General features: G+C 35.4%; 2 protein-coding genes, 1 long non-coding RNA gene and 1 other non-coding gene across 4 annotated transcripts; 2 read left to right on the forward strand and 2 right to left on the reverse strand.

Moving 5' to 3' along the window:
• The first annotated feature begins 5,614 nt into the window (after window positions 1–5,614).
• On the forward strand, window positions 5,615–11,371 carry LOC140011480 (uncharacterized). The gene is made up of 3 exons (XR_011818654.1): window positions 5,615–7,268; window positions 9,134–9,196; window positions 11,018–11,371. It is a non-coding gene; the product is annotated as an uncharacterized lncRNA (long non-coding RNA).
• A 633-nt stretch (window positions 11,372–12,004) lies between these two features.
• Window positions 12,005–12,111, reverse strand: LOC140012359 (small nucleolar RNA R71). Its single transcript, XR_011819541.1, has one exon. It is a non-coding gene; the product is annotated as a small nucleolar RNA R71 (small nucleolar RNA).
• Window positions 12,112–12,758: 647 nt separating this feature from the next.
• On the forward strand, window positions 12,759–27,392 carry LOC113701617 (uncharacterized). The gene is made up of 12 exons (XM_027222366.2): window positions 12,759–13,191; window positions 16,415–16,561; window positions 16,774–16,888; window positions 16,992–17,086; window positions 19,157–19,260; window positions 19,881–19,918; window positions 21,246–21,481; window positions 22,607–22,700; window positions 22,795–22,985; window positions 24,066–24,285; window positions 25,587–25,754; window positions 27,093–27,392. Exons 1-12 carry the CDS (start codon window positions 12,973–12,975, stop codon window positions 27,242–27,244), a joined length of 1,779 nt encoding a protein of 592 aa, XP_027078167.2. The 5' UTR covers window positions 12,759–12,972; the 3' UTR covers window positions 27,245–27,392.
• A 13,515-nt stretch (window positions 27,393–40,907) lies between these two features.
• On the reverse strand, window positions 40,908–46,346 carry LOC113702186 (protein SUPPRESSOR OF GENE SILENCING 3-like). The gene is made up of 6 exons (XM_072059401.1): window positions 46,125–46,346; window positions 44,019–45,080; window positions 43,419–43,713; window positions 43,060–43,304; window positions 41,643–41,803; window positions 40,908–41,534 (listed from the first exon to the last, which is right to left on the reverse strand). Exons 2-6 carry the CDS (start codon window positions 45,063–45,065, stop codon window positions 41,285–41,287), a joined length of 1,998 nt encoding a protein of 665 aa, XP_071915502.1. The 5' UTR covers window positions 45,066–45,080; window positions 46,125–46,346; the 3' UTR covers window positions 40,908–41,284.
• Window positions 46,347–72,089: the final 25,743 nt, after the last annotated feature.

The raw sequence follows: 72,089 nt of genomic DNA on the forward strand, positions 1-72,089 counted from the left end.
GACTTTAAGGCCAACAGGGTATACAACTGCCCTGCCTACCAGAAATTTCCAGCAATGAAACAAGCACGATCATGAGGTTTTCACCTTTCAAAATGCATGGTTTTCACCCAAGTTCAACATACAAAAGTCTTAACCAGTGTTTGGAACAAGATTTGGCCAAAACTTATCATGAAAAGATTGAGAAAAAACAAGGTAAAATGCATCACTATCAATTAGGCCAACAAGCAAAATCGTAGCTGTGATGCCCCCACTTCTCCCTAAGGCGAACCAAAGGGTATCCGCGGGACGCCTGCCCAACTCTCGCCAGGACTCAAGCAATTTACGTTCAAGCTTATAGCGGTACTAGACGTCACAACCAGTTAATATAAATGCAATTAGTGCGGGAGCGTTCAACCTTAACAATATTCATCCATTATCCAACCCACACATCGGGTGTCCGTAGTACATCTTAAATCCCAAAATATACATCACATATCCAAATAATACATTAAAATTCCAAAAGTACAACCAAAAGGGGTCAAGCCAAAATACTTGAAACCCTAATACAAGATACATCAAAAGAGGATTTCTCCAAGTTTACTCCGTATCCAATCCTCTTAAGGAAAACAAATCTACAGGGTGAGCAAAACACTCGTGAGGCCAAGAACACATATGCACGCACATAGTCCAAGCAACAAGCCCAAAAAACAGATCAATTGATAAAATACAAGCAATTGATAATTCTAACGGAATGTAAACAGAAACAATTCAAGGATATGGTAGCTCTCAGGAGTTAAGTTCCACCAGTTTTGCTAGTTTATTCGTATACTCCTCGCGATAATTCTCCGTCAACCGGATTGATATTTTCAATCCGTAGATCACCACTTACTTCTCATCCGTCCACCATACACCGCTCCGGGTCGGCACGACATTTATAAGGCTATATTCCACGAGTCTGCCAAGCAAGAACTCTCAAATAGATCAAGCTTATCATGTGATTCTCATGGCTCACCAAGGTTCCCGACCAAGCCCATGCCGGCTCGAGTCCCAAGGTCGGCCTATGAGTTTGGGCATCCTCCATGTACATGTGTGTGTCGAGGAGATTCACTCCAACGACGTATGCCGCCATGGCATAGTATTTCATGTAATTCAAGCATGTGATACATTTCAGCATTTGTTATGGTCAAGCATTTGAAGTAATCAAGCATTCGAAGCATGAGTTGTTGTTTTCGAATGAGAACAAGTGCGATAAAGTACACACTCGACTCCATTTTCAAATCCCAAAGCATTGATAACAGGTAAGCATGTAACGAGTTCACAGGAGTTCAAGTAAACATGCACTTGACACTCACCGATACAAGTACAAGAAAGAAATGTCACTCGGAGCTTTTAGGTGTTCACTGTGGAATCCTCTTGAAGGTCCTCGTGCGAGCCTGGGCAATTAATAAGGATCTATCACTCATAAACCCTAATAAATGAAAAGATCGCACTAGTGCACATTCCAAGAAAATCTCGTGAAAACGAACCCCAATCACTCGTAAATCGAGGTTCAAAGACGGGGTTTCAAAACACAAGAGCAATCGAGTTTCCATCTTTGAAATCAAGTATAAAACGTCCAAGTGATATCGAGGGAAAAAGGAGAATTCAAAAAACTCCATTTCCCTTGAGTTTTGGAAATTTCAGTTTTGATATGAATTTTTTAAAAATCGTATCTCACTCTTTACAAGTCCAAAATTGGAAAACTTAGCACCGTTGGAATCTTCTTTGAAAGTAATAAAAGTTCTTAGAAGACACTTTTTCATGATTCTAAATGAAAAATATTCAAAAATGGGTTCAAAGTCACTGTTTCAGGGTACTTAGGATTGTGTCGGGGTTAGTTTTTCGCTAACTTTGGAAATTCGGTAGAATTCACACATTGCCAACCAGCCTCTGAAATTTGTAACTCAATTAGAGTTGCAAGTAAGGTTTAGAACAGAACAAGCGGATCAAGAATAAGAGTTTTGAGCACCGAGATACGATAGCTCAAAATTGGTGAAAAATCGAAACTGTTAAGCCAATTTTTCAGATTTAAGTTCCAAACTTTGAGACTTTAGTTAGGTATCGAAATGGACTCGGAACGGCACCAAATTTGGTATGAATATACTAACATATAAGGGTCACTCCTTTGCCAAATTTCATAAAAAAATATGTACGGAAATATGTTAACGAGACCGTTGAAATCACAAGAAATTCTAAGGCTAAGCTGCCTTTGAACTTCCATTTTACCGTTTCCAAACATTTGGTCAAGAAACATCTCAAACATGGTCCATTCCAGTAGGTAATGTCTAAAATATATCCAAGGTACATTTGATAGGTGATTTACACTAAGAAGCTTCGGATAACAAGTCCTAAATCATTGTTAATTTCAAATCTGTCCAAATGCATGGTATTCCTTCGCAAGACCAGATTCGAATTTTGATCATAAATCACTCAATTCGACTTGGAATTGAGCATGGTTAGTGGAATTGGAAAATAGACTCATAAGACTATATTTTCTCAGGAGCAACTGTTTTCGAAATCTGTCCATAACTAGCTCGTTCGTGAGCATCAAATTACAGCTCATGTGCTGCCTTCCAGGAAGCAATGAAACAGGACAGTGAATTTCAAACGAATGGTTTGGCTTGCTCAAGTGGAACCAGGACATGCATTTTATACCAACAGAAAGCTGGGAATGTCTAGTTTCTAGTGCTATAAACGACATTCGATTCTGACATCGGAACGATGAGTTATAGCCAAAACAAGATGACTGCCTGGGCAGTGACGGGAACCAATTCCAGATTTCTAAGCTTCCGAAATTCCAACATTTGGGTGACCAAATCAAGTTATTTTTTAATGAAACTTTTTACACACTCAATATAACATGTAAACAACATAAAAAAGCCATTAGAACCTCAAAATTTTGCACCAAAGTACTCGAACAAAGCAGGGGCAAAATGGTCACTTTTGGTCATTGCACCATCCTTGAGTTTCTATCAACAACCCAACATTAATCCACTAGTTTAAGTACTAAATAAACATTATTACCATCAAAACACCACAAATCAGTCCATATATCCAAGGTGGGAGTTCATAGAGCCCACACAACCATTTTTTTCACCATAAACAAGCTACCCATGAACATGCATGAGTATATAAGGGCACTAGAACTTCCATAAACCAAGTTTGGAAGGTTAGATCGTTACCTACTTCACTTGGTATGCAAGAATAGAATTTTCGGCCCTCTCCTAGGCCAAGAAAACCGCGAAAAGCTCCCCCTTTTTGTAGCTTAAGATGATCTTCAAGTAATAAGCTAAGTGTAGTTAAATTTTGGTCCAAAATGGTGCAAGTTTGGTGAGAGAAATGGAGAAGAAAATTGAAGGAGCAAGCTTGGTTCTTTTCCTTGGAGTTGCACGCTGAAAATGGAGCTAGGAGAGAGGGAATTCTGATCTGAAATGAAGCTTCCAAAGGAAGCTTTAGTGTGTGGTCCAAAGTTGCCCAAAAGCCAACCCTCCTTCGCGCGCGCACGCGCGCGTTTTGTGCTCGATTCCTCTAGAGTTTATTTCACTAGTGCACTAGACCTCCAATACACTTATATTCATATAAATATTATTCACTCTTAATTGTCCCAAAATGAGGGTCTAAAGTCTCTCAATTAAATCGCGCGTGTGAAAACGCATATTTCCAAATTAGGCGTGATAAAGCGAAACCTCCAAGAATTTCTTATAACGATAGTACTAATAACTATCACTTGAGTACTTAAATATAAAATTACCTATTTTAGGACCATTGCGTAAGTCTCCAATTTTCCAAACTTATTGTACTCTCAATCGGTTAAAATTTCCAAACACGTTTTCACTAGTTTCACTAAACGAACTCCCAAAAATCAATTTTTTGAAACAAGTCACTTTAAAAATATAATGAAGCTATAATTCCATGTATTTAGGTCTAATAAGGTTAGAAAATATTATTCGGGACAAATATCCAAATAAATAATTAAATGAGCCAAAAATAGGGGTTTGAAATAAGAATTTTACGAGTCCTCACAGTAGCCCTAAAAAATTAGAGAAAATCACCAATGAAAACCCTTCATTTCATCTAAAATTCAACACATAAGTAAAGTTTAAAGGTTTACCAAGTATCTTAAACAAATTTACCATAAAATCACTCTACAAGCAAAGGAAACCAAGATGATTCCAAATTGGACAGCATTTCCCCTATTTCTCCTTAAATTTTCCTCTAAATTCAACACTTAATTTCATGGCAAATCCACCTTAACAAGACCTCAAGTTATAAGCTATAAGAGGTACTTATATGAGGCCACAAGGCTAACCAAATTGGATATAAAACTAGCTCTTATACCATCATACCAAGGCTGAAAAAATATAAACTCTAAGATGAAATTCATAACCACAAGCTGGAAATTTCTATAATGAAGCTAAAAGAGCATATAAAAGCTAGAAAAATCACATGGTAAGGCTAATAGGTCATAGCAAAGCTGAAATTAGCATAACAAAGCTGAAATTCCTCAATCAAAGCTGGAAATTTCAATTTACTACACAAACTATGAAATTTTCCATAGAATCTACCATAATCAAGTCTTAAATCTACTCAAGTGCAAGATTAAAGAGAAAAGTTGGTTTCTAGACATAAATATCTTTAAACCCTATGAAGAAATGAAGAAATGCAACCAAGAGCTTCTTATCTCCCCAAATCCCTCCACAAAAACCCTTCTTTCCACCTTGATACAACTTTCTATGGATTGAATTTGGATTGTAGGATGAATTTCTCAAGGATTCAACCAAGGAATCAAGGTGAAATTTGGAGTTTCATTTCTCTCTTTTCTTGCTAAAAATTTCAGCCAAAAGGAGAAAGTAAGTGAAGAAATTTGTCCAGTTTTTCAAGATAAAGACCAAGACTAGTCTTGGTCAAAAGATGGTTGGATGGCCGACAAGTGTCGGCTTAGGGTTTAAAACTTATCCCTTTGTCTTTCCTTTGCCTCTAATGGCTAATCTATATTGCTTTCCTCTAATTCAATTTTAGCATGTCTAATCACATAAACCATCTTGTAAAAATACCTATTTGTCTACTAAATTTACTATGCACCTCACTAGTGGGTCCCACTTCCAAAATGCACTATGAACTTAACATGCACTAACTTATATAAGAAAATTGATAAAAAAAAAAATCTTGACTCACTTATAAAAATATCTAGGAAATTAAGGAAATAAAGTAAAGTAAAGAAAATGTATTCAAAGAAATAAAATAAAATATAAAATAATTTTCGAATCTTCACAAAAACTCTCTCTGTACTCTTCTCTCTTCAGCCGACACTCAGTCTCCTTCTCTTCAATTTTCGTTTCAACTCAACTTGAGCTCAAAGCTACAAAAGATTCTCAAAACTCAAGCAAGTAAAGAGGATGAATCTTCTAAAAGATTTGTTTTGAATAGAGACCTTTACCTGCACAAGATTCAACAAAGACCTTTGATTCCTCAAGCCTCAAGCAGAAGTTGCAGACGCCGGACCTTCATCTGCAACCGACACTCAAAACCAAACTCAAAATAGGCGATCATCTACCTAGTAAGTGAACCCTAAATTCCTTATTTATGATTATGTATTTTTGGTGATGATAGAATAACCCTAAATTGATAGAGGTACAACTGATAACTTAGGGTGTAAACTTTGAAATGTTGATAATTTAAGGTCGCATGTTAGAATTAGCTCGAAAATGTTGCAGTTTGCTTGGTTTTGATGCCGTTTGTAAGAGGCTGCAATTACTTTGCTCTTGTAAGGCATCTTCCATTGATATACCTTTCCCCTACAAGCAATTTTTTCTAAAGAAATTTGATTGTTAAATGCCCTACAACAGACTGCTTTCCTCCTTCTCCCTATAAATAAAAGTATGCCTAACATGGCATTTTACTGCTCCATAGATATCTATCTCTGGCACAGTTGACTACCAAAAGTAAAATAGGAAAGACACATTGTGCAAACAGTAACATAATAATTTAAACATCAAAAAAGGACACCAGGTTATTCTATAATCTTGCTTACTGATGCAAAAGTTTTTATAGTTGATCCTTCCTACAAATTTCTATACTTTGGCCACAATAAGGTAACAAATCCAAAACCAAAAGATCCATATAGGAACCAAAGAAAGCACATCAAGTATTGAATAGGTTTATCATATTAATTGTGTAGCTACACAAAAGTTAACCAAAATTATGCCAATATCATAACAGCAGGAAGTTGAAGTTTTGAGTGTTTTTATCACTGGAGGAGATTATAATTTCATTAAAATATTTTCTGGACTACGTATACAATCAATTTTTCTTTTTTAAGGTGTAATATCTGCTCTTGTTTCTAGATGTATAGTAGTAAAAGTTTTTTGAATTTTTCAAATATCAAGTATGGGAGATAATACAGCTGCAGGTCCTTGTGTTCATCATTCATCATCAGTGGATCCAAAAAATGTTCCTAGAGTCTCTGAAACTGATGTTCAATGTTTTAATTTATGTTTTCAATTGAAAATTTTGTTCTTGAAATCTTTTTTAGGTTGTTAAAATGTGACACCCCGGATTATTGTGTAAGAGGAAGAGAATGTGACGACCTAAATTCTTGCTATTTTTTTTACTTTATTTTAACATAGTTGCACCTCATTTGTTTGATTAATTAATGATTTGAAATGATTTTTACATTTGCATAAATTTATTGTATTTTTGTATTTTGTATTTTATTTTTTTGAATACATTTTCTTTACTTTGACTCATTGCTTTAATTACTTAGATATTTCATAAGTGAATCAAGTTTTTAAAACATTTTTCTTGATAAGTTTGAAGTGCATTAAGGTGGTGGGACCCACTAAGGTGTGATGCGCGTTAAATTTTTGAAGTATGGTGGAAGTGTTGTGCTAAGGGACATTATTTATGATGTGCTAAGGATATATATTAGCTTAGATGATGCCGCTTGTCGCCGTAGTATTAAGTCTTGTTTAAGACTTTGACCAAAGACTTTGACTAGACCAACTTAAGCTTATCTCTTAAGCCTTTGTTTTATCTTCATTTCTTCCATTTTCCTCCATGGTTGGCCGAATGTGAGAGAGAGAAAAGAAGAGAGAAAAGCTTCATTTTTCAGCCATGATTTCTTGCTCAAACAAGAGAGGAAACATGTTTGCTCCATAAACTCTTGACTCAAGCTTGGAGAGGAGCCTTGGAGGAAGAACTTTCTTGAGCTTCTTGGTGGCTTTCCTCTTAAGTTTTGATGGAAAAAAGAGGTAAAAGTACTAGCAACACACTAATCTTTGAAAATTCTTGAATTTATATGATTGTATGTTGGATTTGAGCCATGGAAGTTAAGTTTTGTTGAAGACATCTCTTGTTTTTCAATTATTTCTTTGCTGCCAGCTTTATTCCAGATTTGCACTCACCACTTGAACTGCATATTCGTCCATGATAAAGGCCAAATTAGTTCTTGCTTAAAACATGAAAGTTGTAGGGATTTGAGTTAGCTTTCTACCCAAAAATTTCAGCTCAATCGGATCACTGTAGCTTGTGAAATGACTAATATACCCCTTGTGAGAACCCGTAATTTTTTTTTCCATTTCCTAGGTTTTATTATATTCAATGGCTTGTTTTCTGCATTTTCGTGATTAGGAAAATTTCTAGATACTTTTAAGAAGTAGATATAGTTTTTAAATGATTTTTCTAGTATCGAATAGTTTTTAAGAAATTAAGAGCGTATACCGGATGTGGGACCCACTAGGGCGAAAAGTTCGAAAAAATTCGGCCAGTTAGGTTAAGTTTTGGATACTGGATTTAATTTATCGGGTGTTAAGAGATAATTAGAGGTTGTTATTCGGATTGGTGTGAGAGGAAACAAAAAAATAGAGATGCATTAAATAAAGTGACAAGTGTCACTTGGCTATTGGGTACTATTCCATGTTTTACCATTTGACTAAATAAACTAAAAACTTACCAAAATTTGCTTCATTTCCAAGCTCTTGTGGCCGGCCAACCTCAAGGAAGAAAGAAAGAAAACCTCTTCAACTTCTTGATTCCCTCTTGCTCAAATCCACTAACTCAACCATCTATTCTTGTTTTTGTTCCATAGAAAACCTTAAGTGAGTGATTGTGAGGTGTTTAGTGGAGTTGTTTGGAAGGCTAAGGTGATTAATTGCTCTCTCTCTTGTATTACAAAGGTGAGTAGTGAATGACCCCTCTCCTCCCTCTAATGATGTTTAATTCATGATTGGTGGTGGTATAAGATGCAATTTTATGGATTATATCTTGATTTTTGGTTGAATTGGTGAAGTTTTATAATTATTGGTGATTTTTTTGTTTTCATATGAATATGATTATATGGTCATGTATGATGATTGGAAATGATATTTAAGGAAGCTAGAAGAATTGCAAGCAATTTCTGTTTTGGAAAGAAAATTGGAAAGTTAGGGTTTCAATGTTCTTCATTCTGCCCCGCACTATAGCTCATAGTTAGAGGCCGAATTGGCCTTGGGTTAAAATATGAAAGTTGTATAGAATGATATTTTAGAGATGCTTGTAAAATTTCAGGTCAATCAGAGTAGTGTAGCTTGAGAAAAGATGGAATTACCCTTGCTGCCCTGGTTTTACCCGAATTTGATAGTTGCGTCTGTAATTGGTTAATTTAGTTGGAAATGCTTCAGAATTGGTTGTTGAGGTCTTCTGATGAAATGTATCCTTGTATCTTAGCTTTTGGATAGCTTTGGAATCACTGGATTTGGACTTAGGTAGCCTGATTTATGATGTTTGAACCAGAATACGGTTTGTGAACCTGTTTTTGCGGTTCTAGTGTAGTATCTTGCATTTTTGACCTGGTTACACTCGAAACTGGACAGAGTTGCCTTCTTCAACATTGTAGCCCTATCTCTTACCTTCGAAACGGTGTATCTTGCACCTTCATCCGATAATCTTAGTGCCATTGGTGCCAAAACCGTAAAATGATGTCAAAAACTATTTTTTTGGGTTAACACTTAACTCCATTTCCGGATTTTTTTGGTTTTCTCTAATGCTTATGTATGCTTATGGAACCTTATTTTAGTAGTATTTGGCATTAGTTTATGACTCGTTATCGAGTCTTATTGTACTTGTTTGCATGTTTTAGGGCGTAACGATGGTTCACGACGCTCCTTTGACGGAGGTGCATGAAATATCATTTTCAAACTTGGTGAGTGTACTACTCACTTGTGTGTTACTCTATGGCTTTGATATTTGAACTGGATGTGTTGAATGTTTATTGCACCTTCGATATTGATTTAAGTGAGGGTGTACTTGATCACTCCTACTCTTATGCCTTATATCATTGTTTCTCATGTTACTGGAATGTTACATGAAATGAAAGTCCTTGACTTGGTGTCATTTGGACGAGTATCCAACGACCATGATTGTCATCATTGAGCTCAACCCCATTGGTAGTTGATTGAATCGAGCCGGCGAGGGCTTGGTCGTGCCAATTAATGAGCCTTGGGGACTGTTATATGGAATCTTGTAGTATGAGAGACTCTCGATTCCGGTATACTCGAGTAATACCACATTGCAAGTGTTTGGAGTTCGGGCCCGGTAGGGGTATGTTGGGTGGAAGGAATGGAAGTAAAGTGGAGCCTACGGTTGGTTACTTTTAACATTGACGGAGAGTCAATGAGGTCCGATCAAGAATGCAAACGAGGAAAAGGGCTCTCGAGAGCCGGCCGTATCCTTTTATCACCACTATTGATGTGTGCCTTTGCTTACTTTTGATGAATTGGAATGAAAAACGTTATGCTTATGTGAACTTTGCTGCTTGAGTGGTATTATCTCACTGGGCGTAAGCTCACTCTATTCCTTTTGTTTTCCTTACAGCAAAAATAACTACTTTTGGACTGGATTTGATAGTTGGTTGCCGAATTGAGTTAGATGGATATATCTTTTGTATAGCTCATTGATTGAAACCCTAAATGAACTTTTGGGTCCGTTTCTCTTTTGATTTGGCAAACCATACATGTATCCACTTTTGAATACTTTTGTATGCCACTTTGGATTGTAAATGCTAAATTTCAAGATGTGAATGTTTGCTTGATATTTGGTTGGGTTCTGACGGGTTGGTTACTATTCATGACCGGCTCCGATTTTTTTTTTATTTTGGGATTTTGACTTGTTTACGCGCGTTTGTATGTTTCGAAACGTATTAGATCGCTCTAAACTGAACCGTTAGTCCTGGCGAGAGTTGGGCAGGCAGTCCGCTAACCCCTTTGGTTCGCCTTAGGGGAAGGTGGGGCTGTCACACCCCTGACTTCCCAAATGCCCTGTTTAACCGACAACTTTCTGTTTTCTCTGAGATTTCCATTTTTGACCATGAAAATGTATGATTTGGCTTTGGAGATCTTTATAATAAATGTAGGCTATGTCTTAGCTTCGAAACGCCATAAGATTCATCTCAATCCGATAAGTGTAGCTTCAGTTGTGATTAAAATGCCAAAAAGTGAGAGGAACTTGATGATTTTAGAATTTCCTTTGCTTGACATGATATTTGTGATCTAGGGATTGGAATTGAGCAAGAAAACTATCTATAATGGATGAGAATCATGAGCTGTAGTTAGTGAGTGATTCCAAAATTGTTTCCAAAGTTACTTTTCGAACTATTTCTTGCACTGTTTACTCGATTGCATATCATGTGTGCTTGCGTGTGTGTCATGCAATGATTTGGCTCAAATGAGTGTTTGGAAGTCTTGTGCTTAACACCAACGTCTCCACCTTAATGACACTTGACTTGCCTTGAATGTTGGAGCACCGATGGCTCCCTTATATTGCTTGACTGTTACTTGATCTATTTGAGCGTTGGATGTTTATGTACAATAATTTCACTGGCTCACAAGAGCAATAAACTTACATTTGATCACTAATTCATGACATCATCTAAATGCACTATTATGAAACTTATTTGATTATTGATTTTTACTGGACACTCGCTGAGCTTCTAACTCACCCCAAAATATTTATTTCCTCTCCACAGGGCTCGAGGTAAAGGAAGCACTTGTATTAACTTATTAGTGTGACTGGATGGAATATCTCATGTATATTTTGAATTTCGATTCACTTGTGGTATGTAAATTCGTGGAGTATTTGATGTAATATTTGATATTTACATTGTAATTTATTTCAGAACTATAGTAAGTCCTGGTGAGAATTGGGTAGGAGGTCCGCCGAACCCTTTGGTTTGCCTTAGGGTGAGGTGGGGCGTCACATAAAATAGTGGCGGGATTGTAGCTTTTCTTGAAAATTTGTTGTGCTTGAAAAATAATGTTAATCTGCTTGCTTGGCCATACTTTGCTTGCTCGACATACTTTGCTTGCTTGGCCAGCTTTTACTTTTGCATTTGGTACCCTATGACCTGCCCCTTTTTTTAGGTACCTGAGTCTTGGGTACCCGGAGACAAACGAAGCGCATTAGGGTCAAAAAAATAGTGATCCGATAAGTTAGGGTCGGGTCAACCACTTGCCGTTCGGGGCGGGTATCAGACCCGTACCCATCCCTTCCTTCAAGAATTAAAACAGCGAGAAGAAGAAGAAGACATGGGCAACAAGAGCAATTAAGATGGAAAGTATAGGTAAAACTTCTATAGAAATGGAGGAACAAAGGTCACAAGACTTTTGAGGGATTATGCCATGTCAAATAAATTGGGAGCACAAACTAACATTGTAAGGCCAACAATTAATACAAACTTTGAAATCAAGCTGTTACTCATCCAAGGTCACAAAGTCAATTTGGAGGAAATGCAATGGAGGATCCTAATACTCATCTATTTAATTTCATGGACTTATGTGGTACAATCAAAATAAATTGAGTAAGTGATGATGCAATTAAGTTAAGGTTATTTCCTTTTTCACTTTGTAATCAAGCAAAAGTATGGTTTAATTTCTATCCACTTAGTACTTTCATTTATTAGGGTAAGTTGACAAAAGCATTCTTGAATAAATATTTTCCTCCCGAAAAAATGACTATACTTTGTATGGATATCACAAGTTTTACTTAATATGAAAGCAAGTCTTTATATGAAACTTGGGAGAGATTTAGGAATCTTCAAAGAAGATGTCCCCACCATAGTCTCCCCAATTGGTTGGTAATTCAAATTTTCTATAATAGATTCAACTATCCAACCAAAATCAACCAACTACTCTAAGAGTAGTCAGCCACCAAGAGAGTCTTAAGGCTCTACTTGAACCTTGGCTTGCATTATAAATCTAGAATGTTCTGAAAATATTTCATCAACATAAATACCCATTTGGATCGATGGTAGTTCAATTCCTCCGAATTTCTCCTTTGACCCCTTTGGGTCCCCCCAACCAAAATCTAAATAGATGCTGTTGTCTGCTAAACTTCTTTTTTTATTGAATTTTTTACCCTATTTTTTTTTATGGTCAAACAGTCAAATCAATATACAATACACATGTTTTTTTAATAAAATTAAGCAGGGTCATTTGAGTCCACACAGAGCCATGTGGCTCCACCAATAAATACAGTACAGAGAGAGGGAAATGAGACTTTTATTTCAAGGCTCTATATAATTTTAATCAGTTCTGAGGGTTCAAATGAAATTAAGGAAAGAAAGAAAAATTCTCAAATTCGCGTCACTTTCCAATATGCAATCTGGCGTAGCATATCCTTGACACATCCCACCAGTCCACCGCAATATCTGGGGCCCACCTCGACTCACTTAAATATAAATTCTTTTTTTACTCCGTAATAATTATTTGTTAATACAATACAAATATCTTGTGCTTTTCGATTTCATCGCCATCATAAATTTCCGATTTTACGCCATAATTATACTCGCCAGTCGCCAGCACCATACATACTACCCTCTTCCCAGATAATCCTCTTTAGCTCCAACCATTACCCTAATTAATCTTCTCCGGCGACGGGTCAAATTGGAGAGCCTTATTTAATTAGGGCGGTTGGAGAAAAAAGATGGCTCCGCCGGCGAACGGTGGCGCTGGTGGCGGAGCTGCGAGAGGTGGAGGAAGGCAGCAGCAAGAGCAGCAGGGCGTGGGGCAGATGTTAACGGGGATTATAAGGGTAGCCGTTTTCTGGTACTTTGCGTCGAAATTCTTCTCGCCAAAAAAGCCTCTTAACCCTAATCAGCCTTCTTCTCAGATCTCCAATCTCTTCCATAAAGCAGAGCCCTTGGTTCGTCTCCTTTTATCTCCGAACAAGCCTCACTTTTTTATATTTTTATGTATGCGAGTGTGCGTGATTTTATTTTTATTTGTTTTAATCATCTCGTTTGGATACTGAATTATCTGTTTTATGGTGAAATAGATGGGCATGGAAATATAAATTCAATTAGTAGAAAAGTTGTGATGTATTTGCAGAACTCGAAAATAAGGTTAGGTGTATTATAAGCTACGCGGACGGATACATTCAACCTTAAGTTGTTTGGTGGTTTTTATGGATTGCCAGCTCAGATTTAGATTTTGGAGTTCGTACTGAGAATAATTTTTCATAGGAAAATGCTAGATTAGTGAACAAATCTTGCTGACAAGAAGAAATTTTGGGAAAGCTGACTACTTTGATGACGTTTTGGTTGGTATTGATTTGTTTATTTATCTTATCTTAATGTAAGTTTCTATTGAAAATGAAGTTAATAGTAGATGATCATTACCACACTTTTGGTTGGCACTCCCTAGTGATGGTCACAATAACTATGAAAAGCTCCTCAATCACAATGGATTTTTACTATTGGGTTTTACTTATTTAGTTCTATGTTCAATGGGACTCTGCTTCAAATTTTCTTCATCTTTCCTTATTTATTTTTTTTTCTCTAAATTCCTTTTCTTCTTATGTCCCAAACTTTTCTTTCTTCGTCAAGGTCTCTACAACTGTGAATGAGCCATGAACAAGCCAACATCCCCAATACTCCTACTTAAAAATCAATACACATTTGGGTTGAAGCTCTCTGCAACTGTGAATGAGCCATGATCAACCCAACATCCCCAATACTCCTACTTAAAAATCAATACACATTTGGGTTGAAGCTCTCTGCAACTGTGAATGAGCCATGATCAACCCAACATCCCCAATACTCCTACTTAAAAATCAATACACATTTGATAACCCAGCATCCAACCAACACTTTTGGACTATTACCTTCCAATCTGTATTCATTTTAGGAGAGAATTTACCATAGCAATTAGTTATTAGCCTTTGTGTGTCTAGTTGTAAGGAAGGTATTTGTATTACATTTGCTGCAAGTGTCAACTATGATGGCCTTTTGAGTAAGCTTCAGATATAGGATGGCTTGTTTGATTGCTTATAGATGAAGTAAAAGTTACTTCCTTTGGGATTTAAGTTCATGCATCTAACTGCGGGGAGTGATGGAAAATTGAGATTATGAGGTTCTTTGCTTGTGTGAGGGTAAAAGATTTGAGTAAAATGCTTCAAGTACCATTTCCAGTGAAAAAAGCTGGGTACTGGTTTATGGTGTTTGTGTTTCCCGGGGTTTGCACTTGTAGATTGTATCTTCTTTTGGTGTCAATAAATTTCTTAGGTACCCTGAAAAAGAAAATCTGATCAGAATGCAAGAGTGATCTTTTGCATGGTCGAAAGGATTCCTATACTTTGACGATTGAATTTGAAGCTGTAGAAAATGATTAATGAATTCTTATAAGCTAAAATTCCCTTTTGTAACTTGTACACAAGTAGAGAACGGGAGGAGAGTGCAGCTGAAGAATGTTTTACTTCAGACATTAATTACACGTGCATCAACTGATGCTATAAATAATTATCCTATAATTTTGTTTGTGCCACAAAAAGTTTCATCCTGGAATTTTTCATTGCTTTTCAGGTTTCTAACTTTTAAAGTATAGCAACTCAATTGTGATTATATGCTTTTCTTTCCAATCTTTTCCTTCAAATTTCAAAAGTTGAATTTATCGATCAATACCTAAACAAGGGGTATAATATTGGAAAGAAAGAAAAAATATAGCCTTGACTTTGTTAAGATGACAAAAATTTTTAAACATCCCAAAGTGGATAGTGTCATATGTCCACTGGGACTGTGGGAGGATAAATATGTAATCACTAATCATGTATTCTTATTGGGATATAAGACATATGAAAGATCTTAGAATTGGATGCCAGCAAGTTCTTCCTTTCTCCCTCATCTGAGAACGTGTGTTCAATTTCTCTTTATTCCTCCTCCCCAATTCTTCCTTCTCACATGCCCCTTTTTGATTTGTTTATAACTTTCTAACTATTGTAATAACACCAAAGGCTAAGCATTAACGCATGACACTTAAGGCAACAATAGTAATCATTATGTTCAACAATATTAATGATTATGTTACCTTAAGTGATACGATGTACCTTGAGCTCTATTCTGATTATAAAGGTCCCCTTGAGTGCTTTAAATTATCATTCACTACCACTACCATTGTAAGATGAACAAGTCTTCACAATATTGTAGTTTTTTTTTTTTGAGGTTCAATTGTCTCCCTCTCTTTGTATGTCGGTATGTAGCTTGAGGGGTAATGTAACTTAAAAGACTTCGGGATGGAAAATTGTATTTTCACAATATTCAAAGAGATTCTTTGTAAATATCCCTAGACATAATTAAGTTGAAATCAGGTGATGCGGGGCAACGGATGATTTACAATAAATAGGCAACAATAATCTTGAATACTAATTGTGTTCTCAGGAAACGTAAACTAGGTGTCTCTCTGCTTCATTATGATTACTTATGCTTTAAATTCTGACCAGCTCCATATATTGGTTGGAGAACTTTTTTTTGGCAATACTTGTCCATTTTAATTGATGACTTTATTAGTAAGAAGGCCAAATTCCTGACTTGATCCCTAGAAAGTTGACATTTTGACTTGCCATGGTTTCAGTGCTTTCTTGCACTTGCTAGTTTGTAGAGTGTAAGAAGGTGTACACTTTGCTCTGTATGAACACTTCTTCTTTCAGGATCTTTAAGACAAAAGGATGGTGCTTGGTTCCTATAGTTCTTATTTAGCTTCAATTGTAGATGGAGCTCAGTAAGATTGATATGACATGCAATGAAGCCTGTGCATGCTCTCTGAAATGGAGCTTGAAATATGAAATGTTAATCAGTTAGAATTGGGCTTTAATGGTAAACTGTCAACTTATAGGAGATGGGTTTCTGTGATTCCCTTTTTGTAATGAACACTTTTATTTATCTTCACTGTTAGAACTTGTTGAAAGGAATAGTTAATTCTCTGTAACTCTGGAGAGGTTCATTATGGACTATATATATATATATATATATATATATATATATATTAATCTTAATTTTGTTCTGGGCTTGTGGTGTCATACATATTGTTTGCCTCATTTAAAGATGACTTTCACCTTGTCTGTCAATACTGATACGAAATCTTCTTTTTTCTAGGATATGTGGTTTTATCTTTCTGAGCAAGAAAAGTTTAATGACTTCAGTAGTGAAAGTGCACTAGTTTGGCATGAGACCAATATACCTTATGCAGTTTGGGGACCAGAGAGTACCAGGCGACTTTCATTGAAATACTATCCAACCGAGGTATTTAATTGAAATGCAGTAAGCATAATATTTCTTTTATGCTCAGAGAAGATATTGGTGATAGAGAATTTATTGTGGATTTGGTCACATTTTTCCTTCATCTGTGTGTGTACAGATTTATGTATGAGCTAAATAGAATCTTTAGAACAGGACTGATTCTTTTATGGTATTGATTTAACATATATGGTGTTAATTTTAGTCTTTTTGTCCAGGCCTTGAAGCACAATGGAAGTCTTTATGCTCATGTGTTTTTTGCTCATTCTGGTTTTCCACCAGATCCCAATGACCCTGAGTATCAACCATCTGCAGCCTTTGGGCACACATATTGTGAGATATTTTTGTTTGCTGCACGTTTGCGTTGCTTATAAAGTAGCAAGAAAGTTAAATTGAATGAGAAATGACTTGTGATGTGTTCTTTATCTGGATGTAGCTGTTGTGACATATCTGCCGAAGTCAAAGGCAAACAAGAAGAAGAGTCTGTTAGGGAACTCCAAAGACTCAGATGTGGCTGAAACACAGGCTAAGGCAATATTTTCTGGTTCCTGAATTTCTCTTATCTCTGTGCCTTTTATCTATCATGACAAATTTGGCTAATTCCTTAGATTATAGGCAGAAAAAAAAAGTCAGTCAATTGTTGCTCTGACAAACTTGTGTTCCTATACTATACCTGCCGTGCTGACGAAGCACGGCAGGGTAAGCAATTTTTTTTTTTTTTAAAAGGGCAAATGCTGTCGTGCTGAGTCAATTGTTGCTCTGACAAACTTGTGTTCCTATACTATACCTGCCGTGCTGACGAAGCACGGCAGGGTAAGCAATTTTTTTTTTTTTAAAAAGGGCAAATGCTGTCGTGCTGAGTCAATTGTTGCTCTGACAAACTTGTGTTCCTATACTATACCTGCCGTGCTGACGAAGCACGGCAGGGTAAGCAATTTTTTTTTTTTAAAAAAGGGCAAATGCTGCCATGCTTAGTCAGCACGACAGCCAATAATTAGCCACAAAAGGTTGCCGTGCCTACTAAGCGCGGCAGCCAACCATTTTTTCTTTAGATGGATACCACTCCAATGTACGAGCTAGACCTTCTAGACGGATGGACCATCCTCGTAGATGGATAGAGATAGAAAGATCAGCTCCATCTCCTTATTTAAGCGCGGCAGCCAACCATTTTTTCTTTAGATGGATACCACTCCAATGTACGAGCTAGACCTTCTAGACGGATGGACCATCCTCGTAGATGGATAGAGATAGAAAGATCAGCTCCATCTCCTTATTTAATCACCTAGATTCTTTTCTTTTTTTTAATTTTAGTATGCAAAATCAATTCCATAAATCCATTCCAAAATCAAGAAAAACATACTACAAATGCCTTGTTCTTGATCAACTTATTCTTGATTGATTATTTTAACTGATTATAAGTTTTAATTTTAAATAATCAGTGATATTCTCGATTATTTTTGTGTTCTAATTATAAATTTTTATAATCACATTAACAAGACATTTTTGCTTGTCTCTCCCACTTGATGTACAATAAGTTAATATTATTTGAAATAATACTATTTCACCAACTGTATTAATATAACGTCCCATCTCTCAAATATTAGAATACCAACATCAGCCCCACCCTTCGTAAACTTTCAGCTCAAATCTTATTCTATTCATCTCTAGATCCTTCAAATAAAACTAAAATTAATTTGTGATATACTTAAAATTGTGTTACGACATAATTGGTCCATGGGTGAACTTTGTTTTTGTTTTCATTTAATTGTGTGAAATGTGTTGATATGCACAAGATTAGGAGCGGTTTATTTAATTGTATGGAAAATATTGATATATTAAGATTATTATGGTCATTGTATAAGACCAAGAGAGGTAAGTGTAATATTAAAAATCTAAGGGGTACTACTTGAAATTGTCAGAAATCTTGAGGGAGGCTTTTGAAATTATCCCTAATTCGAACTAATTTTAATTTTTACCATTAGGTAACACTGTAAAGTATTAATTGTTTAATACTATTAGGTAAATTTTAACCTATGGTTATGATAATTTTTCAATTTTGTAACACACAATAATTCAAGCTAGTGTATAATGGAATAAAATTTGAAGTAATTGAACATGACTATGTCTCCCACTTGATTTACAGTTAGTATGTATTATTTGAAATAGAATGGTTGACCTCTGTGCTTAGTAAGCACGGCAGCCTTTGCCTTTAAAAAAAAAAAATTGCTTATCCTGCCGTGCTTCGTTAGCACAAGCACGGAAGGTATAGTAGAGCAACACAAGTTTGTCAGAGCAACAATTGACCGACCTTTTTTTTCCTAATCTAAGGAATTAGCCGACAAATTTGGATGCCTAGCATTAGGACTAAGCTACTTTTTAACCCGTCCTTTTAGTGTACAAGCTTCCAGTTTGCTTATGCAGTTCAAAAGCTCCTTTACAACATAAGATGTCTTCATTACATTTTGACATGGTTCATATTTAATAGTCTGAGATTTCTTGAAAGCCATGTCCCTGATGTCTGCAATTGATGTGCATTGTTTTACCTATGCATTTTCGTTAGAGGTTTTTTAGTGGAATGAAAACTTGAAATTGTTCTTTTAGGTAGTTGAAGATGATCAGGTAGATTTGAAAGATGACGAACCTACTGAATGGATTTCATATTGGAAGCCAAATATTACAATCAATTTGGTTGATGATTTCACGAGGTTTGCTTCGATGTCAATTTTTGTATCTTTCAAGTGATGAAATTTAGGATTAGGAACATGCCATTTTTGTTCTATTTTTTTGTCCTTTTTTTGTTTAACAAATTTGAGATAAATGAAGCGAAGTGTATCCAATAAGCATACTTATGTACCGTAAGAATGAGATGAATTGGATAAGTATCCACACTTCTCTATTTTTATATCATATAAAGGGGGATCCCCTGTATCTGTATATACATACATATCTTAGTATTCAAGCATGTAAGTAAGCTTGCACTTTTAAGAACTATCAGATGTTGAGTTTTTCAACAGTTGCAGATATATTTATATATATGTATATATATATATATATATTTTCTTGCTAAGACATTCCATTTTTTTTGCACCATCAAAAGTTTGAATTATTCCTACTCAACATTCTAGTGGAAAAATGAAAGTTTGAAATACGATTTAGGGTCTGTTTAGACATTTCTTGTAGTTAACAATTGAGCTGCTCATAGCTTGTGCTTTTTCTGGCCCAACTAATCTGTTTGATTTCTTTTTATTATCTTAGTTTTCTGTTCTTACCTCTTCTAATACAGTTTCTTTCCATTTTCTGAATGCATCAATTTGTCTTTCTACAGATACCAGCAGAATGCAGTTCCACCTAATATTGCTCCCTGTATCCTTGAATACTGCTGTCCTATGATGTGGTGTATTACTTGGCTTAACTTTAATCGTTGCCTTTGGAATTTGGTTGTTGCTGAACCTCCTATTCCTTTGCGTGTATGATTCCTTTGTCAGCTAGGTACTGATAAATTACGAAAGTTTACATATTCTGCTAACACAAACTGCTTTCATCCTGGAAAATGTTGTTTTATGGTGATTGGTATTATAATGTTGAAGAGGGCTAGGAAGTTGTTGATTAATGGCTTCTTTACCCTCTGATACAGCTTTTGCCAAGACAAAGGAAATTGTTCTAAAGAATTGCCAAACACTTAATAGAATGTGGATTCATTAATTTTACTGGTTTGTGCTTCGTCTTTTCTTGAGGATTACATCTCACAATAAGGTATCAGTTAGGTACTTGATGAACCTCATATCTGTTTTAGCTTACAGGAACAAGATTGAATTTTTTTTTTTTTTTGGGTAATGCTAGTTGTGTCATTCTGTGGATGTTGCCATCCAGATCTGAAATGAAAAATGTCCCATTTTTAGTGAGGTGAACGGGTATGGTTACAAAGGCTAGAAGTCCCCTGGTCAAAGGTGGCCAATTTGAGTTTTGGATGCTTAATTTCTATGGATGAAATTTTATGAGCAGCATGAACATTTTGTTTGCTGAGTTAGTAGTATGCAAACCGATGATTATTCGTGATACATGGTGGTAGCTCTGTACATGCTAATACATCCTTTTCACCAATCGAAGTTCTTGGTGCATGCTCATGATCAAGTGGTTGCTAGTTTTTGTCTTGTTCGTTGTTTGTGTTGTTCTTCTGGGAACTTAAACTTGATATTAGGTGGTAAATAAACATAAATTTGGACTATGCCATCGTTTGCAAATGATTTAGCTGTGCCATCATAGATTCATAGTTCTATTGTTCCAAAACTGCATTTCAAGCTTTCTATTTGGTTAAGTTATTTGGTGAACCAACTTGTTAGCGGCTAAAGCCCAAGAAATCATTTGTTTTTTGTAATCTTTTATCAGTATTAACTCCAGAATTCTTTTCATTCTGCGATATTTTGCTAGATTTCTAAGTTCAACCTTACACCATAAGTGTCCCTGCATCTGCTGATAACTATTTCACTGGCGTTCATGTTTTTCCTAAGTATGGATTAGTCTGAGATCTGCTCACAATACTAAGCCAGGATTATCGCTTCGGGAAGTTGCATTTTCCCTAATTTCTTCATGAACATTATGCTTTGTGGTTCAGTTTTAATGGAAACTTTTTTCTTAAGTTTATTCTAGAAAGTACCTTTGCAACATTTGGATCCTTAACTTGATTTCTCAGACTTGAATATTGAGCCTACTACAGGAAACTATTATCCAACTGTATTCTTCAATGAATTTTGGTTGCTCAGAGACAAATTAATTGCAATCAATGAGACAGTTACTGAGTTGCCACTTCATCTGGAAGTGGGTCCCATTAGTACGACAAAATGGCAACTATTCTTGCAGATTGATCAATCATTCCAAATTCATCGTAATTATGGAAGCATGCTTGAAGGCGAGGCTGATGAACTTAAGGTATGATTTTGCTTTCCTTTGCATAAGTTTCTCTAATTGACAAATGGAAGTGAGGGAAATGTTTGTAGGCTTGTAGCAAAATGATATGTAGTACTTTGGCTAAAAAGCATGCTTTCATTGTAGCATATGTTTGACATTCACATAACTCTAGCAGATTTGACCAGGAAGTCAAAGGAATTTACTAATGAGAAGATACATCTAGTTTCAGATTAACTTATTTGATGTCCACGCATGCTTTAGAGCAAGAATTGTAATTATAGTTTCTAATTCTCTTTAAGTCCTTGTGGCTGAACTATTTAGTACTAGAAATTAAGTATTTTGTACAACTTTTGGGTATTTGATTGGTCTAACAAGGAGTGATTGTTTGTGGATAAACTACCTAGGAGGTCACTTAACTATTGTCCTGATAGAGTTTTGGATCCAATTGTTCTTAGTCTCAAATAACCCACGAACCCTTAAAAGTCTAAATTTCAGGTGATAATGTTAGTTCCGCTGTTAACCTGTGTGTATACCTGGTTAACCAAGGTCATATTAGTCAAATAAAGGACAAAAAATTGAATGAAAAGTTTTACCCCCCTCTCTCTCTGTGCCTGAAAGCTCCCCCCCCCCCCTTGCAGAACCCCCCCAAAAAAAAAAAAGATTCCCTGAAAAGTAGTCTAAGGCCTTGCTTGGATTGAAGGTTTTCGTCGGAAAATATTATCGTTTTCCGTGATCACATTTCCCTATCACCTTTTTCCCTCACATATATCAAATCGCTACAGTAATTTTTCCATGAAAAATGACGGAAAATGCAATCCAAACACAACCTAAAGCATTTTGCCCCTCACGACTTGTCTTCTTCGCCAGTGCCACCTTCCTTACCTAGTCCTTTTACTTTCTAATTTTATGTGTAAACAATGAAATAACAGTTAAACAATGAAAGGACAATGAAAGCTGGAACTAAGTATTAGGGAGCTTTAGAAGATTAATGGATGTATTTTTGCATAGGAGGTTGTTACTTGGTGAAAATATTTCTTTGTCCTACTGTTCCTAATACTTAGTTTTTTTCCTGCTTCTTTTTTCTTGCTGTTATTATGCATTATTTGCAGTCTGAATGTTTTTGCAATTTATTTGGTTTTTCGGCAGAGAGTGTTTTTGGAAGGAAATCCTTATCTTCTGGTGGTTACCATGATCGTCTCACTACTACACTCTGTGTTTGACTTTCTGGCATTTAAGAATGGTAAAAGCCTGATTTATGGCTTTTAATTTTAATGCTGCAACTTTAAATGTCACTATACATTCTTATGGATTAACCATGCTGTTTCTTTCCACAGATATTCAGTTTTGGAATAAGAATAAATCCATGGAAGGATTATCTGCAAAATCAGTAGTAGTTAGCTTTGTTTGTCAACTCATTGTGTTCCTGTACTTACTTGACAATGACACTTCTTGGATGATACTTGCGAGTTCTGGTATTGGTTGCTGCATTGAGTTCTGGAAAATAGGGAAAGCAATGCACATTGAGGTATGACTTCTGGTTTTATGGAATGTTTACTAATAAATGTCAAAGACAGAGCTTTGTGAATGAGGTTAGTGGTATCGCATTTTTGGCTGACTACAGTACATAACATTGTAATTCAACTGTTTCAAAAAAGTGTCTTATCATGAGTGTAAGTTATAATAGGAACATAATGCTGAGCCATGTTAACTATTCCTTGTTATAGATGGTTCTAACATGCTCCTATTACTGAAATTTCATTTTAGTAGCAAGGTAAATGCTGTTAGATGTTACTTGAATTCATTTACCTCCTCACAAATGTATTAGATTAATTTCTTTTGAGGAGTGGTGTTATGTAAATTCAGGTATATTATCTGTAGTTTCTAGTCAAAAGCAAGATATTCTATCATCCTGTATGTTACATTGGAAGTCTTTTTTTTTTTTTTTCAAATATCACACTATTGGAGGTAAAGATGGAAATATTGTTGGGGAATTAGAAGGGGATAGAAAAATACAAGAATAGGTATGCTGGAGAAATAAGAGGCAGAGGAAGAGAGGAGACCTTTTACTTCAAGGGCTAGGGGAATAAAAGAACTGACCATCTGAACCATTCTTTGGTTTGATGCTGTTGAGATAAAAAAAATTGTGTAGTTTTGAAAACTCATACTTAAATCTAATTTTTTTGTTTTATGACTAGAAACTTTCAAAAGCTACAAGAAATGAAACCCTAAACAACTGATGCCTTGCGAAAGAACATTAATTCAATAGAATTTCATTCTAGGTAACTTACCTGTGAAACTACCTACACTCATATTTAGTAATTTAGTGGTGACTTTAATCTTTTTCTTTGGAGCTGAAGTCAATATAAAGGAACCTGTCAAACAAATTAATTGCTTCAAAACTGAATAACTTACAGAGAAAAGATGACTATAACCGAATAACAGTCAAACATGAGTAATAATGATTGAATTAGAGAAAATTCAGATGCAGGGTAAATACTATCTAGCTCTTTGATTTTTCCCTTGTGAGCATCTTTATCACTTCATTGTAGATCCTTCAGAGAATCTTAACTTATGCCTTGCTCATACTTTTCTTTGTACTGTGCAGATTGACAGATCTGGTAAGATACCTATGCTAAGGTTCCGAGACCGTGAGTCCTATGCTAAAAACAAGACTAAGGAGTATGATGATTTGGCGATGAAGTATTTGTCCTACGTGCTCTTTTTCCTCGTTGCCTGCTTTTCTGTTTATTCTCTAATGTATGAACGTCACAAGAGCTGGTATTCTTGGATTCTTTCATCCCTCACAAGTTGCGTTTACATGTTTGGTAAGCACTGCTGCGCTCTATTTCGCATTTTGAATTTGTGTATCTCTACCTCCTCTCCTCCCTTGCTTTCTTTGGGATAATGCATTTTTATTCATTGAAGATGAGCTGAAATCACTGGTAGGTTTAGTTTTGGGAGGTTAGAAATCATCTAGTTTAGTCTTTGAAATATAGACTTGGAAGATTAATTACTATTATTCTCTTCGTCAAATTTTTATCGGTCACTTTGACTGAGCTCATACTTTAAGATGGTTGATACAAGTCAAATCTGGCAAATTATTTCAAAAATACCTCTTATTGAAACATAAATGGAAGTTAAACTTTTTTAGGACTTTATTCCCATGAAAGGCAATTTGAGATTTGATAACAAAAAGTTCTTGATCTGGTAGTTGCAAGTCATTTTTGGGTCTATGTGGAAAAGGTCTTGTGTGTCCGATAAACCTGGAAAGATGGAGTGTAAATTTTGAGTCGTCGTGTTTAAGTATCTTTATCTTCATATTTTTAAGTTCTTCCTTCTCAGTATTTTGTTTGCCAGATGGGGGCCTAATCTAGTTTCTCTCAATTATGCAATTTTGGATGTTCTCAAATTTCCTGAAACATTTTCTCTGCAGAATGTTTTAATATATGTTTACTGCCAAAATGACCTCCCAGGCAACTAGTTTGTGCTTTTAGCTCTCTGTTCAGGGGCCTTAACTATTTGGGCCCACAGTCTGTATGACTTTGGTGATTTATAGGTAGAGTTAACTTTGCACGATCTTCGAACTCATTAAATAACTTGTCTAACCGCACTTGACTGTAAAAACAATTCAGATGGTCATTCTGCACTTGATGTAGATAGTGTTATCCCCATTATACTGCTTAACTGCTTCAAGCATCTATAACCTTTTGCTTTATTTCTACTTAAGAGAGATCCTCCAGAGTCTGATCATGTTTGCTTTGAAGGATGTAGCAAAATTTGATATTGGCTCAATTCATCTGGTTATTTCCCTCTTGTTTAAATTTTTCTGAAATAGCTTCTTAGTGTTGTATAGTTTTTCATCTAGACCATCTACAATACGGTAATTTGGAAAATACAATCGAATGAAAGAAAAGAAACAGTGATTTCTCGATACTAGTATCTTCTGAGACGTATACGTTTTTTGAATCTACATGTTGGAAAGAATTTATCAATGCCTTGAAACCATCTTGATAATTATTTGATTGCACGAGCAGAGTATGTCACGCGATAGATCAGCTATTAATTTGCCCTTTTCGTGGAATCGTTGCAATAATATCATCTTACCCTGTAATGTTTCTCCATGCAGGTTTTGTTATGATGTGCCCACAGTTGTTTATCAACTATAAGTTGAAGTCTGTTGCTCATCTACCTTGGAGGCAAATGACTTACAAGTTCTTGAATACGATCATTGATGATCTCTTTGCATTTGTCATAAAAATGCCATGGCTACATCGTCTTTCTGTTTTCCGTGATGGTAAGTTTTTAGATACTTTTGTACACCTCAATTAATCCTTAGCAACTAGTTGAATCCCTCCTTCTGAGGTGTTAGCAGCCTTGTGGTTTTAAGACCACTGTTTGCAAAAACAAGTGAGCTCCATGCAGTATCTATTATCATTGGGTAAATGTGGATGATACTTCTTCACCACACAGATTTGATTACTTTCTTCAATAATCTATGGCTTATTATTTGCTGCATACGTCAATACTACTTCATTTTCATTATGTTGTGTTCCAAATTGGAATGAAAATGTATACTGCCATTTTGGATCTAAACTCAAGATATGACATAAATATATTGGAAAGTGCAATTTTCTGGACATAACTTTGCTTTGTTGTCTCCAAAGTTGAGAAGGATTAAGCAGTTTGGTGCACTTGTTCCAATTTAACCTTGTTTCCAACTTGCATGCTGTGCTGCTGAGTGCTTTGCTTGAAATTGCTGCTTTCTTATTAAATTGTTGCTGATGTGATTTTTAGGTTCATTCATTGTTGAAGCATAAGATTGGCTCATTCATTGTTGGAGTTAGGTTCTTTTTGTATTAATATAATTTTAGTGAACAAGGAAATATAAAGTCTTAACTCACTAAAAGCAAATGCAGGCTCGCATAAATATTTAGATAGGGATATTGCTGAAGAAATAACTTATCAGAAACGAGAAGGATTAAAAGATTGTAAAAAACATCATGTGGGATTAAAAGATTTGAGTAAAGTCATCAGTCTGTGTATTAGCTTCCATCATTTGTGTTCGAGTTTTCATTTATATTTTGTTAAAGAGAAGCTATCATTCAGATTATAACAATAAAATGAAGGAATAGCTCATTTCTACACTAAACCGTAGACCTTTCAGATAAAGTTTTTGCGATACAGAATGTTAACGAGACAACAATGGGGCTGACTGTAGAGATCCAACTTCTAAGATAATCTTTTGCCTTCTAATTTTTACTCCAAAGAAGAGGTGTTTACAAGAGCCCTTTCCCAAAAGTAGGATTTAATCAAATATGCTTTCGCCGTTGCTTATTAACTAAATGTGCATGCTCTGAATTTTATCAAATATGCTTTGGCCGTGACTTGTTCAATTATGGGACAACAATGGGATTGACTGTACGGATCCAACTTCTGAGAGAATCTTTTGCCTTCTATTTTTACTCAAAAGAAAAGGTGTTTACAAGAGCCCTTTTCTGAAATGAAGGATTCAATCTTTATATGTTTTTTCTCTAATGACATTCTGCATTTAGGTGAAATTCATGTTAAACTCGTATCTTTCTGTTTGTCATTTTCTTCTTGTTTTCTAAAGTGTTACTGTTTTTCCCTGCAGATGTCATATTTTTGATATATGTATACCAAAGATGGATATATCCCGTGGACAAGAAGCGTGTAAATGAGTTTGGTTTTGCTGGGGAAGAAGAAGATCAGAGATCTGGAAACAAGGATACAACAGCAGAGGAAGATGACAAAAAAATTAACTAAGCTAGTTTTAGATTTTAGTTCATGCTTTGCTTTAGTCTGGCATCAAGAGCTGTAAAATTTATGCAGTGGAATTATTTGACTCCCATAATTAGTTTGTTGGGATTATGTTCTTTGAGGTATAAATTCTGGTGGTTGTCCTTTCCTCAAATTTTTGGGAGAAACGTTGCTTTGAGTCCTCACCAGTCACCAGTAGTTATCTTTAATTTTGATACGACTGATTCCTCCTCTCGTCTAGACTAGGGGTGTCAACGAATCGAGCTACTCGCGAATAGTTCGCGAGCAGTTCGAGCAAAAGATTGGCTCGAGTTTGGTAAAATCGATCTCGAGTCGATCTCGAACTATTCGAATATTTCCACGAATCGAATTTGAGCCTAAAAATGCTATATTCGATAGGTTCGCGAGCTTTTCGAGCTTAAGGTATATTTAAATATATATAATTTTATATTTGTAAAATTACTTAGATATATATAGTTGTAAACTTAATTACATGTTTTACCTATTAAAATTCAAAATATAATTGGGGTATTCTTGTCTTTCCAGATAATTCCTAAAAAAAAAAAAAATTTCACATGTCAAAATATCAAACTCTAATTAGGTCAAGCCGTTGAGAGCTTCAATTCAATCTCTGTCCAAAACGCCGTCTTCTTTCTTCTTCCTCACCTCAGTGCACGGCTGTCCCTAATTACCTATTCCTTAATCCCCATTCCTCACCTCAATCCCTAATTCCAATTTCAAATCAAACCAATTTGGGTTACTAGCTCCAGCCGTCCAGCTCCAGCCGTTTCATTTCGTTGTTGCTACTCTACCCATTTGGATTGTGCAGTCGGTGCAGGCGTGCGGCACTGCGGTGACCGGGAGCTTGGAATCCTTGGATCTTGAAGCAGGTGCAGTCGTGCAGCAGGTAAGATGTTATCCTTAAGTAATTTGGCTGGTCCCTTAAGTAATTTGACTTAAATTCTGTGATCTCTGGAGTAAAGAACGATTTGGGGGTGGGTTTTAATCACGTGCATCATCAGCTGCTTAGTCAGTCTGGGACTCTGGGGTGAGTCGTACTCCTAGGCAGGTGGTGTGCTTTTGTAGTTGTATTTTGGAATAGCCAGATGGTCATCACATGAATATCATCATGTTGTGCATTCGCTGAAGCTAGCTAATGGTAAATGTGAATTTATTAGCAATCACCAGAAATATTGATCTACACTTTCTTTCTTTTTTTCCAAGATTTCTTTTATTGTGTAGGTGGGTGTTGTGGTTGTTTAATTTAATGCCCAGGGGCGGGCGGGCAGGCAGGCAGGCAGAGGGTATTCTATTCTATTACTATAGCAGCAACCCAGAAATTAATTAGCAGAGATGCAACCATACAGCAACTAGCTAGTGTTATTTATAGCTACTAGTTGCCAGCCAATCATGCTCCACTGGAGTGCTGCATTCTTTATTACTCCATGTTTCTTGGACGTTTTAAGGTGAACGGCGGGAGTATATTACTACTTAGCGGTTATTACTACTGCATTGCATAGTAGAAACAGAAATATTTCTCCAACTTCATGCCCAGCAGAGCAGTTAACAGTAGTAAGACTTTCAAGAATGTTTTGTCCTGGGACTTGGAGTGAGAGTTACTGCACGTATATACACGTAACTTGGAGAAATGCGTACTTCAAATGGAGGTCCAGTAAAATGGGATGGTATCCGTAATATTTTAACCCAATCACATGTTTTAGATTATTCAAACTTTTGCTAAAGTGAGAGTTCTTTCTTTAATACATTTCTAAATGGAAGTACTTGTAAATTTACTCAATACAAGGATGAACAGAAGAAAAGTTGCTTCCTTCATCTATTTTATTAGGTAAACCTGTTATGTTAGCTTCTGCTGTTTACTTCTTATCATGCTATCAATTGGAAATTTCTATCAATCCTTGTGTACTTAAACATATTAATTAAGTTCAGTGGAAAGATATAGCTAGACATACTTACGGATGTCTCATTTGATGCATTTAGCATTTGAAGAGTCAATCTTGATTGTATTTTTTTGGTGACTAAAGCTTATTCTTTTCAGAACAAAGCCTACTCATGTGGTCTTCAGTGGTTTTCAAACTGGAGCGCCTCAAGAATCTGAATTACTCATATATTTGGAAAAGGGTCCAATCAAGATTGATTCAAGTGTGCCGCGACATGAATTTGATTGTTTGAATTGGTGGAAGAATAGCAGGCTCACATTCCCAATTTTATCCAAGATGGCAGCCGATATCCTTGCCATTCCTATTACTACAGTTGCTTCTGAGGCTACATTTAGCGCTAGAACAAGAGTAATTGACTCTTATAGAGCCTCACTAGCTCCTGAAACTGTAGAAATGCTTATGTGTGCCGGAGATTGGTGCCGAAACATTCATGGAGTGAAAAAAAAGATAAAAGTAAGTTTATTTCAAATTCATGTTATTGAAACAAAATTAGTTTATTATTTATTGTTATTGTTACTGTTATTATTATTTTGCAGAAATTGAAGGCAGCAAAAGAGATTCTACTTCCCATAAAATGAATGTGATAATTGGAAAGGTACATTGTTTGTGTTTAACACTTCGATTCCTCTTCAAATATCTTGTTTTACATTTTACAACTACTATTTTATTACTTAAATTATTTTTTTTTTTTGATAGGGCCTGCAATTGAAATTGGAAAGTTGGAAAGGATTATTGTGGAATGGACAAGAAGTTGCTGTTTTACTGCTTTAATTGTAAAATTTGTTTCACTTTTTTAAGTATGGTTATTTCTTGACAATTGACATTGCCTGTTGAAGACATTCACTTGAATGTTGAGTTGTTGACACTTTGTCTTTGTTGTTTCTATTTGTGTGACTTAGTGGATGTTGGTTGGCTGACTTATCTTTGAATTTGGATGCTGGTTTTGATGTTAAAATATGTATGGATGAATTTGGATATTGGTTGACAACTTGGCATTAGGCTGCTAAATTTTTGATAGTTTGATGCTTTGGCTTTAAATTGATATTTAAAGCTGGCTTGTCTTAGATTCTCAATCATATGGATAAGTTTGGACTTTGGACAGTGCTGTTCAGTGATTTGGTTCAGATAAAAGGCTGAATGAAGGACAAATTCGATATTGCAGACTTACTTATTTGTATTCTGTGTCCAGGCATTAGATGTATGATTTTAGCCTTAACATGTAACAAATGTCAAGGCCAAAAAAGATATTGCAGATTGACTTATTTGTGTTATGTGTCCAGGCATTAAATATATGATTTTAGCCTTAACATGTAACAAATGTCAAGGCTAAAAAGGCAATTGTAATCTATTTTCTAGCGTTCATTTCACTAGCAAACTTGTGTATCCTGGGATCCCCTCATAGTTGCCTCCTTTGTATCTTGCTTAAAATAGCACCCTGTTATGTACAACCCATACCATTGTAGGGGTTTTATTTTCTTTCTTGTTTTCGTGGCCTTTTTTGGGCTAAATAACTGAACCTTAGTGGAGTATCAAGAGATGTTAACTGCCTTTTTAATGGACCTTCGAGCTCGAACTCGAGCTCGAGCTCGACCGCGATTCGAGCAATTTCGAATTCGAGCTCGGATGCTCGAGCTCAAACTCGACCGCTCGAGCTCGAGTTCGAGCTCGACCGCAATTCGAGCAATTTCGAACATGAACTCGATCCTCACGAATTCCTTACGAATCGAATTCGAGCATGTAAAATTAATATTCGTCGATCTCGAGCTCGATCTCGAACCTTAAGCACTTTGTCGAACTCGAACTCGATCAAACTAGTATTCGAGCTCGATTCGATTCGTTAACACCCCTAGTCTAGACAACTGATTCCCTCGTGTTTTCACATGTGATGATGTTACCTATTAATACAAGTAATGAATATCTTGTCTGATAAGAGTTAAATTAGAGTCTTAAGTTATTCTCTTAGCACCTTAATGATATTGGGCCAAAATTGGACTTGTTAAACTTTCTTGAATCTCTACTAGCTAGCCAGTCTTGCAATTTAACCTTGTAGTTAGCAGGTACTAGTCTGAACTATGGTGCTTGAGAGTATAGGTGATAAACAAATTCATTTAACTAATTTTACTTGTACTCGTTTATGAATAAATGGATATGAGTATCTTAAATTTTTATATATGAATATAAATGGGTTATTCAATAATATTTATTTATATTAAATGAGTATTATTGGATAACTCATCAAATTCAATTAATTCATTTAGAATTGTCTTCCCTCAAGTATTCTCTTTTATTTCACTCAATATTTTTTTTTAGATTCTTCATTTTGTCATGATGTTAATTACTTTTGTTTCATTACTATTATTATTATTTATTGATTTTATCTTATCATTTTATTTTCTCTTAGTCTAGTATAAATTGATAATTTAATTTACAAAAATGAATTTAAATGAGTTTGTAAAAAGTTAAAATAAATGGGTTATAAATGGGTAACTGGGTTATTCAATTCATTTTTTGACTTATTCATTTATATCCATCTAATTAAATTGGTATAAATGGATTGATTTATTTATACTCATTATCCATTTTAACTAATCCAAATCCGTCCAAATAACCAATCCAAATCCGTCCAAATCACCTATTTTGACACCTTTACTTGAGAGTATGAGATGTTTATTTTGTGTTGCTTAATTGATGTTAATTTCATCGATGCTACTGGAATTGCTTAGCAGGAATTTCCTATTTACCAAACATAGCATTTCTAGTTCCAAATAGATACATAGAAAAGTAGTTGATGTGAGACCCCGAAATTTTACTTGTCTTTATAACTCTTATTTGAATTTACTTGCCTTAGATTCTTGGTTGAATGTGAGCCAAGGAGTGAATTTTGGTAAGAAAAGTTTCATAATCTCAAGTTATTAGAAAATCTAGAAATTTTCGTAGGAGGCTCTGCGCAGCTTTGGAAAATTGGCTATAACTTCCTATAGGAAAGTCGGAATTGAGTTCCGTTTGTTGCGTTTGAAACTAGACTCATAGGGCTTCCTACAGTGAAAAATTTAGAGTTTGATTCAATCTCTATAAATTCCAAAAAATTGGCAAAACTGACTGAAAATTCTGCCCTGCACAAGTAAACATAGGAATGTTGTAGTAGCTTATGGCTCAATTTAGACTAACGTATGAGCTGAATTTTTTTTTGAGGTGTCTTCTATAGATTATTAGGGTTTTAAGTCTAGTTTTTAACAGGCCAAGTTGTATGAATGTTTGACATTTATAACTCAAGTTATGATTTTTCTAAAGGAATGTCATAAGTTAGGGTTTTTTTGTGCATACTAGGGTTTTTGGTGTGTCTTTGGTGCATTGTGGTAGTGTGATCACATGGTGAGGTGTGTGTACTAAATTTGGTGGATAAGAATAAGTATTAAGTAAGAGAAAGTGTGTGATTAGAAGTGCTAATAATAAGTTAGTGAATCATAAGTTAAAACACTAGTACGGGCGAGTTAAGGAAAATCGGCTTGAACTGACGTGCACCGTTTGCTACCGATTGAATACACCACTTGAACACTACTTCATTACCTTAATCTCCTTGTTATTAATTGAGAAAAATCAGCCCTAAATATCTTCTTATACCAGCCGAAATTTTGGACTCAAAAACAAGAGAGAAAAGAAAAAATTTGACCTCAAATCAAAGTGTGACACTTGTTGGAAATTTAGTAAACTTTGACCAAGCAAATTTCCTACCTTCTTATCTTTCTTCTTGGCTGAATTTTCTTCATTTCTTGTTGGTCTTGGTCGTGAGTTTAGGAGAGGAAAGAGAGGAAGAAACCTTTCCATTTCCAACCTTGAATCAAGTTTGTTTGAGTGAAATCAACCAAACCAAACCGATTAAACTTACCTTTTGGTGCTTGGAAGGCTTGGTGTGATGAAATTTTAGGAAGGTAGTGGTTTGTTTCTCACTTACAAGGAGCTTTTGGAAGGTATAAGGTTTGAACTTGTTTTTCTCTTGTTTAATCTTGCTAAAGTTGGTATAGAAGTTCTTAATCTTGGATTGTCATGGTTGAATTCCTAGTTTTTGATGATATAGTGGCATGTTCAGCTAGGGTTTGCAATTTTCAGCTTTGATTACTATTGTTTATCTAGTATATGATGTTGATGAACTTGGATATGGACTTGGGGTAGTGATTAAAGGCATGAATGTCACTTGTAAGCATTGAAACATCAAATTCCAGCATTTGTAGTGATTCTGCCCTCTTTTTGGAACCAAACTGATCTGCATATTCGTCCATGATAAAGGCCAAATCAGTTCTTGCTCAAATCATGAAAGTTTTAGAGAATGGAGTTATCTATCTACGTTCAAAACTTCAGCTCAATCGGATCACTGTAACTTATGAAATGACTAAAATACCCCTGACTGCCCAAATGCCCTATTTCACAGGCAGCTTTCTGTTTTCTCTGAGATTTCAAATTTTGATCTTGAAAATGCAGGAACTGGGTGTCGATATCTTCATAGGAAATGTAGGTCTCTGTTTTAGCTTCAAAACGCCATAAAATTTACCCCAATCCGATAAGCGTAGTTTCAAATGTGACCAAAACGCCGGAAGATGTCAAACCTGCTACTTAGCCATTCGTCTTTAAAACTGGTTTCCAACTTTGATTTTGATGGTTGCATTGCTAGAATTGCCTTGTATTTGGATGACATTGAGCCTAGTTGAAGGGTTATTGTGTTAAGATTGCTTATGTGTGAATTTGGGTTGAGTTGAGGAAAGAATGAAGCCCTAGGTGGCTAGAAAATAGCTAAATACAAAGGGCATGCTGCCCAATTACTTGCTCTTATGAATATTAGTAAGATGTAAGGTTTGATTTTGGGGTTAGTTGGATCTTAAATTACATATGTATTCTTGAATGCACTTCAATAATAGTATATGAGTTGTTTTTGACCAAGATTTGGTATCAACTAAGATGAAAAGTGTTAGTTTTATTTCGAAAACTTTGAATTACATTTGCTCGCTTCAATTTGGGATTGGTGGTTCTTTCAACTACTGATTCCTGAAATTTTCTTTTGTTATGTTTGAATTTGAGAAATGACTCAAGATTTTTCGTGATATGGAAGTTCAAATGATATTATTCACTCTAAAACTATATTTTCATATTTGCACTAGTAATTTCTGGATTTTTGTTAGTTCATATAGATTTTGATTAGTTGAACAATAATACCTTATTTTGATTGATCTAGGTTTCTTTGGTCATCCGAAGTACAACTCGGAAGGAAACTTTTGACATATCTCTTGCTCATATTGATGAGTGTTCCTTGTGTGTTTGTACAATAAGTGACTATGTGACTATTTGTGAATGTTTGCTTGAGTGTTAAATGCTTTCCAAGGATTGTTAAATGGATTTTCGATGGACGAGTATGTACTTTATCGCACTCAACCCAAGCCAAAGTGAATTTTCAATGATTGAATGCTATTTGTGCATGAATGTAAGCCTTTTGGCTGAACTAGGCCCTTGCCCTTCGTTGCCAGTCGACTCGAGCCAGAAGCGGACTCGGTCAGGTGGCCGGTGACCCTGGGATAATGTTTGGTATATTCGAGTATGACCACGAAAGTTGGTGGAGAACTGGCCAGTGAATTGGCTAGTGACGGGAAATGAAATCAATGAATGAATATCAAGAAACTGGAGGAATTTTCACTTGCAAATGTTTTCTAAAATTGGAGGGATAAGGAAAATGGTTGGCGAATGAATGAACGAATGGCTCCACGTGAGCATGTATCCTTTTAATGAGTGTGTTCTCATTGCTTTTATATTATGAATGTTTTCTCGATTAATTGTTTTTCAATGAATAATGTCCTTGTTTCAATTGTTTGATTACTTGTTTGCGAACCTCATTGGGCTTTTAGCTCATTCATTTAGTTTTATTTTTCTTACAGGGGATGCAAGCGTGGCGTGAGACTTGTACAGGCTAGCGTAGTCTATTTTTTTTGAATTTTGCACTTGTACTCGCGCTAGTGCTCGACTAGGGTTGGTTGCACCTGGATTGTAAACACTTTGATATATTTGGGTGTGTATAAGTCTTGTAGCTAGATTTAAGCACCAATGTATATGTTAAGCTTGGAATCGTTGTTTTTTTTTTTTTCTATAGTTGTAAGTTCTTTTCTCAAGTTAAACGTTAGTGAGTCCTAGCGAGAGTTGGGTAGGCGACTCGCTAAACCCTAGGGTATGCCCTAGGAGGAGGTGGGGTCGTCACAGTTGACCCGTCTCTTTTCTTTGTTGATGTAGAGGCTACTGAACGCAAAGATGGATTAGGTACAGCTGCATGGGTGGTAGTTCCCATTAGTTGTGAATCATCTCGGCCCATGAAAGCAGGATTTCTCGTAATATTATTTTGTACTTTACAATTTATAGGTTTTCAAGTCAAAGGAAAAAAAAAGGGACATTTGATTCTTTTCATTCACTTAAAGCAAATATTTGATTCTTTCGATTCTTTACCATCGGAATAGACTATCGTAATAGTCAAAATTTCCATACAATTTTTAAATTCACATATATTTAAACTTGTTCTCTTTCAAATCTACCAAGGTTTGGATCTAAGTTAGGAGTTGAATTTAAATAACTTGTCTAAGCTAAGTAATTCAAATCAATATATATCATATTATTGAATTAATTTGACCCCTTGTCTCTAGTCCTCCATCACATCTTTGAACTGCATTATCTTTTAAAATTATACCATGCACTACACAAGCACTGACATCCTTGCAGTTGTCACTAGTCTCCAAAATAATTTGCCCCACTTTACATCAAGGGATAATTTCAGAAACCTCCCCTGATCTTTCTGACTATTTCATTGGCCTCTCTCTAGATTTTTAAAATTACACTAATCTCCTTTAAGATTTATAATCTTATAATATCTAGATCCAAGCAACAATTAAAAAGTGATATTGGGAGAGAGAAAATAATATTATTCCACTATTATTTCTCATCTACTAAATTGTTTAATTAATCTAATACCTATCCAAACACTAAAGAAAATATTAAAATGCTATTTATTATCAGGAATTAAATCACATATGGCATCAAAAGTAGTGTATCATCAAAAGAGTCATCCCAAATTGCATTAGTTATGCCCAATCTGCGTTTGTCCCTGGTCGGCACATCCTTGATAATGTTATTTTAGCACAGGAACTGCTGCATTTTATGAAAAATAAGAGAACAGGCAGAAATGGTTTTATGACCCTAAAACTTGATCTATCAAAGGCCTATGACAGATGGCAGTTCTTGGGGAGGATGAAGATAAAGATGGGTTTCTGTCCCACCTGGGTTAAATGGATCCTTAACTGTGTCACCACAGCAGCATATTCCTTTAATGTGAATGGTCAAAATGCGGGATATGTAAAACCATCCAGGGGAATTAGACAAAGGGAACCCCTATCCCCTTATTTGTTCCTTATCTGTGCTGAGGGGCTGTCCAACTTGATGAATCAAAGACTCAACAACAAAGCTCTAACAGGAGTCAAAGTGGGGAAGGATTGTCCAAAACTGTCTCATTTATTATTTGCTGATGACTCTCTATTTTACTGTAAAGCTAGCACATAGGAAGCCAAACAAATGAAAGAGATGTTTGCTGCATATGAAAGAGCTTCAGGCCAGGCCATCAACTATGAGAAGTCTGCAATTTTCTTTAGTGCAAACACAAACAAAGAGCTCAGAAAGGACATATGTGCTGAGATGGGAAATATGAAGGAGGCTGCAAGTAGAAAATACCTAGGACTACCTATGCTAATAGGTAGATCAAAGCAACAGGTACTCGGATATATTAAGCACAAGGTGAAAGACAAGCTACAAGGGTGGAAAAGGAACCTTTTAAGTCACGCAAGCAAGGAGATTCTGATCAAGTCTGTGGCAATGGCACTTCCCACGTATACTATGTCATGTTTCAAGCTTCCAAAAGTGCTGTGTAATGATATAAGTAAGATGATAGCTACATTCTGGTGGGGAGGTGGAGAGAATGAGAGGAAAATGCATTGGACTAGCTAGAACAAGATATCGCAGGTGAAAGGTAAGGGGGGACTGGGATTTAGAGATTTGGAAAAGTTCAATGAAGCACTCTTAGTCAAGCAACTGTGGAGAATACTCACCAATCCAGATTTGCTTGTGAGTAAGATAATGAAAGAAAAGTATCTAGCAAAACCACAGAACTGGGAAAGAGAAACCCCTAGAGCAGCTTCTTGGACCTGGAAAAGCATTTTTGGAACAAGAAATCTGGTGACAAGAGGGATAGGGAAGAGGGTAGGAAATGGGAAAACAATTGATATTTGGCAGGATAATTGGATACAAGGGACTGAGGATGGAAGGATAAAAACTAGAAGAGACCCACGGTGCACACTAAGGAAAGTAGATGAACTGATAGCAGATGGAGTTTGAAACCAGGAAATACTGAATCGCTGGTTTATAGCAAAGGATGTCCAAAAGATCAAGGCTAACAGGCTACCAGGATAGATTGTATTGGCAATACACCAAAGCAGGTGTGTTTACAGTGAAATCTGCCTATGATGCGGCAATGGAAACAAGGCAGCAACAGCACATGGGAAGACTGAAGGGAGATAGTGGAAGCACGAGCTATGATCAGCAGAACTCAAAAATCTGGAAAAGTGTGTGGACCTTACAGATGAAACACAAACTGAAGCACTTCATCTAGAGGTGCCTACATCACAGTCTGCCAGTGAATGAACAAATACAAAAGAGAACAGGTAAAGGCAGTCCAATGTGTCGCAGTTGTGGGGAAAAGGTGGAAATAATAGAACATATGCCGTTCTTTTGTGGCAATGCTGAAACCACATGGAAACTAGCACCTCTACAATGGGATGGATTGAAGGAGCTGTGAGGTAATTTTGTAAGGTGGTGGGAAGGGATATTAGGAGCAAAAAAAAAGGAACAAGGATAGGAACACATAACACTAACTGTAAACATTCTTTGGCAAATATGGAAGGCAAGGAACAGGAAAGCCTTTGATGAAAGAGAAGCAGACCCAAGGAAGACAGTGCAGAAAGCTATAGTAGAATGGGATGAGTATATAGAGGCCCAAAAAGATACAGCTGGGGAGTTCATTCAACAAACAACAATCTCAAACAAAGGGGAGAAATGGAGGCCACCAACAAGAGGCACGATAAAGATAAATTCTGATACTGCATTCTCACAAAACATGGAGAGAACAAGTATAGGTGTTGTGACCAGAAATGCAGAAGGAGAGCTGATGAAAGTATGGGCAAGAGCTGAACTCAAACATAGCGAGCCACAGGTGGAGGAAGCAGTAGCAATCAGGATGGGAATGCAAATGGCCTAGGAAGCTAACTGGAAGGCAGTAGAATTCCAGTTGGACTGCAAAGAGGTGGTGGACATGATTAACAAGGAAGATAAGCAGCAAACCAGGATAGCCATCATCCTTGAGGACATTGCTAATATGAGATGTTTGTTTGAACAATGTACTTTCTCCTTTGTTCATAGAACTGGGAATGGCTGAGCACATAGCTTAGCAAAGTTTGCAGTAAAGCTAACAAAAAATGTTGAATGGGAAGTGTGTTTTCCCATGTGGCTCCATGAGAGAGCACAAAATAATTACAGAGGAAGTAACTCTGATGTATCTAAGTCTTGTAGTATCAAGTTATGAAATGAAATGAAAGTATGAGGTTTGACAAAAAAAAAATTCTATATATTTTACTTAATGTAAAATCTAAATTGCTCTTTTCAGTTATAAATCCATTATTAAACATGATCAATAATAAATAATCAAAAAAATCTATAACTAAAATATTTTAAAGAATGAGTTTTAATACCAAAAAGATATTAGCAACTAACCTTAATATATTGACAAGAGTATTTATGATGTCAAAAGTTTGTTCCCTGTAATATTTTAGTTGCAAATTTTTATTATTATTTATTGTTGATCATGTTTGATAATGGATATGTAACTAAAAAGAATAATTTGAATCTTATATTAAGTGAAAATATAAAATGATATACTATTTTTTGATGTTATATATAATTTGATTCCTAATAATAAACAGCAAATTTTAGTGATTTTTTTAATGTATGGGTTGGTATTAAATTAATTAAATAATATAGTAAATAAGAGACAATGATGAAATCACATTATTTTATCTTCCCTAATATTACTTTTTAATTATCGATTGAATCTAATATTATAAGTTAATTAACTTTAAGAAAAGTTAATGTAATTTTCGAAACATGAAAGGATGCTAGTGAAATAGTGAGAAACCTGAGTGGAGGTTTCTGAAAAGATTAAATACAAAAAACCTCATGTGATTTAGAATTTGATCACGATACCTTATCATTATTTGAAAATCCCCACATAATCCCCCGTGTTTCGAATTGCGTGAAATTTGGATGGAAACCATCCAAACTAACAGAAGGTACAACCCACTCGCCTTATGCACATGTATACGCAATAAAAATGATTAATTTTAGTATAAAAATCAATTTTTTTTTCAAAAATACCCTTTTTATCAACCAAATTCCTTATTTTATTTCTTCCACCATCTCCTTTCTTCATCCACCATAATCCACCACTCCCTTCACCTCCATCTCCCTCCACCCCGCCACCCTACGCCTTCCACCACCACCACCTCCTCCCGTCTCCTGCCACCCCCCTCCTTAAGCGCCACCACTCTCCCCCTCTTCCTCCCTCCTCTCTCCCTCTTCCCTCTTTTCCCCCTCTCCCTCTCTCCCCGTTTTTCCACCTCTCCCTCTCTCAGCCGGCAACCAGATCTGCCACCCCCTATAATAGCTCTTCATCGGATTTTGCCCAGAATACCTCTCTCCATAGCCCATCCGTTTGGGAGAGCAGTCTCACTAGCCAAGTCGGGAAATCCGTGCCTGGTCTCATCCTAGCTATTTGATTAAGTTTGGGTTAGGTTCTGATCTCTTGCTGCTGCACTACTAATTTATTAGTAGTATTATTATAATAATTAAATAAAGGAGTAGTACGAGGAACACGCTTATTGTGGTTTGTGTTAATACCTACACCTGGACTGAAGTGATGGTGGTAATTGGTAAAGTTGTGTCTGCATCTAAGAGGATGTAGGATCGACAGTCCGAATTGGGTTTCGCTTTTCAGCGTGTTGTTTTAGTCCTTTTGGGGAAAAATGTTTGCCAGAGAATATAGTGTACCTTCGAGGCCAAGCATACAATGAAAACTGACAGTTCTAATGATTAAGGGAAGAAGATATTTTTATTAAAATTTATTTTGACCTATCAAGTTTTTTTTTTTGTTAAACCATACAAATTTTAAGAACATGATTTTGGCCCACTTAAGCTTTGGTAACCCTCAAAATGGTTAGTTTTATAAAAAAAAAATGGAAATAAAAAAAGGAGAAATGAAGATATAAAGAGGGTAGCATGGACATTTCAAATCTATCCATTAATTTGGATGATTTACATCCAAGTTTCAAATAAGTCCTAAACACAAGGAGTTACGTAAAGAGATTTTAAAAAATGAGGAGATATCATGATCAAATCTCAAATTACAAGAAAATCTTTTGTATTTTACCCTTTCTGAAATTATCCCTTGCGGGAAAGCCATTTGGTAACTGGCTATCTTTTCCATTTTTCTTTTTCCTTATTCTCTGTATGCTTGACATTTGCCTTGGTGGAATAGCTACCTTGGTGAAAAATAATGCCAGCAGCTCCAACCCAGATATACATAGACGTGAACTCAAATAGGACCTATGCAGCAATGTTGATATTTTTTTCCAAAGTTTCCAAATTTTCTTTTTCCCAGTAGTTCTCGAGGCAACAATACTGCCAGGTGGGAGCAAAAGACAACACTGTAATCAAGTTCCGACACTATGAAAGTTGAAAAATAGGAGAACTGAAGTTCGACATCGAAAAGATAATCAAAATAAGGACGCAGCTGCACAAAGCTGAAATTCGCCAAAGAAAAGGTTCCAGCTTAGCATTTTCCCGTGTTTAAATCATCGCCGAACCCAAAACAAAGCTAAAGCAACATCCTGAACGTCTCAGCTATTTAACATCAGTTAATTGAGTATCAACACAACGTTCACGATCAGCAACTGCTTTCTTATCACTATTGACCAGCTCTGAGTTCTGCTGGCATGTACTTCTCCATCAGCTTACTCTCTTCAATGTTAAACTCCTCCTCAACTGCAACCTCTTCCTCCCAGTGTCTACGCTTCAATGCTAACTCTTCCTGCAAATGCCTGCTTTTCATCTCTGACATCCTTTCTTCATGAGATTTCATCAGCTTCTCTCTCTGAGAAACAAATTCTTCCATTTCTTTGTCCTGAAGCTTGATAGACTTTGCAATTGCCTCAGCCCTATGTTCATAAATTCAAGATCAATTAATTAGAGCAAAAACACAGACACACACACAACGCATTGCTGAGAAGATGCTTGTGTTATGGAGTCAGGCAAAAGCACATTACATGACACGAGGATCCTCTGCTGAAGAAGGATTTGCATGAGACTGTTGAGTGATTTTTTCACGCTGCTCCTGTTGAATCTTCTCAAAATCATCCTCCTTTGCATCCCTTGCTTCATATATCACCTTGATCTGTTCCTTGAAAAATTGCTCTTGATAATCCATCTGAAAATTTAGAAGCAAAAAACAATGATGTGGTCGCCTTAATGAACAGATGAGCCTGAGTTGTTTGTTGATGAACTGTCAAGCGTACTAACACACAATCAGTCTGAACAGACTGATTGTACATTTGGCCAAGCAAATTCAATCAGTCATCAGTCATACAAAACAATCTATCATACATAGTCACTGCAATTGTTTTGAATTACACCTGGAAAATCAAATTTATGGTTTCAAATTGTCCAACTACATAAATCAGGGAGGGAATGGTACGAGCATACTGATCATCAATTGTCCTTGTCCGACAGGTTATTGCTTAAGGGCATATTTTTGTTTCATGGTCTTAATAACAAGCTGATTTAAACTATTAATTAAGTAAAAAGCTTTCTATGAAGTTTCCTTTCTTCAGTTTTTGGATGGTGGAAGGCCAATTTTAATATCTGAGGACTCAGGTAAAACAAAAATATTAGATCAGTTTTGCAAGCATTGTCCACAGCAGATGTTTAGAAGTGCTGAGGAAGAATAAGAGATGGGCTAGTACAACAATTCAGGGGAGTTAACTTTTTCTTCAGCCACATCCCCAAGAAAACCACGGAAAATAAGATAAAAGAGAGAAATTCAGACCTAATTAGTCGATCATTTCCATACATGTGCAAAAAAGGAATTAGATCTTTTAGCATATTTTAAATTCCTGGGAGTAACAACCAGTGAATATATCTGGAAAATTTTAGTCGAAATGATTTGCAGGCAAAGGAAAAGAATCACAACTAAAGTCAGCAAGCCAAGTTAATCAATTTTCGGCAGAAAAGATCAGCCAGGAGTGTCAACATCAATTCAACAAAATCAATTTTTGTAATGCATGCAAACAAACATGAACCCACATCAAAGATACATCAATTATAAATTCAACAATATCAAACAGATGTAACAAGGAGAATTTAACTCTGGAAGCAATAGCAGCTGCTTAACTAGTTGACACATAAATGACAACAAAGAAAGGAGCATATAACAATCATTTGCTGTATGAAGGTAGGAATGGAATTCATGCATGCATGTGGCATGCACTATGCTGCTAAAGGCCTTAATATGACAGCAACAAGAACATCAAGGCTAAAATTTTGATTTCATGTACATATATACTGGTTACAAATGGTTAGGAACCAAATAGACAATGAACTTTAAAATAAACCAATGACTTATTATCAGAACAATCAACTGGCCCAGAGTAACTAACTAATTGCAAGAAACAGTTCAAACCATACCTCTTCCTTATTTTGCTCATGATGCTTTTTCGTTCTCAACCTCACGATACGGTTCTCTTCTTGCATCTTCCTCAACTTTTCACTGACCAAACCAAAAGATGCTTCAAGAGCTTTTGAGTGTCTTTGTTCTTTTGCCACTCTGTTCTTGAACCATAACAACTGCTGGTTATCTTCACTCATCTGTTTGAGTTGTCTGACAACCATTTCTTGATAGGATCTAACCTCAAATTTCAGTTTTGATTTCCCTGTAGAATAGACGATTGATCAAACTCCAAGTGACATCTATATATATATATATATAGACACAAAGACATATCTCTTTTGAAAAAAAAAAAAAAAGCTACCAGAAGCACAAGTACCTTGACAATGATAGTTAAAGCTGTCAAGGTCCCTCTTCTCTGCCATGAACCCATAGAGTTGACGCTTTCCACCAGGATAAAATGGCACCCTTTTGCGCTCCCAAGAGTCCCGGTCTCTTCCGTTGTCCTCAAAATGCTTGCTCAGTCGCTCAGCCTCCAAATATCCCACTGCTGACGCCTCAAAAATCAAAAGGCTCATTCCCCGATGGCCTTGTGGACCATATGAATGCCGGGCCTTAACAGCAGCATAAGAGCTGAAATAGTCAAGCAGCTCTTGATTTCCCATGCCCATCCACTACAAGGAAAACAAAAAGAAAGAACAGATCTAAAACAATTAATAACTAACACTTGCATAATTTATCATTAGTCATAATTCATCATTAGTCACTCAAGTGTCCCAATTGCTAAAAAATAAGCTAATAATTTAAGCATTTCTTTTAGCTTTATCTTCAACAATGAATTCTTTGAACAGCTTCAACTGGAGAAGACTTTTACATGAAAAATACATTTCAATTTTTTAACATAGCTATTCTAGAACTCACTTTTTATGCCATCTTAAACCAACTAGAACAAGCAAAAATGGATCCTGAAACCAAGTACCTTGTCATTTTCATCTTTCTCGTGCCTTGTGTTCATAATGACCACCATCGGTGGCCACACAATTTCCTTCTCTGTCCTTTCATCCAAACCTTCCCACTTCCCAAACATTTCCCCTGCAGGGACAGCTGAAGTTCCCCGCCTGTGCAGTTCCTCCTCCAGAAGTTGAGCAAGCTCCCTATGAAGCTTCACCCTTGTTGCTCCTTTTGTCTTTGCATGAGCAATAAGGGGCTGCAAGCCTCGAAACCAGTCAATGGCTCCAGGACCACCTTTGCAAGCAGGGCAATGCCATTGTCTCTCTGCGTCATTAATCTGCTCAACAGTCAAACTATCCATACATTCAAAAAGTTCATTAAACCAGCGGTTTTTCTTACGTGCATCATGACTCTTTACACTAGTGTCTGAATCAAAATCATCACTTAAAATATCATCATCATCATATTCATCAGCCGTATCTGATTCATAATAATCATCATCATCAACCACCTCACTTGTTTTAGCATTCTCTTTGCCAACAAGATCAGGATTCTGCACGTTTAGATTCTTCTCAGAACCCTCTTCCAAGGGTTGAGTAGATCCTGTTCTAGCAGACCAGTTCCAGCCATGCTTTAGAGGTGGAGGAACAGCAGGAGCTGATGTCACTTGGTTACCATCAGAAGTTTGATTGAAAGACTGGGGTTTGCCATTTCCTCTAGCAGAAGGTCTCCGAGAATCAGCTGGCAAGGTTGGCCAATTATTTCCAGCACCCCTTCCTGATCCACCACTGCTTCGCATACCTAACTTCTGAACAACATCAGAATGACCCCATGCTCTAGGATTTGAATTTTGTGAAGCCCACTGCTTGGAAGCACTGCTTCCAGCCTTGTTCTTGGACTTCTTCGTATAAACCTCCCAACCATCATCTTGAGCACTATCCAAGCTAACATCATTAACATCATGACTCAACTGCTCAATCTCGTGGTTGAGGGCCTCAGATGTATTTTTCCCTTTAGGTGATGAACTAACAGGCCCACCACTGGAAGGCCTCCCACCCACCTTCCGCAAACTCATCTTTGATCAAAATCACTGAACAGATTTAATTTAAAAAAAGAAAAAGAAAAAGAGTATTAGAACAAGGAAAGCAACAGCTACAGAGAGAAGCTAGAAAAACAATAGCCTCATGGCTTGCATAACCAAACTAGTAGAACAGGATTAAATTGCAAGCCAATAAAACGTCAAGCAATTTGCAGTATTTCATAATATATCACTGACGCAGGAAATACACTAAAACATAAGACATTGACTATACTAGTTGTAGCAACCACAAATCTCATGTCGTTACTTTTACATTTGCCATTACATCCAGTAAGCCATCTCTAGCATACTGACAGTAAGTTTTCAGACATATACAGACTAGACCTATTGTGTTGCTTGTTTATCTTGTTTTCCGTCATATTCTAACAGGATTTAAATGATGGCAAACCAATCAGTCATCTGCAGCATGCAATCTGATGAAATTCATATGCGCAAGTCCAGAGTATAATGCAATTTCACCAACAATAAATAAGTATCATACAATAAACACACAATCAGAGATCTATGCAACATAAATACAACATACAACACTAAAACACTGAACCTTAAGAGATATAAGGTTCTTAGGGGAAAACAAGAATAGACAATTGAACAAAAATAAGATTAAAAATAAAAGGCTTCAAAACCTTCTTCTAGAACAAACAAAAATTAAGGCAAAACTGCAAAGAAAAAGAAAAACCCATGCAGGGATTAGGTACTAGTAAACTCCATCACATATCTAGAGAGGAATAACTCACCGATTAGACAATCATGTACACATTACCATTTTCCCGCAAAATCATTTTAAAAAAATCAACAATTTGCGAAAATGAAGAGAGGAAAAAGCGATTACCAAAAAAGGGAAAAAATACACAACGTATACACTTCTATCTGTAAGAAAACAATCAGAATTTGAATGAGAAATAAAATCACCGATGATAAACTTATGACAAGCAGATGAAAGGGCTCCCAGGGTTTTTGCATTCTTCTTCTTTTCGTTTTCTTTTTTGACAAAAAAAAACTCAAATAAAAGTGGAGAGAATAGGAACAAGGTACCTGAGAAGGAGAGTAAAATGTGAGACAACGGTAACCGGTGGCCGGACGGAGAATGTCGCCGGCGATTACAGTCGTCAGGAAGAAGAAATGAGAGAGAGTGGGAGTGAGGAGTGTGTGTTGTGTGTGTAAAAATTGGCGTGAAGGGGAAGCCAGACCCAAACCCCCACTAAAAGGACACTTTTTTAGTACTCTCAGTCTACGAGGGAGACCAAGGAAGGCAATCTCTTGACGAGCCGCGTTAGTCATTAAATAGTCTTTAGCTATAGTACTACTGTTTCGGACTTGAAAGCTTGTATTCAATTTGCCTTTTTTATTTTTGCCGAACTGGGTCTGTTTGGCATTTGAGTTTTTTGTCAAGTTTATCTCCTACAAGTTTTTTAAAAACTTTAGATACAGTAATCTCAAAAAACTTCTCAAAATTTTTAAACTATACACTTCAAAAATTTTTTAAAAAAATTTCTACGGTAAATTACAGTAAAATTTTAAACAAACACTCAAAAAAACTCATTTGTCAAACGGGACCTAGATTTCCAGTCGTGTTTGGTACAGCATCTCAAGTCTCAGACCTCCCCCAAAGTTGATTTTTTTTTTTTTTAGATAATTTCAGAACCCTCTCTTGAGCTTTTTAACAATTTCACCTAGCTTTCATGAAATTTGAAAAATTATATATACTTTTATCTAAATTTACCATTTTAGTAACAAAAACAATTTAATGGTCAAAATTTCGAATGAATAACCCAAAATGCCCTCATAAAATTATGAAGTTCATTTTACCTACTTATAGAATTATTTAAAAAATATGGAACATGCGCAAAATCTCAAACTCACTTTCAACCTTCATCTTTATTATTTTAAACCTTTTATATTACCACATCTCAAATTATTACCATTATCATCATGACCACTACCACCATCAGTTCCTAAATTCTAAAATTCCAATCGAAATTAAAAGAAAATCAGCATTGTTGAAGTGAAAAAATTTCAATAGCTGCATTAATATATCATCGTATCTCTCGAGTGTTGGAGTACTAATAACAATCTTATCCTTTTTAAACCTTCAATTTACATCTTTCTCTATTTATCTCCAGATCCTCCAAACAAAGCTAAACTTAATTTGTAATATGTTAAAATTGTGTTTAGAACATAATTGATTATTTCACGAGTGAATTTTATTTTTGTTTCCATTAAATGTCTAATTGTGTGATGCATTCATATGAACAACATTGTGAGTAGATTGTTTAATTGCATGAAAAATATTAATATGTTAAAGCTATTATGGTCATTTTGTAGGGTTAAAGGAGGTAAGTGTAATATTAAAAATTTTATAGGTACTAGATGAAATTGTTAGAAACCTTGAGGGAGGTTTTTGAAATTATCCCTTTTTTGGGAAGTTGATTATTATTTTTTTTTTTGGGCAAGGAAGATTAACATAACTAATTAAGAGCGTTTACAAATCGGGGAAGACAAAAGCCTCTATAATCATCCCTTAAAATTTATTTGGTTCGCGGACTGGATGAGATGTGATAACTCATTATCGAATTATTAATCTTGGATTAAGAATCCAAGTTATCTAGTATTTAGTTGGTTCTAGGTTAGATAGGATATATGGGAAAATAATCATGTCCTATATTTGGTTGGAGATTGGATAAGACAGGATAACTATTTTAATAGCTAAAGTACCCCTTCATTTGTAGGATTGTTTTAATAAAATAATTTATAAATTTTATTAAAATAAAGTAATTTGAAACTTTAGAATTATAAAGTATATCAAGGGCTTTGATAGATAAAAATTTGCAATCACTCAAACTCAACCCATTCGGGCACTTAAAAATAGGTTTTAACCTAATTTTTGAATCTAAATTTAAAATTCAATTAAATAATGGGCCGAGTTTTAGCTAATTTGGAGTTAAATTGAATAAAATCTAACCCATATGAGAATTTTAAATGAGTCAAACTCAAGCCAGTAAAGAAGATTTTTCTTTGGGCCGAATTTGAGCTTATTAAAGCCCTCATTCGCAAAGCCCAATTGATAAGGTTATGCATTTATATAGAATTTAGTTGAAAAAATAAGGTTAGTAAAGGCAATTTAGTTCAAGGGCAATATGGTCCTTTTATTATGATGTAATTAGGAGCAAATTAGCCAAAAAATTTAAATTAATTAATAAGGTAAATTTGCCAAAAAAATTTAAAATAATGAATAGGGGCAAATTAGTCAAAATATTAATATAGTAAGGGCAAATTAGTCCATTTATTATCATATTATTATGTGAGAGTATAATTATATAATATTCAATATGAATTTGTATCACTTATAAGGGCAAATTAGTCCAAATACTGTTATGTTGGTAGTAGGGGCAAATTAGTCAAAAAAACTTTAAATTAATTAGTAGAGGCAAATTAGTCCATTCATATTATATTATCATGCGAGAGTTAAGTTATATAATTGTGAGAATATAAATTTATATTATTTGTAAGAATAAATTAGTTTAAAATTTTATCATCCTATCTCTTAATCAATCTGGAATGACTAATACCACCTGTCTCATGAGATTATTTTATCCCATGAATAGGAGATTAATTCAATTAGTTGGAATGTGTCATCCTATGTTTAAAATGCAACTAAACATGAGATGATATGGAATGATTAATCAAATCTATGTCATTTCATGAACCATAAGGACCCTAATACTTACTAGCCTGTGTATTCGAACCACAAGCTAAGCGGACAGACCCTTTAAAGTTGATTAAATTTACTTCTTGTGAAGTTGAGCTAGATTAGATTTTTTTTTTCTAGTACAAAGCTAGATTAGATTTCACCAATTTGGCTATGATATGTTTACTCTCCTTGATGGCAACAGCAGCAAAACCCAACTCCCGGAATTTGATCAAATGACAAAAGTGTCCAACACTTAAAGAAAAAGAAAAATATAACAAAAATGTGAAAGATCACTCTTCCCTTTTTTTTCACAAAATTTAAATTAACTCGTCACAACATTCAGTGACCACAAAAAACCAACATAATTGGGGAAAAAAAGGATAAAACACACAAACTACAAGGTCAGGAAAAAGGGAAAAAATTGAATAGCTCAGAACCCGTTTGAATTGCACTTTTTAGTAAGTTTTTGGAAAAAAATTACCGTAGCACTTTTTGTAAGATGTGACGTGTGTGAAATTGGAAATGGAAGTAGGGGGTGGTAGGGAGGAGACCCTACCCCCAAAATTTTAGAAAATTATGTTTTTCTCCCTTAAAAATTAAAAATTTTAAAAATTTTCTTTATAAATTTAACTTTTTCCCCCCGCAAAAAATTAAAAATAGTTTAAGTTATACTTAAGATTTAATTGAATTAAAGTTCGCCTCCTTAAAAGAAGTTTTCTAGTTCTTCCTATATTTGAGATAAACAGATGATTGAAAAATATGAAAAGAAATATTCTTGCAAAAACCTAAATAAAAAAATTCTTCAAAAAATGTGTAAAAGCCAGAGCAACCTAACGTGAATTATGTTGATTAACAACTAAGTAAAATATGACAAATTTTCACCCAATTTAAAACCAACCAAATCACCTAAATGATCACACAAATGAGCAAGTAAAAAAGCAATAAATTAAAAAGAAAGCAAAACCAATTAAGATGGTACCCTTTATGGCACCTCTTTTCACTCCCAAACTTCACCAAGTTTGGAGTTCAACACACCAAGTGCTTCTTCTATATTGGTGAAACAAATTAACTTGTACAAAGAAGGGGTCACACCTTGCTCACATCAAATTTTCCTACTCTAGTTAAGCCAAGGGATTTTACAACCCTCTCTAGCTAATTCTTTCTAAACTATAATTGAATGCTCACCCAAACAATGAAGAACACTTGGAACTTTTCAATCTTACAAAGAACACAAGTACAAACACAAAGAGTATTCTCCGTCAAAATCACTCATACAACACTTGTAGTCTTGTCAGTAAAAGTTGCTCTAATATTTTAGGCTTTCGGGATAAAAGATGAAATTCTGGTCCAAGAATCTCTCCAACGGTCAAAAAAACTATCTGTTAAAAACTATCTATTGGAGTTGTCGAACATTCAAACCAAATGCTCTGCATCCAAACCATGCGTCCGACACCGAATCGAACTGCCGATTCAAATATTCACTATTCGATAGATGTGTTCGAGAGAGACCAGTAACTTTTTATATTTTGCACTTAATTATCAGATGGAAAATAGAGTGAGTTAGCATCCGACACTTCATCTCATGTTATTTGCTTCAATGTTCGAATGGTTGACCCTTCATTATACATCTGATGCTGTGTTCAATTATAGGGGATATCTCTATTGTGGTGTTTCGAACATCAAATCAAGTAATTATGCGTCCAAAACTATGTCTGATGCTGAAAGACTATCTTTATTCCTTCTTATTTTTCATTATATCTTTTCGCAAATGTTTCAGCACCTTTTCTAGCAAAATGCTTACTAAAAACATTAGTAAACCATCATTTTGGCTTGTTAATTATTAAAAGCAAGGATTGATTGATCTAAGTCTTCAATCTTCCCCATTGTTATGATGACAAGCAAAATGGTAATTTCTTTTATCAAATAAGCTCAAATAGACTCCCCCATACCCTATGGTATCTCAAAGATTAGACAATAGAATTCAAGTAAAACTCCCCCTAAGTACAAGCCCAACATGCAAAAAATATCATTCAATCTTCTTCCCTTTTTGACACCATAAAAAAAATGTAAGTATGAAGAGAAATTACTCATGAAGAAAGAATTGCAAGTAACTCCCTCTAAAATTAAGCACATTGTATATTCCAGTACCATAACAAAAAGATTTCCCATAAGATAAAGCATTGAACTCCTCCTTAATTAAGTTAATACCAAAATCATTCCTTATCAAATATCTATCCCTTAAAATATAGATGTAGGTCAAGTAAGTACAAAGGAATAAATCAAGTTCATAATTTTCTTCCCTTCAAAGACATTTACTCAAGTAGATACGAGAGAATTCCTGTAAAAAAAATTATTGCCAAAATAAGATTGTAATATAAAAATCATTTTTCACTCATTCTTTTATAGTTTCTCCTTTTTCGAGATATACATAAATAAGTACCAAGGAGTTCATAAAGCATCATCAAAAAGAGAGTTGATTAACAATGAAACATATGGGATGCAAATTTTCATTTATTGCAAGGCTAAGAATATGTAGTGTATCCCACCTACTTAATCATGGTTGAAGATAGGAAGTTCACTAGATGAATACATATTTCTTTTTTCTTATGTGATATCAACATATATAAATAGAGATATTGAAGTATAAAGTTGACAATTAGCATCATTCAAAAATTTTCACTTGCATGAATGAATAGAATCGTAAACTAGATTAATCTAAATTTGAATAGCAATTTTTTTAATGTTCTCACATGCAAAGGAAACACATCATATGTAGTGATTAAATTATGACAAACTTAGATAACTAGCATAGTCCACATATAAAGTTCTTGACAAGATAACATTAAGGATTCCCAACAATATAAACATTTTTTAAAAATGATCCTCCCCTTTTTTTTGCAAGTAATGAACTAATTTAGAAAAATATTAGGGGTTGTCACGTTCAAACATTCTTATGTTTGTATAGATCATTTAAAGTAACATTTATCAATATAGATTCAAACATTCTAATATACATGTTATATTCTCATAAGAATGTAAATTAAGATACATGATATAGTTTAGTACATAAACATCACTAATTTGTAGCACTCAAGATTTGAGACAAACATTCTAATACATGTGTTATATTCTCATAAGAATGTAAATTAGGATACATGATATAGTTTAGTCATAAGCATCACTAATTTATAGAACTCAAGATTTGAGACAAATACCATAGTTTAGCTTTTGAGAGTATACATCACTATAGATACACTTTCTTTTATTTAAGAGGTTTATCACCTTTTGTAACCCAAGATGGAGTTCTTACTTACTTTACACTTTTCTACTCTTTGATACATTTGACTCCAAGTAGCATTTTGTGATATCCAATGAGCTTCACTTGGGTCAAGTTCGCCATTGTGTACCTAAATAAGGGAAGTTATTTTGATACCCATTTTTTTTAATTTGTGGGGGTTAGTGGTATCTTTCAATACCCAAATAGCCTCACTTGAGTCAAGTTCTCCATTGTGTACCTAAATAAGGGAAGTTATTTTGATACCCATTTTTTTTAATTTGTGGGGGTTAGTGGTATCTTTCAATACCCAAATAGCCTTTATTCCTAAACTAACATTTCTTTTTACATAGTAATCATTTTTCATATGGCCAAATTAATAACAATAATTACATATAATGTCATAATTTTTAATATGAGAGGATTTAATTAAACATAATCCACCTTTTTAATATGTAGTGAAATTTTTGTTAACAAAGGTATTCCTAACCATTTTCTTTTCTGAAACACCTTCATTTTTCTTTTGAAGAAAATCACTAAGATCATTCATTTTTTCTCACCAAAACTTGTTAATCTTTGATCATTTCATAGAACTTTGACTTCTTATCCAATTTTCTTTTCAACTCATCCTTTTTGCATACAAAGCCAACTCCATTTTTCTTCAAATCATTAGTTTCTTTTCTCAACCTTTTATTTTCTTGAAAAAACTTGGAAATTTCTTTCAACAATGCATTTATTCTGATTTTTAATTCTTTATTCTTAGTATAAAATTCTTTCAAACTATCATACAATTTAATAACAAATGCTTGAACATCATCATCATTTTCATTATGAGATGAGTAACTAGAAGATACCTCTTCATTTTCAAAAGCCATGAATGCAATTTGAACCCTTTCACATTTTTTTTCAACTTCACCATTCGAATCGCAATCATTCTATGTGATTTGGAAGTTATTAATGTTTTGTTTTCTATTTCTTCTATCATCATTCTTCTTCTTCATTGGGCATTTATTCATGTAGTGTGTTGATTGACCACATTCAAAGCATTCTTCATTTTGGTTTTTGATCATTTCTTGTTTTCCTCTTGGTTTGGTGGAATTTAAAAATTGGTTGTTGTTTGATCCACCTCTTCTGAATCTTCTCTTATTGTTGAAGAGTTTCTTGAAGGTATTGGACATAAGAGCTGTGAGACCCCAAAATTTTACTTGTCTTTATAGCTCTTATTTGAACTTACTTGCCTTAGATTCTTGGTTGTTTTAATGGTTGAATGCGGGGCAAGGGAGTGAATTTTGTTAAGAAAAGTTTCATAATCTCAAATTGTTAGAAAATCTAGAAATTTTCGCAGGAGACTCTGCGCAGATTTGGGAAATTGGCTATAACTTCCTATAGGAAAGTCGGAATTGAGTTCCGTTTGTTGCGTTTGAAACTAGACTCATATGGCTTCCTACAGTGAAAAATTTAGAGTTTTATTCAATCTCTATAAATTCCAAAAAATTGGCAAAACTGACTGAAAATTCTGCCCTGCACAAGTAAACATAGGAATGTTGTAGTAGCTTATGGCTCAATTTAGACTAACGTATGAGCTGAATTTTTTTTTTAGGTGTCTTCTATAGATTATTAGGGTTTTAAGTCTAGTTTTTAACAGGCCAAGTTGTATGAATGTTTGACATTTATAACTCAAGTTATGATTTTTCTAAAGGAATGGCATAAGTTAGGGTTTTTTGTGCATACTAGGGTTTTTGGTGTGTTTTTGGTGCATTTTGATAGTGTGATCACTTGGTGAGGTGTGTGTACTAAATTAGTGGATAAGAGCAAGTATTAGGTAAGAAAAAGTGCGTGATTAGAAGTGTTAATAATAAGTGAGTGAATCATAAGTTAAAACACTAGTACGGGCGCGTTAAGGAAAATCGGCTTGAACCGACGTGTACCGTTTGCTACCGATTGAATACACCACTTGAACACTACTTTATTACCTTAATCTTCTTGGTATTAATTGAGCAAAATTAGCTCTAAATATCTTCTTATACCAGCCGAAATTTTGGACTCAAAAACAAGAGAGAAAAGAAAAAAATTTGACCTCAACTCAAAGTGACACTTGTTGGAAATTCAGTAAACTTTGACCAAACCAATTTCTTATCTTCTTATCTTTCTTCTTGGCTGATTTTTCTTCATTTCTTGCTGGTCTTGGCGTGAGTTTAGGAGAGAAAAGAGAGGAAGAAAGCTTTCCATTTCCAACCTTGAATCCATCCTTGTTTGAGTGAAATCAACCAAACTAAACCGATTAAACTTTTCTTTTGGTGTTTGGAAAGCTTTGTGTGGTGAAATTTTTGGAAGAGAGGGGTTTAGTTTTCACTTACAAGTAGCTTTTGGAAGGTATGATGATTGCCTTTTCTTTTCTCTTACTTAATCTTGTTAAAATTGGGATAGAAGCTTATGTTCTTGGTTTACTATGGTTAAGTATTTAGTTTTGGATGATATTGCGGAATGTTTAGTTAGGGTTTACATTTTCAGCCTTGATTATGGTTGTGTACCTAGTAATTGATGGTATTGAGCTAGTAATTGATGGTTTTGATGAGATAGTACTTGATAGTATTGAGCTAGGATATGAATTTGTAGAGTAGAAGTGAATTTCCAGCATTGATAGTGAATCTGTCCTGTTTTTACACTGCATGTTCATCCATGAGAAAGGCCAAATCAGTTCTTTCTCAAAACATAAATGTTATAGGGAATTGAGTTAACTATCTACCTGTAAAATTTCAGCTCAATCGGAGTACTGTAGCTTGTGAAATGAATAAAATACCCCTGACTGCCCAAATGCCCAGTTTCACCGACAGTTTTCTGTTTTATCTGAGATTTCACTTTTTGACCTTGAAGATGCAAGAACTGGGTGTTGATATCTTCATAGGAAATGTAGGCCTTTGTCTTAGCTTCGAAACGCCATAAAATTTACCCTAATCCGGTAAGCATAGCTTCAGTTGTGATCGAAACTCCGGAAGATGTCAAACCTGTTACTTAGCTATTTGTCTTTAAAACTAGTTTCCAGCTTTGGTCTTGGTGGTTTTATTGTTAGAATTGACTTGTAATTGGATGATATTGAGCCTAGTTGAAGAGCTATTGTGTTAAACTTATTTATGTGTTGAATTTGGCCTGAGTTGAGGAAAAAAAATGAAGCCATAATTGGTTGGAAAATAGCGAAATACAAAGGGCATGCTGCCCAAATTTTCACTCAAGGGTTAGACGAGTGAACTTGAGACTTGAGCAACGACTTGAGGTTGAGGCAAATTTCAATTGTTTATGGTATTCGAGCTTTCTTTAGTAAGAGGTACATAAGCTAAACATTTTGCCGAAACTCGTACCCTTTAAAAAGTGAAAGTAGCGACCCTTAAACATACGATTTTCTCGATTTTTCATACCAAATGTGACTTCCAAAGTATGAATAACTTCTTGAAGCGAAACTCCTATGTTTCGAACCCTAGTGGATTTTAAACTCTTAAATGATATTTTATCACAGATTGGGACTCCAATCAAGGAGTTGTACCTGAACGTGAGTTTGACAAGCACTAAATCTTTGGTGAATGCTTCCAAGTACATGATTGAACATGATACTTGAGTTAAATACTTATATTTGATTGGTTTGGTCGGGCAAGGGTGTACTTTATCGCACTTGCCCTAATGTGATATATACTTGTTTATTGTGACAGCCCCACCTCCCCCTAAGGCGAACCAAAGGGTTTGGCGGACCGCCTGCCCAGCTCTCGCCGGGACTCAGTCGTTCACTTCAACCCTCAAACAAAACCAGAATAAACCCACAAGAATAAATATAACGACGATCCAAAACTTAAAGCAAAACTTATGTACATCACTATCTCAAAAGGGAGTACAAACATCGAATATACAAAGGTTCTCAATTCACCACACATCCAACCCGTGCCAAGCACTAGGGCGAGAACCATTACAAAATCAAAGAACTAGACTAGGCTAGTCTATACAGAGCTCTCATCCTGCTCGCCGTCCCCTGTTAAGGAAAATAAAACTAAAGAAATGAGTTAAAAGCTCAGTGAGGTTCCGAACACATAATCAAACAATCAATTCAATATATTAAACATAGAGTATCAATAATTCAGGAAGCATTTACAATGGAAAGCGATAGTAACACATCCATTAAAAGGATACGGGCTCACATGGAGCTATTTGTCCGTTCGTTCGTTCTCCTGTCATTCCCCTTATTCCTCCATCTATTTGAAAATACATTTTTGTATGTAAACCCCTCGTTCGTTCATTCCATTTTACCCCCATCCGGACGCTGGCCGGACTCCACCTTCATTTCATTTCATCCCCATCCGGACGTTGGCCGGACTCCACCCGACAACAAGGTAATACTCGAGTATACCAAATATTCACTCAGGGTCACCATATCGCCCGACCGAGTCCGTTTCTGGCTCGAGTCGATCTGTAACGAAGGGCAGGGCCCAGTTCAGCCAAAAGTCTTACATCATGCACAACTAATGTGTTAATCATTAAATCATTGAAAATTTCACGTTTCATTTAGCTCGAGCGCGATAAAGTACATGCTCGCCTAGAAAATTCATTTTGGAAATCATTAAAAACACTTAACACATTATCAAACAACAACAACAAGTCATGAAGTCAAGGAGAATATAACAAACAAGGAACACTCACCTATTTAAGCAAAATAACGTCCAAAATTTCCTTCCGGATAATACTCTCAATCACCAAGGAACCCTAATAATCAAACGAACACATTATGCTTCAACCATCAAAGATGTAAGTGAGTCAAAGACAAGTCGAATACGTACTAGTATAAAGTATAAATATGATTTTGATAGTGAAAAGAGTACATTCAAACCAAAGGATATAAGTAAAATATTTGTAAAATTTAGACTTACTTGTAAAACTTTAAAAATCGCTATTTGAGTCGAAGTGGCAAGGAAAACGTAAATACCCTAGATGGCCCACGTGGTATTCACTCTCAAGTCTTACTCAAGTCGCAAGTACATTAACCTAGTTCTCGAGCGTAAATTTGGGCAGCACGCCCTTTGTATTTACCTATTTTCCAGCCATTTATGGCTTCATTCTTTTCCTCAATCAAACCCAAAGGTACACACACAACAATCTAATTTCAATAGCCGTTCAATAGGCTCAAGACAATACAAGGACAAAATCAAGCTAACAACAAGTGCGGAAATGAAGTTTAACAAGAGACAGATTTGACGTGTTTTTGCGTAACGGACACAACCGAAGCTATGTGCATCGGATTGAGGTGCAACTTATACCGTTTCGAAGCTAAGGCAGAGAGATACAACTTTGGTGAAGACCACCTAGTCTAATTTCCAGTGTAACCTAGTCAAATTCCCAATTCACAGAACCAAATTCCAACTAATCGGCTAATTAACCGTACTGCCTTCAAATGGCCATATCTCAAGCTACCAAAGTCCGTTTAAGGCGTTCTTGGAGGCGTTAAAAAGCTAAGACAAAGTAATAAAACTTTCATGTTTTGGAAAATGGCTAAATCAGCACGGATCATAGTGAATAGACACGGTCAATTGGATGAACTGTCTAAAACGGATCACTGGATGCATCCTAGGGTAGTGAGGGTATTTTGGTCTTTTCACAGGCTACGTTGTTCCGATTGAGTTGAAATTTTGTAGGCAATTATAAAATATCATTCTCTACAACTTTCATGTTTTATGCTAAGCCTAATTCGGCCTCTAACAGCACGAAATGGAACCGGACAGAACTGAACTACAATTTTCCAGAAATCTGAAATTTTTCGTTTTCAAAGGAAACTTTCTTCATTTCTTGCTTCAATCACTACCACAACCTCCTATATAAGCTTAGATACACCATATACTATCCATACAGCAAGTATAGGCAGAAATTCCTTCAAACCCTAACTCATATAACTCAAAAAAAACATACACTATATCCACCCAAATCATTATAATAGCTATCATCCACCACAAATTTAAGGTGCTATGCCAAATTAAGCAAGATTAAGAGTAAGAAGTGGAAAAATCAGCATTATTACCTTGCTAAAGTGACTACCAAGAGCAGCCCTAGCTTTTCCTTCCAAAATTTCACCAACACCACACTAGCTAAACACTCAAGGAAGGTTTCAATCGGTTTAGTTTCTTGTTTCCTCACTTAGATGACTCAAACCCAAGATGAATTGGTGCAGCTCTCCCTTGGTTTTTCTCTCCCTCTCTCTCGGCCAAAGCAGCAGAAAAATGATGAAGAAATGAAGCTCCATGGTGATAAGAAGGCAAGACTATTTGGTCTTGGTCAAGGCCCTCAATGGCCAACAACTGTCACCACCAATTTCCACTCATTTTTTTGTTTCTTTTCCTTGCAATTTTGGTCAACATTTTCGGCCAAAGCAGCTGAGAATGAGAGGATATTTTGCTCAAATAATAATGAGCTTGTATGGTAAGGAAGTGGTGGTCAAGTGGTGGGTTCAATCGGTAGTGATCGATACCCGTCAGTTCGAGCCGATTTTTCTTAAATCGCATATACTAAGGTTTTTACCTTCTAATCACTAACTTATTATTATCACTTCAAATCATATAATATTTTCTCATCCAAAAGTCACTCTTACCTACCAAATTTGATCCTCACTCCGTACCGAATAGTCACACTACGGAAAAACGTGAAAACCCTAATTCGCTTTAACTTGAAATCGAAAAGTGAAACCCTACTTTCTAGGTTCATTTGCACTTATTGCAAGGTGATTGGGTAGTAGGGCTATTATAAATTAATAATTTCCAAATAAAAGGGTATTTTTAAGAAACATATAGGAATTTTACGGGTTCTCACATCGATAATGCGTTTCAAATTTAACGTACACTAACTCATACTAGGAAAATGAATTTAAAACTGTACTTGCTTGTAAAAATGCATAGAAATTTTAGTATTTCCAAGGAAAGTATAAAATGTAGGCAAAGGAATAAAATAATGCTGAGAAAATGTGAAAATTTTTGGGTTCTCACATTTATTGTTGCAATTGACTTGATATACTTGTGTATGATGTGCGCACTCTCTGGAATTCCAAAAATCCTGTGGCTAGTTACTCGAGTCGAGCCGGCAAGGGTTTGGTCAATTGGGTAACGAACCCTAGGTCTCTTGTTTTGTCGAGTGGAGTGATACCTCCTCGACTAATCGGTATGCTCGAGTATTACCACCCGTGTTTATTGAGGATTTAGGGCCCGGTAGGGGGTTTGGATGGTGGACGGAGATTGTAGCTAAGTGGTGTTCTACTGGACTAGTGGCTTGACTTGAAAGTTGACGGAGTGTCAACTACTACTTGATCAAATTCTGGTGAAGCAACTACTACTTGGCTCCTGAGAGCCATCCGTATCCTTATACTTTGAAATGATTATTACTTATCGGGTTATTGTTTCTTTTTAAAAACTTTATACTCGCTCATTTTGAGATTTACTACTTGAAGTGTTATTGCTCACTTTTATGAACTTGTTATACTCGCTACTTTGATACTTGGACTTTTAAATAATGGTCAACTTGCTATTTGAAACCTCACTGAGCTTTAGCTCACTCTATTCCGTTAAATTTGTTTTCCTTACAGGGGGGAACGAGTTAGGGCGTGAGACTGGTACAGGCTAGCATAGTCTAGTTTTTGAACTTTTGCAATTGTACTTGCGCTAGTGCTCGGTTAGGATTGAATGTATCTGGAATTCATATCTTTTGTTATATTTGGGTGTATGAACGTTTAAGATAGAAATGAATGTATTTGTATGTTCCAAGGTTGGGAACTGTTATTTCATTTATTCCTGAGGTTATAATGTATTTTGTTTGAAGTGAGTGAGTGAGTCCTGGCGAGAGTTGGGCAGACGGTCCACTAAATCCTGGGGTACGCCCTAGGGGGAGGTGGGGTCATCACAAGAGCTGCATCATTTCCATCAACTTCCACATCTTTACCATCAAGTGAAAGTAGATCATCTTCTTCTTCTTGAGAGGTTTTGAGTGCTCCTTTTGGCTCTTACTTCCTCTTCATCTTGTACCTTGGATTTTAGATTCAATTCATAAGAGGTTAGAGAGTTTATCAAAGAGTCAATAGATACAGAATTCAAATTTATGGCCTCTTCAATAATCATGGTCTTGGTTGTCCATTCTTTGAGCAATGCATTCAAAATTTTTCTATTTCTTTCAACTAAATAATATTCCTTACCAAGCATCATCTCAAGATCTTTAATAGTGTCAACAAATCTACAACACATCTTGTCAACATTTTCATGAGATTCTATTTTAAAAGATTCATATTTAACAATAAGTAAAGACTTTTTAGTTCTCTAACATAATTACTACTCCTCATGAGTTTCTCTCAACTTATCCAAAATCTCTTTGGCTAACTTACACCCTTTTACTCTTGTAGATTCATTGGCATTAAAGAATTATACAAAACATTCATAGCTTTTGTATTAAGGGTAAGATTTGAAGACTTAGGTTGATCATTCCTTGGTTTTGATGGTAATGAAATAAAATGATGATTTGAACTAATGTTTTTATATGAGAAATGTTTAGAGACGGGTATTTTGCAATTTGTAAAAAGGAGGATAACATATCAAGAAGGATTAAAAAAGAAATCTGCCTTTCGAACGCAAGAATCGGATGCTCAGTGAAGTATCGGACGTCCGACAAACAGTGAGTATTCATCGAACACTTCGATCGGACACTCATTTCTTCTATCAGCCATCCAGTACAAAAAGGGTTAAAACTTGAACATTCTATCTTCCATCAGACGTAGGGATCGGAGGCAAGACAATTGGATCGGACATCCTACAAAGTATCAGACATCCTACATAACTGGTTTGGACATCCGACAGGTCCAACAACTAGCTTTCTAACGGCTAGTTTTTTGACCGTTGGAGGAGCTTTTGGAGTATAGTTTCACCATCTATAAATACTCCCAATTATGAGAAGAACGTAAGACTTTGCCTACACAAAATACAAGCTTTCTAAGAGTGATTCTTGGGTAGAAAAACATTTTGATTATTGTATAGGTGTGGGAAAGTTGGGTTTGTGAGGTTTCTCAAGAGGAGAACTAAAACCTTGTGTAGGTGACCCTCACTTGTATAATAGCTCTTAGTTGGTTAGTTAGTGGCAATCAATTGTAACATAATGAGGATTAACTAAGAGTGTTATAAAACTCTTTGACTCAACTAAAGAGTGTTTAGAGTGAGCAAAGAGTGATCCTTCTTATGTACAAGGTGATTTGCAACACCATTAATTGAAGAGGCTATTGGATTGGAGTTAACTTCAAGTTTGGAGGAAACTTGGAAGTTTTGGTTTGAATTTCTATCTCTTGATTTTATTTTTGTTACTTAATTGTGCAATCTCTATTGCTCTACACTTGCTTTACAATTGTGAATTTGTGCAAATAGTTGTAGTACTTTTATTGGGTGAAAACTTGTTTTATTTACTTGGTTTGTGTGGATAACCTAATTCACCCCTCCTCTTAGGTTGTGTTTGGGCCCAACAAGATTAACTTTGTCTTGAACACTTAATTCATTTCTAGTATTTGGTTTAACTCTACCCAAGTTCCTATCTAAAATGGTGGCTTTATAAGAACCCCTCATTAAATATATACCACAACTCAATATCTATAGATTGTAAAAATGTTTCCATATGTTTTTTGCAACTAACAAAATTTACTCCATTAAACATGTGTCTAGTGATAGATTGTCCCACTAAAAATAAAGTATTACTGGTTGCCGTCTTAACTCCTTAGCCAATTGAGTTTAATCTCTAGGAGACGAACCTCTGATACTAATTGTATGGCACAAAACAATCTGAGGGAGCTAAAGTGGATTGATTAACAATAAAGCAAAATATGATAGCTTTTCACCCAATTTAAAATGGCCAAATAACCTAAATGATCATGCACTTAAGCAAGTAGAAAGTAAAAGAGATAAAGCAATAAAATCACACGAATGATTAAATAAAAAACAATAAATTAAAAAGAAAGCAAACCAATTGAGATGGTACCCTCTATGGCACCTTCTTCACTCCCAAGGTTTACCAAGTTTGGAGTTCAACCTACTAAGTACTTCTTCCAATGTTGGTGTAGTAAATCAACTTGTACAAAGAAGGGCTCACCTCTTACTCACACTAAGTTTCCCTACTCTAATTGAGCCAAGGGATTTTACAACTTTCTCTAGTTAATCATTTCTAAGTTACAATTATAGAACACTTGAACTTTTCAATCTCATAAAGAACACAAGTATATTCACAAAAAATATTTTCCCTCAAAATCACTCTCACATAGCTTGTAGTCTTATACGCAAAAGCTGCTCTAATATTTCAAGCCTTGGGGTATTTATAGAAGATGAAAATATAGTCCAAGAAACTCTTCAACGGTCAAGAATACTGGTTGTTAAAACTAGCCGTTGGAGCTATCGAACTTCTAAACCTAATGCTTTGCATTTGAATCACGTGTCCAACACCTGATTGGATAGCTGATCCAAATATTTACTATTCGATAGATATGTCTGAAAGTGGTTAGTAGCTTCAATAGAGTTTTGCATTTAATGTATAGACATTCAATAGAGTGAGTCTGACACTTCATCGGATGTTATTTGTTTCAATGTTTGAACGACCGACCCTTCATTTTGTGTCTGATATTTTGTCCGATGATAGGGGATATCTCCATTGTAGTGTTTCAGAAGTTCGATCAAATAATTGTGCATCCAAAGCTACGTCTAGTGCTGAGCAAAAACCTTCATTCCTTCTTATTTTTCATCCTTTGTTTTTCTAAATATTTGAGCACCTATTCTAGCAAACTTCTCACTAAAAACATTGGCATCATTTAGATTCAATGTTTTTAGGGTTATTTTTTTGAAAAAATTTACTGTAGTAGATTTTTAATAGTAGATTTTTAAAAACATATGATGTCATTCGGATTACTGTATATGAAAACTAATTGAGTTTGTTTGGATAGGAGTTTATTTGGATGATTTATTTGAGATAATTACTATAGCACTTTTTGTGATATGATATATGTAAGATAAAAAGTTGATTGGAAAGATAAAAAGGTGATTGAAATTTGTGAAGCAAATTATTTTTTCTTAAATCATCTCAATCCAAACACACTCAGTGAGTGTATTTGGATAGGAGTTTATTTGAAATCATTACTATAAAACATTTTGTGATGTGATTATATGTGAGATAAAAAGGTGATTGAAAAGATAAAAATGTGTATTGGAATTTGTGAAGCAAATTATTTTTTCTCAAATCATTCCAATCTAAACACACTCATTGTTTTTGAAAAAAACCTCCACTTGGATTCAACTGCTTTTGAAAAATATCTAATATGACATTTTTCTTTTAATTGCAATAAATTCTCGAGCTAATTTAGCCTTTTAGTATACCAATTTCACTGAAAAATAGTACAAACCCTGTTCATCACCAACTCGTTGGCTTATATTTGGCTTATTCGCTTAAACTGGAGTGGACATGGCTGAAGATACTTTCCAGTGAATTTTGACAAATCGTTCCCACAAACTTTTACAAATGCTAGTCCAGGTAACAATTCCATAAGTAACACTAATGCCTCAACCCACTTCCTAAACAAAGTCTGATAGCTTAAACTAAGCAAGCCAATATAGAATAAGGTTCCAATCTAGGTAACAATTCCATTAGATACACTAATACCAAAAACTTTTAAAATTGCCAGTCAACAAAGAAGCTGTCCGTGTAAAGACCTATGCACAGTTTCTTAAATAATACCTAGATAATTAGCAATCAATTAAGAAAATATAATATAAATCTTGGAGAGGCAAACCAAAATGAAGCAAAGGTTGACTATGTATCTGGGCCAATTTGCCCCTTCCCAGGTTCATTTTCACTTAAAAAAAAGTGCACCATAGACTTTTCCCAGTCTATTACCTAGCGATTAATGTACATATAATTGGCAATTGCCTACCGATCTTCATTCCACTTAGTGATTCCTTGCTTGAACATATCAATTGGTTGACTTACAGGGACTTGGTTCCTCTTTTCGAAAGCATCTTCAAAGGCTCCAACAGCATTTTCTTCCTCATGCTCATCCTTCGGCATGTGGTCTTGTATGAAGTTGTGCAATGCATGACGGGCAAGGACAATGTTGTTCTAGGTGCCTATCAAGTAATTCTGCATTGGCCCTTTGAGTATTGGGAAACACATTTTCAAAATACCAAATGTCTGTTCTTTAATGCTCCTTATTGATGTATGGCGCTTGTTGAATAGGGCTTTAGTTGTACGCTCCGGAGGAGGCCTACGAGCACCCATAAATAGAGCCATAAAATTAGGCATATTTGTATATGTGTCATCTATTGCGTAATACTTACCTACACACTACTAGCCCACTCAAGTCCAATATTTTTAAATGATTAAAAAAGATAGCTTTTGCAAGTCTAATAGCTGGGTTATGTTTTGTACTTTGAAGAATGCACATCAATACATAACCATTGAAAATGGCTTTTCCTTTTTCCGAATGGAAAATCAAGACTTGCATCCGTATTTTTGGCTTATGGTAGGCAGCAAACTAGATGCATTTTAAGGTTGTTTTAGGAACATACCTACTGGTGGCATAGGAAATGCATAATTTGGGTCAATTAAGGTATTTTATAGCACTCGTGAATCATGTCGTTGCCCTCTCACCCTACCTGGAGATAGGCAAACCCCATGTCATGGTTGCAAGCCACTAACACATTTTGAAATAAGCCTCCATGCATGTTTTGATATCGGTCCTTATCTTTTGAAATTCCTGTTAACCTATACAACAATATAGTAAAGGAAACAAACATGAAAACTATGTTAATGTTGTTCTAGGTGCCTATCAAGTAATTCTGCATTGGCCCTTTGAGTATTGGGAAACATATTTTCAAAATACCAAATGTCTGTTCTATAATGCTCCTTATTGATGTATGGCGCTTGTTGAATAGGGCTTTAGTTGTACGCTCCGGAAGAGGCCTACGAGCACCCATAAATAGAGCCATAAAATTAGGCATATTTGTATATGTGTCATCTATTGCGTAATACTTACCTACACACTACTAGCCCACTCAAGTCCAATATTTTTAAATGATTAAAAAAGATAGCTTTTGCAAGTCTAATAGCTGGGTTATGTTTTGTATTTTGAAGAATGCACATCAATAGATAACCATTGAAAATGGCTTTTCCTTTTTCCGAATGGAAAATCAAGACTTGCATCCGTATTTTCGGATTAAGGTAGGCAGCAAACTAGATGCATTTTAAGGTTGTTTTAGGAACATACCTACTGGTGGCATAGGAAATGCATAATTTGGGTCAATTAAGGTATTTTATAGCACTCGTGAATCATGTCGTTGCCCTCTCACCCTACCTAGAGATAGGCAAACCCCATGTCATGGTTGCAAGCCACTAACACATTTTGAAATAAGCCTCCATGCATGTTTTGATATCGGTCCTTATCTTTTGAAATTCTTGTTAACCTATACAACAATATAGTAAAGGAAACAAACATGAAAACTATGTTACATAGGAAACATGTATGAAGTGACAAGATACATCAATTATTAAAAGAAATAAAAATAGATTTACATTAAGGATCGCATATACAAGCTGGGTCATTCCACCTGGCATTGTCTTGCACGAAGGTATATTTCTCACTATCCCAGTCTATGCCAGTACCGCTCCTCCGAATGACATGTACAACTTTGTTAAGTTCTTTGAGGCCTAGTATTTACCCCTGATAGTGTCCTTGCAGTAAGTGGTGCCATAGAAACTATTAAGTTGCTTTTGAATTTCAGGAACCACATGGCTGGAGATGTTATTGGGAGGGGGGTGATCTCACCATTGTTATGCATATTCATAAGATGTTGGGTGAAGGCAATTTCATGCTCCTTAGTGAAGTTCATACACTCTGTATACTCCTTTACCAATTTAGTCATCTTAATTAGTGGAACGAAATCCATAGAACAACAAAGGAAATATAATAGTAAAAACATAGCCAATGGTTAGAACAAGACATTAGAGAAGATGGAAAGTTTTACCTTGAAATAATTGGTAATTTGGTAATGCACAATTGTAAATCATTTTCTCCCCAAGCAGATTTGATTACACAAGTACTTAGCAAACTTGTTTCTTTCAGGGCTGTGACCATAGACGAAGTATTAAGCCTGTTCCATAATTATGCAACCAAGTACCAATTTATAACCAATGCAATAGTGCATACCGTACGAAGCAAGCCTAGTAACTAGGGGCATGTAGTTTTTATGCTTTTCTAAAATTTACATGAAATGAAACGAAATGAAAGCCAATCCTTATGATAATGTGGAAACAAAACCGCAAGGCAAGAAAAAAAAATCAAGCATGCTTAAAATAGCAACAGTTTAACATACATGCTATTAGAATCAATGGGATAAAAAAAGAAAGTAGAGATCAGAATCTCAAACTAAAAGGTAATGCTAGCATAGCTGTGCCTCATATTGACAACTACGGTTTAATTATCCAAGGAAGATAGCCAAAAGTTCAAATATGATAAACAATAATTGTTTCTCTTAAACTTGCAATGGAGGTTTGAACATTCATAATTAAGATATGTTTACCACTATGTAGAAGCCAGTGCACTAGTTGCCAACCCCCTCTCTCTCTCTCTCTCTTAATGTGCTGCTAATGAGATGGAAATTACCACTTAATTTTTTAGTTGGGATTTTCACCTTGAGGTAAGAGCCTCTAAACATCAGTTTACACTAAAATTCAAATATTTAATAGCTCTATAATTTGCAGTTTTACAGCAATGAAACCACTAAGGCATGCTCAACTCCATCTACTATGAATTATCATAAACAAATTAAGGTTTCATCTATCAGTAAATGGTATCAACCAAAGGTGATGTAGGAAAGGATACAATTTGTAATGGTAGACAAATAAAAAAAATGTGAATTTTGATGGGTTTTTGATATGTGCACAAGTTTTATTCCAAAATACACCCGTTTTACTGCAAATATACAGGCCAACTTCATAGTTTAGGGTATATTCGGGTTGATCCCACAACGAGCTAATATACAAGTATCAAGTCCTTAGCTTACCTTATTATTTAGACTAATATCAAATAAAGATCAAGAAAAGGCAACCAAACTACTTACTACCTTTTTAACTAACCAACTTATAAAGAGAGATACTTTGAGAAAGTTCACTAAATATTCAAGTTCTAGGGTGTAGATTTCACTTATGATCCAAAAATACAAGTGAATGAGTTTTACCTCTTGTTACTACTCTTGTTTAACTAGGGATTTATTTCCAACATTACCAAAACTAATTCCCATGATGTAGTGGTTTAAACTAGCTTAGTCTTTCCTATTCTCATGCTAAAGAACTAAATCTAGTCATTTAGCTTCATGAAATGGTAAGAAAATCTATTTAAGTGTACCTCTACTCTCGTGAGCCATTTATCTTGTTCCATCATTATTACCAATTTTTATTGAGTAACAATAATTAAAATCTTGCTATTGGTGATCAAGTAACAACAAGTCATAAGCATGCATAAATGGACAAATTAATACAAGAGGTAACAAGAACAAATCACATTCAACTCATTTATGGAACCAAAAGTTTCATCTACTCCCTAGATCTAAAAGTTTAGATCATAATAAGCAATAAAACAACAAAGCTCATAAATTCATTATTTGAACTCACATTGAATCACAAGTAAAAGATAGATGAGAAAAGCTTAGCCAAAAAGATGAACAAACTCCGAAGATCTTCCATTTCTTCCAAAATGAGTTGTACAATGAAGATTTTCTCCAAATTCGTCTTTACAAGACTTTTTCTCCTAATGAGAGAAAAATATGCACTAAATTCTTATTCTAAGGCTCCTCCTTCTCTCTTCTATGATTCTTACAATATAAAGATGTTAAGAGAGTCAAAAAGTCTTGTTTGAAGTGACATAAACCTTCATTCACAATATTCTAGGATTTCTTGAACAGCTATAGCTAAAATTCTTAGCTGGAAATAAATTGAAAAGCTCTAGGAATGCAAAACAAGTTGCTGTGCAAGTTGTAGAATCGTTTACAGAATACATACCCTAGAATAAGTATTCACCCTTAAGGGTGCGTATTGCTGCCCCTATATTTTTTTTGTCTTTTTTGCACCAATTTCATCAAGGAGGTAAAAATATAGATTCCTACTTTTTGAGGTTGCGTTTTAAGGCAAAAAAATTGCATTTGTTGATCTAATGTTCTCCAAATCGTCCTTGAATCACGTCAGACATAATTTGCATGAATCCTCCTTGATTTGACATGATCACTACTCTTCAAATCCTACAAATAAAATCAAATTTGCACATTAAATTGCTCAAATGTCCATTTTGGCCATAAAATGAAACTTATAAAAAATAGAAGCTTAAAGAGCAAGTTTCATCTTTAAACATCCTAATTCATAGAAAAATAATCAAATAAACACACTAAGAATATACAAAATAAACATCTATCAAATTCCCCCACACTTAGATTATTGCTTGTCCTCAAGTAATAATAATTACTCTTCAACAATGATTTAAACAATTGAAATAATATATGTGCACCTTTTTATTCAATTTCTCTAAACAAGGTAAATAACCATTATGCAATCATTTATTTATCCTCCTCAAGTACTCATAATATCAAGTAACGAAGAGTCAATTATACCATAATTTTAACTAGTTCAATTCAATTTCTCGTCCTCACTCAATTCTAGAAGAAAGTGACTCGTATGGTCAATAAGTAGCTTTCTAATCCCATGATCTTCTTCCTTTCAACTTAAAGGGGGATTTATTCATACATCATATCAAACATTACTCAAGTTGTGAAAATGTCTTTTGACGCGAAGAATGATATTATGAAGATCCCCAGTTACTCGACACTTCACATACTCAAGTTGCTTTATATACTTTTAATTCAAGTACCATTTTAAGCGAAAGTCAACATTTGTAAATTAAGACTCCCGATTACTAAATACGAGAATCATTGGAGTAGAACAGCATTTATTCACTTTTTTTCTTTCTTGTTCTTCTTTTCTTTTCTTGTTTTCAAAGTTAAAGATAATAAATCTGACATTCCCTCAAAAGAATAATCATAGGAAGAGTATTACAATCATTGATCATATATATCACTTAACTATGTAAAATCAAGTAAAGAAAAAAACTTCATCAAAATTGTAAAATTTAGGCATAATTTTCTCCATACTGTTCCTCAAATGGATAGCTTATATGATATTTCATTGTCCCAGCATATGATGCTATGCACATACACTACTCTTGCTTAGCTATTTCCAATATGTCAAATATTGCTGGACAAAGGAGACCTGAACACAGCCAAAGTGAAAACAATAATTTGGTCATAAATTTGCCACTGAAGTTATGAATTTAATACTATTACTTGATAAATAAAATGTTTCTTAACCTTCGTGCTTAGACATTGCTTCCCTGGTCCTCTCCATCCTCTTCAACATGTACAAATAAATGGTCTACAGCATGGCCATGATAGGTAGTGACCTGGCCTTTAAAATGACTACATTAAAGGACTCGCACGTGTTGTTTACTAAAATATCACAGTCCAATCCACATCTGAAATGGGCTCTACACCAAGTTTTGGGATCTTTTTTTAACAAGCCAAGTATGTGCAACCCTTGATTCTTGATTCAGTTGTTCCATTTCAACTTTGAACTGGTTAACATAAGAAGGTTTTGCATATTTCCAAAGTCTTTCTTTTAAGGCCAGGCCTCTATGAATCTATTTGAAATTGGTGTATAGATGTTGCGCACAACACCTATGCTTAGCTTGTGGCATTTGGTCTCTAACAGCTTGAACTAGTCCCTGTGCATGTTTGAATACAAGTCATTTTTGTACCTGAATTATCTATAAAAAGTTATTTTTTCAATAAATGCTAATAGATTTATCATACCTTTTACTTGTCAGTCATGGCACACCAACTATTGGAATCTGAAATTTCCAAATCCTGTACAAGCATTCCCAAAAACCAGCTCCAATTCTCATAATTTTCCACTCTAACAATTGACAAAGCTAGTGGGAACATTTTGTTATCCCCATCCATGCCTACGGCTGTCAGTAGTTGTCCACCATATGTACCCTTTAAGAAGCACCCATCCAGCTCAATCTAATGCCTACAACCCTTTAGAAACCCCTTCTTCAATAGCTCTAAACACATGTGATGCCTCTTGAATCTCACAATCCCATCCTCATCTGTATCAGTCTCAACGAACATTGTCGATCCAGGATTTGCTCTCCTCAATTCACCACAGAAGTCCTCTAACAATGCATATTGTTTTTCATGACTGCCTTCAATTATGTATATTACTTTTTTCATTGTCTTATAGCCCTGTTTAAAACTGAAATCTACATTTAATTCTTCAATCACCCTAGTCATGAGCTCTTGGACTATCATGGATGGTGCTTTCCTCACCTCATCTACAAACAACCTGGTGGCTAGCCTTGACGTCATGTTTCTATTATGAAAGACACGTCCACAGGTGTGCTCCTTGCTAAGTGTCATGATCTGGAAAGTGTTTTTACCTTGCATTTTTTAGCCAAAAATGCGCCATTCACAGCCTCTACATTTCACCCGTACCTTATGTGTGTCATTTTTTATGAACTGGACATCCCTTCTCTCCATAATTGCCTGGATTCTAACAGCCAACTTGAAACTAATAACTAATGAAAACCTCTAGCCTACTTTAAATTTTGGCCTTCTCATATTAGTTTTCTCATTGAAAGCTGCAAATTTAGGCCTTTTATTCCTCCTGCCGCCATCTTCATCTTCAGATTCACTCTCACTCTTCAACTCTCTAGAACCGCCTGATTCATATTCTGATTGCATATCCTCCATATTAACCATGTTAGGATCATCACAAACATTGATTTCAATGGGTGCTTCTCTTTTCCTACCTGTCCTCTTCTTCCTTGTGTTATTGCTGGTAGAAGGTCCAATTTCAGGAGCTCATTTATAAGTTTAGAGAGTTAAATGTCCCATTTTGAAGTTTAGGGACTTAAGTGGGTCATCGGCCAAAATACCGGAATTAAGCCCTCAATTCAGCGTCAAAGTGCTTGGTATGTTTTTGCAGCCAACAGAACCTAATCTTAGCCCATTGCTACTTGTCCATTGTAGGCCAACAGTGATTTTGGATTTTAAGTATTCATTACAAAGCAGGCTTGGGCTGATAACTGGGTGTGGGCTGGATTGCGAGATTGTCTGCCAACAAGAAATGAAAGAGGAAGTCACAAAGAGTGAATCTAAGTGGAATAATCTTCTCCACATCACTGTGCAATGACCCTTACGGCCCATGAATGTTTAAAAGTTTGATTTTTTTTTTTTTTGGAGTTCTCTAAAATTGACTGTTAGAAGAGAAGTTTTGAACATAATGCATCTTCCTCCCCTAGGGATAATCGAGAGATGGATTTAAAAAAAACTTCTTGGAGCTTTTCTATATTCTTCAATTAATCTTTTGTCCACTGAAAAACTCGAATTTGTTGCTATACTCATTGACTATGGGATGCTTCTGATTAAACTACGAAAAGAAAAAATCAACAGTTAGTAGTGAATCCAAAATAATTTAAAAAAATTATTATTTATGGCGTATATGTTTTTTAGTTGGATACAGGAATTAGAAAGTACCCCCTGGTCCCCCTTACCCTTCCAACCCCCCCCCCCCCCCCCCCCCCCCACCCCACCCCTACTTTCTTCTTGTTCATACATGCTTGTTAATATTGCAAAGATCCCCACTTTCTTTTGGTTTTCCTTTTTTTTTTTTTTTCTTTTCCGTGTGTGAATATGTTAATGTGCAGATAGAATTTTCGATGCACTAACCGGATACCTTGTTTATAGCTCATGTTCTTTGGTTCTTTTAATATATCTGCGTATTGGATTTCGTATAACATTTTTTATGGTAGTTTGCTGTTGTCTGCCAGTTAATCTAGAAATAATGGATCGCATGGAGGTGAAGGCGAACCAAGATGTTGCATTTGTTCCTCCTCCGTTACAAACGCAGC

The sequence above is a fragment of the Coffea arabica genome, chromosome 7e (genome assembly GCF_036785885.1).
Source record: "Coffea arabica cultivar ET-39 chromosome 7e, Coffea Arabica ET-39 HiFi, whole genome shotgun sequence".
NCBI lineage: Eukaryota > Viridiplantae > Streptophyta > Magnoliopsida > Gentianales > Rubiaceae > Coffea > Coffea arabica.

Excerpts from the sequence above, each read along its gene's own strand:
- LOC113701617 (XM_027222366.2), top strand. The coding sequence starts at position 12,973 with ATGGCTCCGCCGGCGAACGGTGGCGCTGGTGGCGGAGCTGCGAGAGGT. Across the intron at positions 16,562-16,773 it reads TGAAATACTATCCAACCGAG|GCCTTGAAGCACAATGGAAG; the intron begins GTATTTAATTGA and ends CTTTTTGTCCAG. Across the intron at positions 21,482-22,606 it reads GCGAGGCTGATGAACTTAAG|AGAGTGTTTTTGGAAGGAAA; the intron begins GTATGATTTTGC and ends GTTTTTCGGCAG.
- LOC113702186 (XM_072059401.1), bottom strand. The coding sequence starts at position 45,065 with ATGAGTTTGCGGAAGGTGGGTGGGAGGCCTTCCAGTGGTGGGCCTGTT. Across the intron at positions 43,714-44,018 it reads AGAAAGATGAAAATGACAAG|TGGATGGGCATGGGAAATCA; the intron begins GTACTTGGTTTC and ends TTTTCCTTGTAG. Across the intron at positions 41,804-43,059 it reads ATGAGCAAAATAAGGAAGAG|ATGGATTATCAAGAGCAATT; the intron begins GTATGGTTTGAA and ends CTAAATTTTCAG.